This window comes from Manis pentadactyla, chromosome 13 (assembly GCF_030020395.1).
Source record: "Manis pentadactyla isolate mManPen7 chromosome 13, mManPen7.hap1, whole genome shotgun sequence".
Taxonomy (NCBI): Eukaryota; Metazoa; Chordata; class Mammalia; order Pholidota; family Manidae; genus Manis; species Manis pentadactyla.
This window is the reverse complement of record NC_080031.1, coordinates 55,520,018-55,592,106: the sequence shown is the minus strand read 5'-3', so window position 1 is coordinate 55,592,106 and position 72,089 is coordinate 55,520,018. Positions and strand designations below refer to the sequence as shown.

Genomic DNA, 72,089 nt, shown 5'->3' with positions numbered 1-72,089 from the left:
GTTAGTGTCCCCTTTAATTTCTCTTAAGAGTGACTTGTTGGGTGGAGTCAACATGGCGGCATGAGAAGGACAGTGGGAATCTCCTCCCAAAACATATATACTTTTGAAAATACAACAAACACAACTAGCCCTAAAAGAGAGACCAGAAGACGCAGGACAGTGGCCAGACTGCAGCTACACCAGTGAGAACCCAGCGACTGGTGAAAGGGGTAAGATACAAGCCCCGGCCCGGCGGGACCCGAGCGCCCCTCACACCAGCACCCGGCGGGAGAAGAGTAGGCAGAGCAGGAGGGAGACGGAGCCCAGGACTGCTGAACACCCAGCCCCAGCCACCCCCACCAGAGCACAGACACAGTGCATGGGCAGAGGGCCCTGGATACTGGGGGAACAGGGCAGTAAGACCTCTGAGCAGGTGCCGAAGCTGATGCCCCTGTGACAAAGAAAAGCGGGGGCTTTTTGAAAGTCTTAAAGGGACAGGGACTTAACAGTTTGACGGAAACAACACAGGTCATAATCCAGCAGCTGGAAATTACAGGGAAATCTGGGCGCACTAAACCCCTGGGCAACAGCTCTGAGACCCCTCACAGAGGTAAAGAGCCAAACAGCCCCCCCATCCATTACCCCTCCGGGCGCTGTGAAAGCACAGAAGCAGCATGAGACGAACTCTGCCCACAGAAAGGGAAATTCCTCCCTTCCGGCCAGGCAAGACACAAAGACCCACTCTACACGCAATTACCCAAAACAAACCACTAGTGGTCGAAGTTGTCCCAGTAAAGAAAGGCTAGTAGCAAGTGAAATTTTTGGCCCTCCCAGCTGACAGTCAATAGCACCTGTCAACATGAAAAGGCAAATAAATATGATCCAGAGAAGACTAACCCAGACAGCTTCGGCATCTGCTACATCTTCCCCTGAGAAGGAATATGGGGATACAGATTTAGCCAGTCTTCCTGAAAAAGAATTCAAAACAAAAGTCATAACCATGCTGATGGACTTGCAGAGAAATATGCAAGAAATAAGGAAGGAGAATACAGAAATAAAATAAGCTCTGGAAGGACTTCAAAACAGAATGGACGAGATGCAAGAAACCATTAATGGACTAGGAAACAGAGAACAGGAACACAGAGAAGCTGATGCAGAGAGAGATAAAAGGATCTCCAGGAATGAAAGAATTTCAAGAGAGCTGAGGGACCAATCGAAAAGGAACAATATACGAATTATAGGTATACCAGAAGAAGTAGAGAGAGGAAAAGGGATAGAAAATGTCTTTGAAGAAATAATTGGCAAAAACTTCCCCAAACTAGGGGAAGAAATGGCCTCTCAGACCACAGAGGTACACAGAATTCCCATGACAAGGGATCCAAGGAGGGCAACACCAAGACACATAATAATTAAAATGTCAAAGATCAAAGAGAAGGACAAAGTATTAAAGGCAGCCAGAGAGAAAAAAAAGGTTACCTACAAAGGAAAACCCATCAGGGTATCATCAGACTTCTCAACAGAAACCCTACAGGCCAGAAGAGAATGGCATGATATACTTAATGCAATGAAACAGAAGGGCTTCAAACCAAGACTACTGTATCTAGCACGAATATCATTCAAATATGAAGGAGGGATTAAACAATTCCCAGACAAGCAAAAGTTGAGGGAATTTGCCTCCCACAAACCACCTCTACAGGGTATCTTACAGGGACTGCTCTAGATGGGAGCACTCCTAAAAAGAGCACAGAACAAAACACCCAATATATGAAGAAGGGAGGAGGAGGAATTAGAAGGGAGAGAAATAAAGAATCATTAGACCGTGTTTATAATAGCTCAACAAGCGAGTTAAGTTAAACAGTAAGATAGTAAAGAAGCTAACCCTAAACATTTTGTAACCACAAACTTAAAGCCTGCGATGACAATAAGTACATACCTTTCAATAATCAAACTAAATGTAAATGGATTGCATGCACCAATCAAAAGACACAGAGTAATAGAATGGATAAAAAAGCAAGATCCATCCATATGCTGCTTACAAGAGGCTCACCTCAAACCCAAAGACACTCACAGACTTAAAGTCAAGGGATGGAAAAAGATATTTCAAGCAAACAACAGAGAGAAGAAAGAAGGTGTTGCAATTCTCGTATCAGACAAAACAGACTTCAAAATAAAGAAAGTAACAAAAGACAAAGAAGAACATTACATAATGATAAAGGGCTCAGTCCATCAAGAGGATATAACCATTATAAATATATATGCACCCAATACAGGAGTACCAACATACCTGAAACAAATATTAACAGAACTAAAGGAGGAAATAAAATGCAATGCATTCATTCTAGGAGACTTCAACACACCACTCACTCCAAAGGGCAGATCCACCAGACAGAAAATAAGTAAGGACACAGAGGCACTGAACAACACACTAGAACAGATGAAACTAACAGACATCTACAGAACTCTATATCCAAAAGCAACAGGATATACATTCTTCTCAAGTGCACATGGAACATTCTCCAGAATAGACCACATACTAGGACACAAAAAGAGCCTCAGTAAATTCCAAAAGATTGAAATCCTACCAACCAACTTTTCAGACCACAAAGGCATTAAACTAGAAATAAACTGTTCAAAGAAAGCAAAAAGGCTCACAAACACATGGAGGCTAAACAACATGCTCCTAAATAATCAATGGATCAATGACCAAATCAAAATTGAGATCCAGCAGTATATGGAAACAAACGACAACAACAACACTAAGCCCCAACTTCTGTGGGACACAGCAGAAGGAGTCTTAAGAGGAAAGTATATAGCAATCCAAGCATATTTAAAAAAGGAAGAATAAGCCCAAATGAATGGTCTAATGTCACAATTATTATCGAAATTGGAAAAAGAAGAACAAATGTGGCCTAAGGTCAGCAGAAGGAGGGACATAATAAAGATCAGAGAAGAAATAAATAAAATTGAGAAGAATAAAACAAAAGCAAAAATCAATGAAACCAAGAGCTGGTTCTTCGAGAAAATATACAAAATAGATAATCCTCTAGCCAGACTTATTAAGAGGAAAAGAGAGTCAACACAAATCAACAGTATCAGAAACGAGAAAGGAAAAATCACGACGGAACCCGCAGAAATACAAAGAATTATTAGAGACTACTATGAAAACCTTTATGCTAACAAGCTGGGAAACCTAGGAGAAATGGACAACTTCCTAGAAAAATAAAACCTTCCAAGACTGACCCAAAAAGAAACAGAAAATCTAAACAGACCAATTACCAGCAACGAAATTGAAGCAGTAATCAAAAAACTACCAAAGAACAAAACCCCCCGGCCTGATGGATTTACCTCAGAATTTTATCAGACACACATGGAAGACATAATACCCATTCTCCTTAAAGTTTTCCAAGAAATAGAAGAGGAGGGGATACTCCCAAACTCATTCTATGAAGCTAACATCACCCTAATACCAAAACCAGGCAAAGACAGCACCAAAAAAGAAAACTAGAGACCAATATCCCTGATGAACGTAGATGCAAAAATACTCAACAAAATTTTAGCAAACCGAATTCAAAAATACATCAAAAGGATCGTACACCATGACCAAGTGGGATTCATCCCAGGGATGCAAGGATCGCACAACATTCGAAAGTCCATCAACATCATCCACTACATCAACAAAAAGAAAGACAAAAACCACATGATCATCTCCATAGATGCGGAAAAAGCATTTGGCAAAATTCAACATCCATTCATGATAAAAACTCTCAGCAAAATGGGAATAGAGGGCAAGTACCTCAACATAATAAAGGCCATCTATAATAAAACCACAGCCAACATTATATTGAACAGCGAGAAGCTGAAAGCATTTCCTCTGAGATCGGTAACTAGACAGGGATGCCCACTCTCCCCACTGTTATTTAACATAGTACTGGAGGTCCTAGCCACGGCAATCAGACAAAACAAAAAAATACAAGAATCCAGATTGGCAAAGAAGAACTTAAACTGTCACTATTTGCAGATGACATGATACTGTACATAAAAAACCCTAAAGACTCCACCCAAGAACTACTAGAACTGATATCGGAATACAGCAAAGTTGCAAGATACAAAATCAACACACAGAAATCTTTGGCTTTCCTATACTCCAACAATGAACCAACAGAAAGAGAAATCAGGAAAACAACTCCATTCACAATTGCATCAAAAAAAATTAAATACATAAGAATAAACCTAACCAAAGAAGTGAAAGACTTATACCCTGAAAACTACAAGTCACTCTTAAAATAAATTAAAGGAGACCCTAACAGATGGAAACGCATACCATGTTCATGGCTAGGAAGAATTAATATTGTCAAAATAGCCATCCTGCTCAAAGCAATATACAGATTTGATGCAATCCCTATGAAACTACCAGCAACATTCTTCAATGAACTAGAACAAATAATTCAAAAACTCATATGGAACCACCAAAGACCCCAAATAGCCAAAGCAATCCTGAGAAAGAAGAATAAAGTAGGGGGGATCTCACTCCCAAACTTCAAGCTCTATTATAAAGCCATAGTAATCAAGACAATTTGGTACTGGCACAAGAACAGAGCCACAGACCAATGGAACAGACTAGACAATTCAGACATTAACCCAGACATATATGGTCAATTAATATTTGATAAAGGAGCCATGGACATACAATGGCGAAATGACAGTCTCTTCAACAGATGGTGCTGGCAAAACTTGACAGCTACATGTAGGAGAATGAAACTGGACAATTGTCTAACCCCATATACAAAAGTAAACTCAAAATGGATCAAAGACCTGAATGTAAGTAACGAAACCATTAAACTCTTGGAAGAAAACATAGTCAAAAACCTCTTAGACATAAATATGAGTGACCTCTTCTTGAACATATCTCCCCGGGCAAGGAAAAATACAGCAAAAATGAACAAGTGGGACTATATTAAACTGAAAAGCTTCTGTACAGCAAAAGACACCATCAATAGAACAAAAAGGAAACCTACAGTATGCGAGAATATATTTGAAAATGACACATCCGATAAAGGCTTGACGTCCAGAATATATAAAGAGCAAACAAAAAAAATAACCCAATTAAAAAATGGGCAGAGGAACTGAACAGACGGTACTCCAAAAAAGAAATACAGATGGCCAACAGACACATGAAAAGATGCTCCAAATCGCTAATTATCAGCGAAATGCAAATTAAAACTACAATGAGGTATCACCTCAAACCAGTAAGGATGGCTGCCATCAAAAAGACAAACAACAACAAATGTTGGCGATTCTGTGGAGGAAGGAGAACCCTCCTACACTGCTGGTGGGAATGTAAATTAGTTCAACCATTGTGGAAAGCAGTATGGAGGTTAATCAAAATTCTCAAAACAGACATATCATTTGACCCAGGAATTGCACTCCTAGGAATTTACCCTAGGAATGCAGCAATCAAGTATGAGAAAGACCAATGTACCCCTATGTTTATTGCAGCACTATTTACAATAGCCAAGAATTGGAAGCAACCTAAATGTCCATCTATAGATGAATGGATAAAGAAGATGTGGTACATATACACAATGGAATACTACTCAGCCATAGGAAAAGGGCAAATCCTACCATTTGCAGCAACATGGATGGAGCTGGAGAGTATTATGCTCAGTGAAACAAGCCAAGCAGATAAAGAGAAATACCAAATGATTTCACTCATCTGTGGAGTATAAGAACAAAGGAAAAACTGAAGGAACAAAATAGCAGCAGAATCACAGAACTCAAGAATGGACTAACAGGTACCAAAGGGAAAGGGACTGGGGAGGATGGGTGGGTAGTGAGGGATAAGGGGGGGAGAAAAAGAGGGGTATTAAGATTAGCATCCATAGGGGGGTGGGAGAAAGGGGAGGGCTGTGCAACACAGAGAAGACAACTAGTGATTCTACAGCATTTTGCTACGCTGATGGACAGTGACTGTAAAGGAGTATATAGGGGGGACCTGGTATAGGGGAGAGCCTAGTAAACAAAGTATTCGTCATGTAAGTGTAGATTAATGATAAAAAAAAAAAAGAAGCAGTTCCTGTGTGGTGACCTCCAATGAGTTCTACACAATGATATAAAGGGCATATAAAAGTGTAGGCAAAGGGTCTGCTTGTGTTTATAAAGAGGATCAAAGCCTAATTGGGCTACCCCGAAAATGAACTAAGATACGATATGAAAAAGAATTTCCAACATCAGCACTCTCGCGAAGACTCATGACAGAAGATGATCAGCAAAAAAAAAAAAACCCCAACAAAGATCCACGCACTGCCACAGGTGTAGATGCACTCATCCCACCAGTTCCTGGATTTGCGTTGGGAATAATGAAGGAGATATCTAAGCTGGCCTGTGCATACAGTAAAACAACAAATTTGACTGGCTCTATAGTGTTGGAACTCAACCAAGAATTAGGAGAATTGCAAATTGTAGCACTCCAAAATCTTACAACCACAGACTATTTACTGTTTAAAGAACATATGGGATGTGAACAGTCCCCAGGAATGGTTTGTTTTAATTTATCTGAATTCTCTCAGACTGTTCAAGTTCAGTTGGACAATATCCACCATATCATAGATAAGTTTTCACAAATGCCTAAGGTGCCTCACTGGTTTTCTTGGTTTCACTGGAGATGGCTGGTAATTACAGGTATGCTTTGGTTATATAACTGTACTCTTATTATGTTAATGTGTGCACACAATTTAATTAGTAGTTTAAAATCTATTTGCTGAAGTTACTCTACAAGAAGATATGTCAAAGAAATAATCAATCTTCCCAGGTTTTCTTCTGCGTGCTACTTCTATAGCTTTTCTTCTTCCTACCTAATTACAACCTTTAAATAGAACTCATGCCACATGTCGAATTTACTGAGTATCATAATTCTTCCAAGTGGTAAAGAGACCTCAAGACAAATGCTGGGCATAGAAGCCACAGGACATAAATATGCAAAGAAGTAAAAAGCTAACCTTTTCAAACAATAAGGCTTCTCTCTCACTTACCAACTTTACATTTCCCTGTATGGCTCTGGAAGATGACTGGTTAGCCAGAGATGGGTAAGATTCCTCAAGGGAGGAACAACCTAAGACAGGCACAGTCGCAGGGGGCCATCAGGTGAGAAAATGGGCATCAGCAGAGGTGAGACTTAGAACCTCCCCCCTCATGTTCTGAGAGAAATCTTCTTCATACATGGATGTTTATTGCCCTTGTCTAGCTCGGATTAACACATAGTCTACAGGCACACACCTGATCATCTACATTTGCACTCTTACAACACTAAACTCTGTTTTCTACCTTTATCTCCTATCTACCTACCACTTCAGCATTTTATTTAAAATAATAATAATAAAGAGAGAAATGTGGTATCCACATATAAATCAAGTTTAAAAATCAAATGAATATTCATATTTGAACTGACTGTTTATAGTTCATTATGCATGAACAAAACCGAAAGCTTCTGTGATGAGTGCCCTTGTAATGTTCACCATGTAACTTATTCACTATGTAAGAATTTGTACTCCATGTGAGAACTTGTTCGTTATGCATCAGAAGATTGGAGACTGACGGAAATTAGGCTTGGGGTGGATTAATGATTGTGCATTGAGTATTGACCCCCCTATACAGAATTTTATTGTTGTTAACAACTATTTGATCAATAAATATGAGAGATGCCCTCAAAAAAAAAAAAAGAGTGACTTGTAGTTTCAAAGTATAGGTCATTCACTTCTTTGGTTAGATTTATTCCTAGATATTTTTTTCTTTTTGATGCAATTGTGAAAGGCATTGTTTTCCTGATTTCTCTTTCTATTGGTTCATTGTTAGTGTATAGGAAAGCTACAGATTTCTGTGTGTTAATTTTGTATACTGCAAACTTGCTGTATTCCGATATCAGTTCTAGTAGTTTTGGGGTAGAGTCTTTAGGGGTTTTTATGTACAATATCATGTAATCTGCAAATAGTGACAGTTTAACTTCTTCTTTACCAATCTGGATTCCTTGTATTTCTTTGTTTTGTCTGATTGCCATGGCTAGGACCTCCAGTACTATGTTAAGTAGCAGTGGGAAGGTAGGGCATCCCTGTCTCATTCCTGATCTCAGAGGAAAAGCTTTCAGCTTCTTGCTGTTCAGTATAATGTTGGCTGTGGGTTTATGATATATGGCCTTTATTATATTGAGGTAATTGCCCTCTATTCCCATTTTGCTGAGAGTTTTTTTCATGAATGGATGTTGAATTTTGTCAAATGCTTTTTCAGCATCTATGGAGATGATCATGTAGTTTTTGTCTTTCTTTTTGTTGATGTGGTTGATGATGTTGATGGATTTTCGAATGTTTTACCATCCTTGCATCGCTGGGATGAATCCCACTTGGTCATGGTGTATGACCTTTTTATATACTTTTGTATTCGGTTTGCTAATATTTTATTAAATATTTTTGCATCTACATTCATCAGGGATATTGATTTGTAATTTTCTTTTTTGGTGCTGTCTTTGCCTGGTTTTGGTATTAGGGTGATGTTGGCTTCATAGAATGAGTTTGGGAGTATTCCCTCCTTTTCTATTTTTTGGAAAACTTTACGGAGAATGGGTATTATGTCTTATCTGTGTGTCTGATATAATTCCGAGGTAAATCCATCTGGGTAGTTTTTTGATTACCATTTCAATTCTTTGTTCGTAATTGGTTTGTTAACTTTTGTGTTTCTTCCTTGGTCAGTCTTGGAAGATTGTATTTTTCTAGGAAGTTGTCCATTTCTTCTAGGTTTTCCAGCTTGTTGGCATATAGGTTTTCATAGTAGTCTTTTATAATTCTTTGTATTTCTGTGGTGTCTGTCGTGATTTTTCCATTCTCATTTGTGATTCTGTTGATTTGTGTGGATTCTCTATTTCTCTTAATAAGTTTGGCTAGAGTCTTATCTATTTTGTTTATTTTCTCAAAGAATCAGCTCTTGGTTTCAATGATTTTTGCTATTGTTTTATTCTTTTCAATTTTGTTTATTTCTTCTCTGATCTTTGTTATGTCCCTTCTTCTGCTGACTTTAGGCCTCATTTGTTCTTCTTTTTCAATTTCGATAATTGTGATCTTAGACTATTCATTTGGGTTTGTTCTTGATTCTTCAAGTGTGCCTGGATCGCTGTATACTTTCCTCTTAAGACTGATTCCGCTGCTTCCCACAGAAGTTGGGGCTTTGGGTTATTTTTGTCATTTGTTTCTATATATTCCCTGATCTCTATTTTAATTTGTTCGTTGATCCATTGATTATTTAGGAGCATGTTTTTAAGCCTCCATGTGTTTGTGAGCCTTTTTGTTTTCTTTGTAGAATTTATTTCTAGTTTTATACCTTTGTGGTCTGAAAAGTTGGTTGGTAGAATTTCAATATTTTGGATTTTTGTGAGCTAGTATGTGGTCCATTCTGGAGAATGTTCCATGTGCACTTCAGAAGAATGTGTATCCTGTTGCTTTTGGATGTAGAGTACTATAGATGTCTATTAGGTCCATCTGCTATACTGTGTTGTTCAGTGCTTCTGTGTCCTTACTTATTTTCCACCTGGTGGATCTATCCTTTGGGGTGAGTGGTCTGTGGAAGTCTCCTAGAATGATTGCATTGCAGTCTATTTCCCCCTTTAGTTCTGTTAGTATTTGTTTCACATATGCTGGTGCTCCTGTGTTGGGTACATACATATTTAGAATGTTTATAGCCTCTTGTTGGACTGAGCCCTTTATCATTATGTTGTGTCCTTCTTTATCTCTTGTTACTTTTTTTGTTTTGAAGTCTATTTTGTCTGATATTAGTACTGCAACCCCTGCTTTCTTCTCACTGTTGTTTGCTTGAAATATGTTTTTCCATCCCTTGACTTTTAGTCTGTGCATGTCTTTGGGTTTGAGGTGAGTTTCTTATAAGCAGCATATAGATGGGTCTTGCTTTTTTATCCATTCTATTACTCTGTGTTTTTTGATTGGTGTATACAGTCCATTTACATTTAGTGTGACTACTGAAAGATATGTACTTATTGCCATTGCAGGCTTTAAATTCGTGGTTACCAAAGGTTCAAGGTTAGCCTCTTTAGTATCTTACTGCCTAACTTAGCTCGCTTATTGAGCTGCTATATACACTGTCTGGAGATTCTTTTCTTCTCTCCCTTCTTATTCCTCCTCCTCCATTCTTCATATGTTGGGTGTTTTGTTCTGTGCTCTTTCTAGGAGTGTTCCCATCTAGAGCAGTCCCTGTAAGATGCCCTGTAGAGGTGGTTTGTGGGAAGCAAATTCCCTCAGCTTTTGCTTGTCTGGGAATTGTTTAATCCTGCCATCATATTTAAATGATAGTCATGCTGGATACAGTATCCTTGGTTCAAGGCCCTTCTGTTTCATTGCATTAAATATATGATGCCATTCTCTTCTGGCCTGTACGGTTTCTGTCGAGAAGTCTGATGTTAGCCTTATGGGTTTTCCTTTATAGATGATCTTTTTCTCTCTAGCTGCCTTTAAAACTCTTTCCTTGTCCCTGATCTTTGCCATTTTAATTATTATGTGTCTTGGTGTTGTCCTCCTTGGATCCTTTCTGTTGGGGGTTCTGTGTATTTCCGTGGTCTGTTCGATTATTTCCTCCCCCAGTTTGGGGAAGTTTTCAGCAATTATTTCTTCCAAGATACTTTCCATCCCTTTTCCTCTCTCTTCTTCTTCTGGTACCCCTATAATATGGATATTTTTTCTTTTGGATTTGTCACACAGTTCTCTTAATATTGTTTCATTCTTGTAGATCCTTTTATCTCTCTCTATGTCAGCTTCTATGCGTTCCTGTTCTCTGGTTTCAATTCCATCAATTACCTCTTGCATCTTATCCATTCTGCTTATAAACCCTTCCAGAGTTTGTTTCATTTCTGTAATCTCCTTTCTGGCATCTCTGATCTCCCTCCAGACTTCATCCCATATCTCTTGCGTATTTCTCTGCATCTCTGTCAGCATGTTTATGATTTTTATTTTGAATTCTTTGTCAGGAAGACTGGTTACGTCTGTCTCCTTCTCTGGAGTCTCTGTCTCTTATCTTGGTTTGCCTGTAATTTTGTCTTTCAAGGTGAGAGGAATCTTTTGCAGAGCTGGGACAAGTGACGCCTGGAAGAACTTCCCTACTTGTGATTTTGTGGCCCTCCTCTCCTGGGAGAACAGCGACTTCTAGTGGCTTGTGCTGGGTAGCTGGCGCAGACAGGGCTTCTGCTTTCTGCCTGGCTGCTATGGAGTTTTTCTCTGCTGTTGCTGTGGCCGTGTCCTGGCTTGAGGCTGCGGCTCCAATGTGGTGGAGTCGCGTTGGAGGGGGAGCGACTGGGAGGCTTTTTATCTCAGTTAGGGTCCTCCGTGCTCCCTGCAGCCCAGGGGATTAGGGTTCCCAGAGATCCCCAGATTCCCTACCTCTGGATTAAGTGTTCCTCCCTGCCCCTTTAAGACTTCAAAAAGCACCCGCCAAAACAAAACAATGACCACAAAAAAAAAAAAATTTAAAAAAATGAAATAAATAAATAAATAAATAATGGCTGCACGTTTTTCTTTATTCTCTGGTGCAGCCTCAGGCATCTGCTCAGTGGTCTTGCTGCCCTGTTTCCCTAGTATTGGGGTCCCTTTCCCTTTAAGACTTCTAAAAAGCGCTCGCCAAAAAAAAAAATTGGCCGCTCACTTTTCTTTTGTTCTCCGGCGCCAGCCTCTGATACCCGCTCACCGGTCTTGCTGCCCTGTTTCCCTAATGTTGGGTTCCCTGTCCCTTTAAGACTTCCAAAAAGCGCTCGCGAAAACTAAACAACAACAACAACAACAAGAAAAAAGGCCACTCGCTTTTCTTATGTCCTCTGGCGCCAGGTCTACAGTACCCGCTCACCGTTCTTGCTGCCCTGTTTCCCTAGAATCCAGGGCCCCGCGCACATACTGTGTCTGCACTCTGGTCCGGGTGGCTGGGGCTGGGTGTTCAGCTTTCCTGTGCTCCCTCTCCTTCCCGCTCTGCCTACTCTTCTCTCGCCTGGAGCTGAGGGAAGTGGCGCTTGGGTCCCGCTGGGCAGGAGCTTTTATCTTACCCCCTTCGTGAGGTGCTGGTTTCTCGCAGGTGCGGATGTGGTCTGGATGTTGTCCTGTGTCCTTTGGTCTCTATTCTAGGAAGAGTTGTCTTTGTTATATTTTCACTGATGTATGTGGTTTTGGGAGGAGATTTCTGCTGCTCTACTCACGTCGCCATCTTGGCTCCCTCCCTCTATAAGTTTTTGACTTGAAATAAATATTCCAAAAAATAATTTTTTAGAGTTCCATTTGAGCACATGGACATTATATTTTAGCATATGGTATTGTATTTGTCTATAACTATGACACATTATATAACAGAATTTACAGAGATTCTAGATAGGTTTTTTGCTTTATTGAATCAAAGGCTTAATTATGGGTGGTTTTCAAATTTTAAATTTACATTAACCCAAATTTCAAACTTTTAGTACATTGTATTTTTCACATTGCATATAATTCCATGTTCTTTTGGCATGAAATTCCCTATTTGACTATTTCTACTGAGGAAATTATTTTCAGCTTATAAAAAGTAAATTTCAACCTTTCAATAACTATACACACAACTTATTAAAGGATTTATAACAAAAAAAATGAAAATTGTGACAACATAAAGTGCCAGGAGAAGAACTGACAGTGTAGAGTTACTGTACGCAATTAAACTTAAGTTCCTATTGGCTTAAAATAGAACAATAAGGTGTCTTAGCGAGCCTCATGGAGTCACACACAAACGAACCTTAAAGAAGATGCACATAGAGAATGGGAAAGGAATCAGAGAGTATTAGTGTGTAAAATTAATTAAACACAAAGGAACATAGTAAAGGAAAAGAGGAGGAAGAACTAAAAAGAGACAGAAATCTATGTGGGAATCCCACCATCAAGCTGGCAGAATAGTTCCAGCATTTGTCACCCACAGAAAAAGCAATTTGAGATAAACTCACAGAAGCAAATAACCTTCACAAGAGCTCCTGAACTGAAACCTGTATACTAGTGACCAGAGAGCTCTAGGCCCACAGCTCCCATGTGGGGGAATGAGTGTGAAGTGAGTGTGTGACTGTACTATGGGACATGGGCCAGGGCCCAGCATCTGCAGGTTCCTGGACCAACCCACCCATTCACAGACTCAAGAACCAGGCACTGAGCCCATCTGTCTACAGATTCCAGCAAAAGACGTTTCCTTCCACAGTACCAGATGCTGGGCACACCTGCTCATAGGCCCTGGTGACTGCCCCTCCCTGGGCCCCCTGGCCAGCTCATGTGTAGTGTCTGGCAGAGCTGAAGCCACAGCCTTTCCTTCCCTAAGCCAATGTGGGGTAAGACTGAAAGAGGCGGCTGCTGCTTCAAATACACAGACCCCACTGCAAGGCCACAGAGTTCACAGAGAATCAGGGAAACACGACACAACAAAAGGAACAATAACAACAGCATACAGAATCCGATGCTAAAGAAAAGGAGATCTAAAAACCACCTAAGAATAATTCAAAATAACTATGTTTTAGAATATCTTACAGTGAGCGGCAACACCGAAAGACAAGGAACAAAATCAGAGAAACAGTACGTGAACAAAATAAATTTCAAGAACACTTGGAAAGAGTCAAAAGGCCCAAAAATAAATTCCTGGATGAAGATCATGGTGGCTGAACTAAAAGATGCAGCACAGTGCTTCAACGGTGGAATATCAAGAATAAGAAAAAAAAGCAGTGAAGTCAAAAGAAAAAACATTCATAAAATGTTATAAATGAAGGATGCCTCATAAAATGTTATAAATGAAGGATGCCAGTGGGACGTATATGACAGCATCAAATGAACGAATACCTGCACTGTGAGAGTCCAGGAAAAGAGAAAGGTAAAGGTCAAAGAAATAGTGGCTGAGAACTACGCATATATAAATGTGTATCCAAATTCATAAATTCCCCCTAAAAACCAAATAAATTGAAACAAAAGAACTCTACACCAAAGGTCTTGGAGTTTTCAGTCTACTTAAAAAAAAATACATAGACTGGGTAGCTTTCAAATAATGGAAATTTATTCATCATAGTTCTGGAAAATGGAAATCCAAAACCAGGGCTCTGACAGATTTCATGTCTCCTAAGGGCTTAGTTCATATTTCAGCCACCTTTTCACAGTGTACTCACATGAAGAAAGGGGAAAGGATATTTCTGGGGTCTCTTTTATAAAGGTGCTAAATTCATTCACATGTGCTCTGCCCTCATCACCAACCCAATTCCAAAAGACCTATGTTAAATTGCAATACAGCATTGTTAGTTACATGCACTGTGGTGTATGTGACTCTCTGGAAATTATTTCAGTTTCATAACTGAAGCTTTGTACCATTTGACCATCACATTCTCTGTGCCTGGCCCTCAAAATCACCATCCTAATCTCTGCCTTTATGACTTCAAAATATTTTATTCCATATATAAGGAAACTATATAGAATTTGCCTTTCTTTATTATATTTCACTTAACATAATGTCCTCCAGGTAGGTACATCCATATTTTAACAACTGAAAGGATTTCCTTCTTTCTTAAGGCTGAATAATGTGTATACACATACATGCCATATCTTCTTTATCCATTTATTCACAGATGGACATTTAAGTTGTATCAGTATGTTGACTACTGTGAATAATGCTACAATGAACTTGGGATGGCAGGTATCCTCCTGAGATCCTGGCCTCAATATCTTTTGATACATATCCTGTAGTAGGATTGCTAAATCATATGGTAATTCTATATTTATTTTTTAATAACATCCATACAGTTTTCCACAATTCAAATGAGTATGACACTGGCACAAGAAAAGACCTATAGATCAGTGGAACCAGGCTGAAAGGACAGATATAAGCCCACATATACATGGTCAATCAATATGCAATAAAGGAGCTATGAATATACAGTGGGGAAAAGACATTCTATTCATTAAATTGTGTTGAGAAAACTGGACAGCTACATGCAAGAGAATGAAACTGGATTACTGTCAACCTTATATATAAAAGTAAACTCAAATGGACTAAATATGTCAATGTAAGAAATGAAACCATTAAACACTTAGAAGAAAACATAGGCAAAATTCTCTTAAACATAAGCATAAGCAATTCTTTTCTGGACACATCTCCCTGGGCAAGGGAAACAAAGCAAAAAATGAACAAGTGTGACTATATCAAACTAAAAAGCTTCTGTACAGCAAAGGACACCATCAACAAAACTAAAAGGCAATTTACATTATGGGATACTATATTCATAAATGATTTATCTGATAAGGGGTTTACATCCAAAAAATATGAAGAACCCATATGTCTCAACAAATAACCAAATTAAAGAATAGGCAGAGAATCTGAATTATCATTTTTCCGAAGAAGAAATACAAACAGCCAATAGGCACATGAGTAGATGCTCCACATCACAAATATCAGGGAAATGCAAATCAAAACCACAATGAGATAGAACCTCACACCAGTTAGAATGGCCACTATCCAAAAGACAAGAAATACCAAGTGTTGGTGAAGATGTGGAAGAAAGGGAACTCCTGCACTGTTGGTGGGAATATAAATTGGTGTAGCCACTATGAAAAATAGTATGGAGGTTCCTCAAAAAACTAAAAATAAAAATACCATGTGACCCACTGACTCCAGTTCTAGGCACTTACCTGAGGAAAACAAAACCCCTGATTCAAAAAGATATGTTTACCCCTAAGATTGCTGCCACGTTATTTACAATAGCCAAAATAATGGTATCAACCAAACTGTCCATCAATAAACAAGAAGAGGTGATATATATGCACAATGGAATATTATTCAGCCATAGAAAAGAAATCCTGCCATTTGCAACAATACATGGACATAGAGAGTATTATGCTAAGTGAAATAAGCCAGGCAGAGAAGAGCAAATACCATATTATTTCACTTATATGTGGAATCTAAACACATAACACAATGAACAAAACAGCAGTAGACTCATAAACACTGAGAAATGACTGGTGGTTACCGTGGGGGAGGGTTTTGAGTGGGCAGGTGGGGAAAGTGAGGGCAATAAAGAGGCCCAAAATCTCAATCTTAATATAAGTAGGTCATAGGAATGGACAATATAGGGCTGCATGGTAAATATAGTGAATGGTTCTGTAAAAAGTTTCTGCATTGACAGATAGTAACCGTACTAGTTAGGATGAGGATTTAATAATGTGCATAACTGTTGAATCACTATGTTGTATACTTGAACCAATACAGTACTGTACATCAATTATATTTCAATAAAAATACGCTCAGAAACATTAATATCATTGATTTTTATTAACTGAATGTTAAAGGAAAATTAATCTGAAACTATGGGTAACCTTAGCTGAGTGCTGCAATTCATTGGTGGTTTTTGTTCCTTTTTTCTGACGGAAGGTAGAATCGCCCTCCACAGCACTATGAACAAGCATTCTCTGCAATGTATTTGCTGAATTTGCATTACAAAATAAAATGAGAACTTTAGAAATATCTCTGTATAAGTGGCAAAGTACAATCCCTAACATAGGAACGGAAAGCCGCTTGCCCCCGTGTCTCTCACTTGTTCTCTACCGACCTTAAACTGCTCTGGAAAGTGGCGGCCAAGGAGGGGAGCGTGGACTTCTCCAGGCAGGGTTACCTGTGTGCACGACAGTGCCGGGGCCTTGAATGCACTGCTGAAGGACACGTTCGCATCCCTCAGTGAGGCACAGCAGTGCAGCTCTACCCATCTTTTACGACTCTATCACTTAATATTTATTTAAAACACCTGGAATCAATGTTGCATTTCTCCCCTCCTTCACGTGCTGATAGAACACTTACCACAGAATGTTTAATCTCTGTGAGAATGGAGCTTACAGTTCATGCTCCTCAAACTTGCTTCCCAATGGCTTCTACCTTACCTATACCTTGAGACTTGGTGACCGATAGAGTGACCATGAAGCATGGAGATCGATTTGTGTATTGATAGGTACAGTCATATTATCATCCACTGTCAGTTACTGGTGATGGGTAGACCTCAGACCTCACTGGCCATCCCTTCTATTTCCCGTAGCTCTGTGACATTAAGTTGGTCAATTCCTGTCTTGAGAAACCTGACCTCTGACATCTAAGGGACACCGAAAGTGGATCAACCACATTCAAGTTCCACACTCGGCTCAGGTGTGAGATCATTGCAAAAGGACAAGTGCCATCTTCCGCATTAGAACGAACCTCTTTATGGACACGCAGAATGAGGGACCCATGAGCTGTGTCTCATGGGAGCCTGTCCCCAGACCTTAACTAACCATAGACCCACAGTCCATGCAGTGCTGTCAGTAACCTCTTATGAAAAACAATCGCTACGCTTTATGCTGTCCTGTTGGTTTACAAATTTAAAAAAGCTATTTTGATTCGGTCTCTAAGGAAATAGGAAAATTACAAGATTGACTTGGCAAAGTTTCTTTAAAATGAATCATATCTGAGAATACAGTGGTTACAATGATACTCCACCTCACACACATGAGAAAGTGCCACACTGGGAAGGGAAGAGCAGAAGTTACTATCCCCACGTAAAATCTTTCCTGCAAGTAGAGCAGCAGCTCTGGAAGACGTGATCCATTCTCCCTGCCCCAGCTGCAAAGTAGAGGTGTAGATTTTGCTCAGTGTGGGAGGCAGATCATGAGAACTGATAGCTCTGAAGCTCCCTCTACAGGAACTGATGCTATTTGTTACAAGATGTAAGTAAGTTCAAGTCCCACAGCACTCTTGAAAGCAATGGGTAACTGGGGGTAAGAATTTGAAGAGTTTTACTTATACAGTAGTAACAAGCTATATTATAGGGCAGGGGTTACACTGTGGAAAACCAAAGACAGATGAGTGCCCTTCCTGGATCAGGGCAAATTTCAAAATTTAGCCTAAAAAATACACAAGGTCCCTATTTAATTGGATCATGATGTAGAATAATTTATATTCCAGGTCATAGTAAAAAAAATAACAGAATTTTCAACAGGTAATGAATGAAACCTAACGGTTGGTTGGAACATCAACAGAGGGAGACAATTTAATAGATCCAAGAAAGAGACTAAGGAATCCAGGCTGAAACTCCTGACACCCCAAGACAAACTGTGCATGCTCCAGGACGCGCCCTTCTGAGGGTCACATGCAAGTCTGTATGACGAAAGGAAATAGATGTCACTGAAATACTCCATCCATATCGCTAAACAGATAAGCAAAAACAAGAAGAAGCCCTGGCTTGGGGCCAATGTCCAGAGGTATTACAATATACTATTAAAATTTCCTGTTTTTAAGGACTGAAAAGAAACAGGGAAATGTGACACCTACACAGGTAAAAATGAAGACAATAAAAACTACCTGTGTGAAGATCTACACGTTGGAGTTGGTAGAAAAATATTTGATAGCATCCATTATAAACATGTTAAAGGAAATAATACTGAAGATGAGGTTATTATGAGAATATCTTATCAAAAATATAATACAGAGACACAATTTTTTAAAAGCAACTGATTAAAAATTCTGGAGTTGAGAAATATCATGAAATGAAAATTATTTACTAGAGGGGATCAACAGTAGATTTTAATAAGCAGAAGAAAATATCATTAACCTTGAAACAGGTTGATAAAGTTTATACAGTCTGAAGACCAGAAGGACAGTAAATAGGAAACAGTCTCACGGAGAACATTAATGCACATGTGATAGCGGCATCCAAAGGGGGAGAAGGAAAACAGAGAAACGATGGCAACATTCCAGACTGGATGAAAATTTAACCTGTACACCTGAGAACCTTTATTTACTCCAAGAAGGACAAACACAATGAGACTAACACCCAGAAGAATTATTAAAACCAATAACAGAGAAACACTGAACAAGGAAAATCTGACTCCTTATACACAAGTGCATTCAAATTAACAGATGACTTTTCAGCAGAATAATGGAGAAGGCAGTGGAGGGAAGAATGCAGTGTGTTGAAATAATAAAGAAATACCAAAGAACATTATATCCAGCAAAATTATCTTTAAAACCAAAGTTGATATAGATGTCTTCACTGGTGAATTTTACCAAAAAAATAATAATATAATAATGGAAGACATGAGACAAATTCTCCACAATTTTTTTCAAAAAATGTAAGCATAAGGGACTTTCTCTAATTCATTATTATAAGCCCAGAATTACCCTCAAAGTTCTGAAAAAGTCACTTTTAAAAAGAAAACAGATTAATATATCTCATGAACAGAGGTATTAAAATCCTCAATAAAATATTAAACACAACTACTATAAAATTCAACCATGTATAAATGTATAAAATGTATAAAGGGAATCGTATCATACAAGAAGACCAAGTGGCTATTGCTGATATTCAAGCTCATTGAAAACCTGAAAATCAGTAAACCAAAGATAAATTATACACCTAAATAACTATAGAAATATCTTTTGAAAAAATCCAACACTTAACATACCCTCAACAAATGATTAATAGAAGAAAAACTTTGAACTGGATGAATAACTACAAAAAAAGCCGACAGCTAACATCATTCATAATAAGAGACTGGTCTCTTCTCCCAAAAATAGGAAGCAAGACAAAGGTCTCCTTTATCAATACTTCTAGTCAACATTATACTAGAAGTCCTATGTTAGTCAATAAGACAAGAAAACTAAATAAAATCAATAAAGATTGGTAAGGAATAGGTAAACCCATTTTGTGAGAATGAGGTAGAGTAAATTGGGAGTGGGAGCCAAGTGGGTGGAGGATGTATTCCTGAGGTGGATCCTCCTCCTCAGGACTGCAATTACAGGGTGCAAACAGCCATACATCAATGTGAATATGTTAAAGACCATGGAAGTGTGCACTGTAAATACATTGAAATTGTTAACTTTATGATATGTGAATTTCACTTCCATAAAAAGATTAGGCATCCAGTATTTGACTACATACCAATAATGAACAATTGGAATTTTAGGTAAAAAGGCATTAAAACTGACACCTGAAAATGAAAAAAATAGCTAAAAATTAGCAAAATATAGGATCTATATGCAGAGAATGACTATACTGAAAGTAAGCAAATACAGTATAAATAAACGGAGAGACATCCTATGTATGTGATTTGGGGAAACAATATAGTTAAGATGTTAATTTGCTCATTGATCTACATACTCAATGCAATCACAATAAAAAACTAAAATGTTTTGCAGATATGGACAGATCAATATAAAGTTTATATGGAAAAGCATAAGACCTACAAGAACTAATAAAATATAGAAGACAAAAATAAAGTTGGACAACTCATAGTGCAAGATTGAAAGATTTACTATAACTCTTCCATAAACCAAAAGCATAGTATAGTTGAAAGACTAGTAACATCAATAAATGGAAGGGACTAAGAACACAGACAGACAAACACACAAATACAGTCAACTGAAATTTGGTGAAATAATAGAGTCAATACAAAAGAAAAATAATTCTTTCAACAAACAATATTGGAAAAATTGGATATTCATGAGCAAAAAATCAATGTAAAACACAGACCTTTCACCTTGCAAAAAAATTAACACAAAATAGATAATAAATCTAAATGTAAAGCACACAATTATAAAAATTCTAGAAGAAATCCAAGGAGAAAATCTAGGTAATGTTGGGTGTGGCCATGAAGTTTAAAATACAAAAGAAAATCCAGGACCCAGACCCATGAAAGAAAAAAATTAATAAAATGGATTTTTATCATTAAAATATTCTCTGAGAAAGACACTGCTAATATAATTGAACAAAAAGCTATGGACAGACATAAAGTCATTCAGAACACATATCTGTTAAGGGATTTGCATGTAAAGTATAAAAAGATCTTTATAGTACGAAAATAAGAAGTGAGTTCATTAAAAATGGGAATTGTAAAACTCTGTATCTTCATTAAATCAAACTAAACATGAAAAACCTGTTCTTATCCAATGTTTTGAAACTCTTTTATCTAATAAGTAACAAAATTACTAGATAAATACCTGAAGTAGAAAGAAGCTGCTGAAATTTAGTAATAATATGTGGCTCCTTATGTGCCTACTATTACATATTTGTAATGTGCCTGCTATTCCTCTCTCATCAATACAGCAGAAAACATGGAATGGCAGCCTGTGTTCCTACTGCAGCCTGCTGACAGAGGAAGGTGTGCAGATTTTGTTCTCAGATAATTGAGGTTGTCTGAGCTGACCTGGTTGTCTTTTGTTTCCCTGAGTGACCAGCCCAAGACTCACCATAGTTTTGTCAACCTTGGACATTTTTGTGTGTATGCAATATTACCTGGCAGCACTCCTTGACAACATTTAAAGGAAAATATTCAAGCTTTAGCTACCTTGGCAAAGTGAAACCCAATGGGGCAGCAATAGACAAACTAAAATAAGTGTAAAAGGAGAGACTAGAAAGAAAAACATGAGGGAGCAAGGGCTTTGAATCTCTGCTTTATTGATTTTTGAATATAGTTGATTTTGCTTATTTTCTTCTGTCTTAATTTCGCGCTTGCTTGGCAATTAATTGGTCTACTACCATTAATGTGGGTTTATTTTCACTGGTGAAAGCTATTTAGCCTTAGGGACAGTTCCATCTACAGCAATTCCCTTAAACATATCCTGTAAGGCTAGCTTAGTGGTGGTGAATACCTTCAACTTTTGTGTATCTGGACATTGTTTAATACCTGCCTCAAATTTAAATGATAGTCTTTCCTGGTAGAGGATTCTTGGTTGGAGGCCCTTCTGTTTCATTACATCAAATATGTCATGCCACTCCCTTCTGGCCTGTGAAGTTTCTTCTAAGAAGTCTACTGTCAGCCTGATTGGCTTTCCCTTGTACATGATCTTTCTTTTCTCTCTGGCTGCTTCAACACTCTCTCTTTATCCTTCATCTTTGCCATTTTAAATATTATATGTCTTCCTAGGTCCTGTATGGACAACACTGTATGTCCAGGTGTTGTCTCCCTGGGGTTCCTTTTGTTAGGGGATTTCTGTGCTTCCATGACCTAAGTGTCTATTTCCTTCCCAAGATTGAGGAAATTTTCAACAATCATTTCTTCAAAGACTTTTTATCCATTTGTCTTTCTCTTCTCCTGGTATCCCTATTATGTGAATATTGTTCCTTTTGGATTGGTCACAGAGCTCTCTTAACATTCTTTCATTCCTAGAGATCTTTTTCCTCTTTGTTCCTCACCTTCATTATGTTCCTCTGCTCCAATTTCCATCTCTTCCACTGTCTCTTCTACCTGTAATAATCTACTCTTAAATCCCTCCATTGTATGTTTCATTTCAGATACTGTATTCTTCAGCTATGGGTGGCTCTTTTTCAGTCTTCTATCTCTTTTTTGAGATCATGAATACTTTTCTACAGATCAGAGATATAACATGCATAAGTCTCATATCAACCCCCTGTGCTTAATGAAGTTTGTGTTCTTTAATTTCATCTGTTCATTAACAATGATTTACACACACAGGTGGCACTATTTTTGATGTTCAATACTCATTCCTGTATTTTCACTGGGTCCCATTTACCTGTGCCATGATAATTACCTGCCCAAAACCACCCTGTGCCACTGGCTGTTGCTGGATGGTAACAATTATTTCCCCAGAGGCTTTACAGCTGATGACACAGGCATGCCCACTATTTAAAATATATCAGAATATGACTGACCTGTTTGTGCAACATAATGGTGCTTTGTTCATGTGAAGACATTCTCAGATCCTGTCCACATAGGACAATTTGGTTAAATCATCTTTAAGACTATGATTTTGTAAGATTAACAAGAGGCATTTTTTCAAGTTGAAAACACAAAATACTCAATAGTGAGTACTCTGTGGTTACTGTTGTTAATGTCCTTCTTCTCCTCCACACTCTGATTTTTCTGTAAGCATTTGCTTCACTTTGTGTCTTTATTTTATTTAGAAATGGAAATGTATTTTGAATGGAAAATATGGATAGAGCTCAACTGTCTTTTTTCTCTTAAACAATATATTCATTAAAGGAATAATTCAGACCATTAAATAATTACATTTTATAGGATATAGTAAGGAAAGAGAATTCTATTTTATTGTTTCTGTAATTTCTAATATCATAGCAGTACTTTATGATAACCCTGATGACTGAAAATTCTTATTTTCAAACATTTATTGATGCATATTATTGAAAAATGTACAGAAGTATGTATACAGAAGTTATACAAGATACTAAGGCATCAATATAAAAGCAGAATTAATAACACATAAAGATGTTGCCATATAGAAGCACATATTATATATTTATATGTAAAATAAGAAAATAAAATATTTCAATATTGTATAACTTTTTAAAAATGTACTACTTTAGAAGTAATTCTATAATGTTGACTTCCTCTTTTGCTATTGATAACATATGGACTGTTTCAATAACTGAAAATCAGGATTTTGCCCAGTGTCTGCCCTTTCTGGCATTTCCATTACAGTTGAATTATTTATTTAAATATCATTAAATTCACAAGGTACTCATTTTTTATTAAAAGATAAGTGATGTTTAAATATGTTAAGTATATTGAACTGGGATAAATAATTATTTAGCTAAATAAAAGTAATAAGACTGCAAATTTATATCTCTTAAATTTGTCTCTTTAAATTCTGTATATACTATATTTAAATGCCACCGGAACACTCAAATTAAGTTCCTTTAGCTGCTTTTTAATAAGGAGTCAAAAAAAGGATTCATAGTGCCTATGTTTATTGACTACCATTTAGGAAAACCTGATACATCCATTCCTTATGGGATATTAATAAATAGTAAATGTGGACTCCATTATATAAAGGTCAAGTATTATACACAAGGAACCAAATATTTTAGTTAAAAATATTCCAACAACACTGGACTATGGATCCTCTTATGACTAGTGACTTGACCATTTTGTCTAAGTTAGACATAAAGTACTATCAAATACACTAATTAAATTGTTATCTACAGAAAAAATCCCTAGTGAGCAATTAGTCACTGCCCTCAAACACGATTTTAAATATAATAAATATTACAACTACTAAGCAATAATAAATCCTCGCCTATATTGTATAATTGACTATCACCCTCTCACTTTAATTTCCAGGTCTATAAAACAATCTTTAATTTAGTTAAATGTCTGTTTGTTCTTGACTATAGCAAAGTAAGTATATCATACTGACATTAGAAGACTCACTCAGCTTGCCATGTCATTTTTTTTTAGATTATTTCTTCATTTATAAATTGTTTATATTAAATTATATATTTAAATATTACACATTATGGATGATTTCCTATAATTCAAAATGTTGATTGTAACAACTGCTGTCATTAAACAGTTTAAAATCATGTGGGATATAAGTAATAGTAAAATTTTAATTTGTTAGAGAAAAGTAGAGATTAAAAGTAAGGGCACTGTTTAACATATGAATTTTTTAGCTTATTATCTTAATGAGGAAAGTTTCTGTGAGGGATTCATGCCAAAATTAATAGTAATTTAAGAAAGCAATTCAGTTGTTTAAAAAACAGGATTTACAATACGGAAAATAACATTCAGAAAATAGAGATGGGAAAAGAGCTCACTTTTTTGTTGTTTTGTTTGACAACCATATGTGATTAACTTCAGGCTGTGTCAACATGTAGACAAAAATTCATAAAATCTATCATAGTAAAAACAGAATATTTTGTAAATTGATCACACATTAATCTTTAACTACCCAAATTCACTTCAGCTAGACAGGTGCCTCTTGAACATGCTCTCATGAAGTTTTATTTTTCTTCCAAACATTTACTAAGTGATTCTTTACAAAAATTTTAATAACTTTCTGTAAAAATTATATTTGAAAATGTTACAAAGTATAAATCTATCAGTTCCAGCTTTGGATCTCATGGCAATGCCAAGGTTTTATAAAAGCGTAGAAACTCTTAATCTTAATTTCACTTATGTTGATAAATCCAGTTACGGATTTACACTCATCCATAGACAGAAAGCTCTGAACAACTCTCTCTGAGAACTCACTTCAATTAGAAGATCTTTTTATACATATCAGTGTTGACCTTCATTAAGCAACATACTCCATGAGCCAGAGGAAAGTGCCGTGAGGGGCCCACAGCCTGTGCATCCCGGCCAAGCAGCAGGGCCCGAGAACCTGACCCTCAGAGCCCTGCTCCTTTGCTCCTCTCCAGATGGAGAATGAGACAAGCAGGCCAGGAGACCAAAGGTGGAACTTTCCACAACAAAAATTCCAACAGAATAAAACAGAAGTAAGCACTGTGAAAGAAACTCAGACAATTTTATTATTTCTTTTTTTACTTTCTGTCTTTCATGGTTTATCCCTTTTATGTTCCAGCACATTTGTGTCAACCAGCATTCGCATAAATGGCCACTTCCACCATGGTGCCTGAGTTTCTCCTTGTGGGTTTTACTGACATGCTGGAGTTAAGTGTCCTACATTCCCTGTTATTCCTACTGATGTAATTGGCCACCTTGTTAGGGAATCTCCTCATTGTCTCTGCCACCACTCTGGACCAGAACCTTCACACGCCCATGTACTTCTTCCTCAGGAACATGTCCATCTTAGACATGTGCTACATTTCTGTCACTGTCCCCAATGCCTGTGTCAACTCCCTCACTGACAACAGGGCCATTTCAGTGGCTGGCTGTGCAGCTCAGATCTTCCTGGTCATTTATTGTGCATATGTAGAGTTTCTCTTCCTCACCTTCATGGCCCGTGACCACTATGTGGCCATCTGCCAGCCCCTCCACTACCCCGTCATCATGAACCACCAGTTCTGTGTCTGGACAACACTGGTCTCCCTGCTCAGTGAGCTTGCCTATGCAGCTGTGCACACAGGGAACACGTTCCGGCGGTCCTTCTGTCAGTCCAATGTGGTCCATCAGTTCTTCTGTGACATCCCCTCTCTGCTGAGCCTCTCCTGCTCTGACACTTTTAGCAATGAGCTCTTAATTCTTATCTCCGCCATGGGTATTTATGGTGGCTGCTTTATCTTCATTGTCATGTCATACCTTCACATATTTGCCACTGTGCTCAAGTTTCCGACCAGAGAGCGAGGAAAGGCCTTCTCCACATGTGTCCCTCACATGCTTGTGTTCTCTGTCTTTCTTGGTTCTGAAAGCGGTGTGTACCTAAGGCCTTCAGGAGCCTCTGATACAGTTCTGGACATGCTTCTTTCTGTACTTTATGCCATTGTTCCCCCATTCTTGAATCCTATCATCTACAGTCTTAGAAACAAACAGGTAAAGGAAGCTGTAAGGAAAGTAATGTCAAGGAAGTTTTATTCAGGAAAATTATAAAGATTATCTTTGGATTTATTCAAATGTCTCTTAGTAAGACTCAGACTTCTGTAAAATCCACTATTGTCTGTTTTGCACATTAGATTGCCTACCCCTATATTGCATTATCTAAACCTGAGTGTTTGATCTTATAAAATAATTATTTTGTGTTTTTCATCACTCTATTTTCTAAAAAAAATGAGTAGGGATTTCCAAGTGAAATCCAAGGTTTGAGAAATATTTAAAATTCTTAGATATTTTCCATACACTATAAAAATGGAAAAGTGGCTCTACCAAGAGTAGAAAAACATGAAAAAAGAAAGGATCCAAATAAGAGGCTTCCAAAATCTAATATCTTTTTGAAAGGAGGGAAAAACACACAAAAAAAGAAAAGTTAATTTTCTTCACAGATACGTTATCTATCAGGGTTTTTTTAGTAAAATATCACATCTGGCAAATATGAAAACATGACCCCTATTTATTATTACTAGTATTAACTAATCAATTATTAGTATCAACATACAAATTGGCTACATCAATTTGAAATTTATTTTAGTTTATTTATTTCTATAGCATAATCCTCTATCTGTACCTGTGGACTAAGAACCTGTATAAATATTTCCTTAACATAGTACATTTTATAAATCTCTCATAACATAGCATATTTCCCTAAACATTTTGTTTTACAAACTGACATACACTTTTGCCTCATTAATTCATAACAATATTGACACATATTCAAGAACAAAGGAGAAGGAAATGAGTTCATATAAATTCATGCCTAACACAAAAAATCCCAATAAAAATGTATTGTTTCCAGGTCAGGAGTCTAGAGGTCAGATGCCACAAGTGTCAGCAGGCTTGGCTGTCTCCTAGGGCTGTGAAGAGAATCTGTTCTGTGCCTCTAGGCTGGGTTCTGCTGACTTCCTAGCAAGCTTTGGCATTCGCCGGTCTCTGTTGCATAACCCCCATCACGGCTGAATAAACTCTCATGTGGTGTTCTGTGTGTGCGTGTGTGTGTGTCTTCTCCCAAATCTCACCTTTTGGTAAGAATGCCAGTCACACCAGAAGTTAGGGCTTCAACATATGAATTTTGGGAGAACACAACTGAACCCATAACATCAATTGAAAAAAGTAACTGAGTAGTTAGCTGATGGAAGAAAGTAAGGGATGTTTGAATAATAAAAATGAGCTGTTCATGATGGACATGGTAATTTATTTTCACTGTGTAAAACACTGAGTGAATCCAGGGGTTCCTTCACAGTGAGTTAAAAAAGTCCTACTGTGCCCAGGGGGGTGCTGGTTTCCTGAGGTCACGCAGAGTTCCATGGTCCCTTGTCTGTCTCAGTGGGTTAGAATTTGTTTGTGGTGAAATATAATGACCAGTTTTAATATCTTCAATAAAAGTGCTATGTTATGTGCCCCCCTTTATGAGACTTCTCTTGCCACCCTTCTTGAGTGTCGACAGGGTGGCCGCAGAAGGGCTAGGCAGATGATCCGGCTTCAGGTCCGGACAACCGCCTCGCTTTCACTCGGCGTTCTCACGGCGTTTTCTTTTGTTTGTTTTCATGTCTTTCATACTCTGTTTGATACCGAATCAACTGATGGTTATGCTAACAGGATGGTGGCTACGCCACAGTACTCAAGATCTGTGAACTATACACCCGAGAAACAATTAGGATCAAAAAATATAACAAATATTTTTGGAGTGACCTCTTTAAAACAGCTTCTTTGAGGTATAATTGATATGTAAAGGACATGTTTAATGTGCATACTGTGATGAGTTTGGACATAAGCAAACACCGGTCGTGCCGTTATCACAACAGATATATCCAGCGTGCATAATGTTTACTTGTGTGTCCTTGTTTCTTTTTTTGTTTAATTTTTTATGGTCACAACACTTAACATGAGACACAACCTCTTAACAAATTTTGAAGTATACCTTAAGTATACAATGCCATATTGTTTACTATAGACACTACATTGTCGAGATCACTAGAACTTTTTCATCTAGCAGAACTGAAATTTTACTCCCGTTGAACAGACCTTCATTTCCCCCGCCCGTCTCCAAGAGCCATCTGCTTCCCCACGTTCACTGCAGCATGAGTCACGTGGCCAGGATATAGAGGCAAACCTTAAGTGCCCACTGACACATGAACGGAGACACAAAATACGGTATATACGTGCAGTGGCTGTTAAGTCTTAAAACAATGTGGATCGTCTTGGAGGACGTCATACTGGTGTAACAAGCTGGTAGGGGAAGGGTAAATACTGCATGACTCTGCTTCCGTATTTATAGCGGCCAAACTCATACAGCACAGCAGCCTTTTAACCAGACTCTTTTGGTCAAGAGCTGATCATGTGACTAGTTTCCACAAGCTGGTTTTTCTAACTTTAGTTAATATGGGGTTAATTTTTGCACAGTACCTTAGGTAATAGGAAACTTCAGCCAACACACATCCATCATTAGATGTGGTCCAGAAATAATTAGATCAAACCTATTTTCCATCCAGCCACGTTGCAGCAAGCGGTTAAAGTATTTTTGTTGAGAAATGTCAACTATTCAATTTTGTGCAGTTTTACTGTAAGGGAAATTTAAAACACCGCATTCTAATTCAGTGACTTCTCTCCCCCTTACCACCCTCCCAACCAAGAAGAAGAAGCTATGGAAACCAGTGTATCTGAGACTCTCAGGAAATTTGACCCATATCATAATGAAAAATATCAAGTCATTTGAGTAAATACGTATGTAAGTTGTAGAACATCAAAATTGCAAATACGCCTTACCTAGGTGACAGACTCTTTCCTCTTCCTAAAACTGAAACTGATGGTTTCTATTACAGGATGCACATCCTCTAGCTGTGGAAAAATCTGTTAGGTACTTCTCAAATATCTTATGACCTTCAGCCAAAATTTCTACATTTATAGCAGAAGAAAAGATCTACACAAAAACATTTTCCTCTAATGAGTAAAAAATTGTTTTAATTATTTTATTCTGCAATATTGTATAGTACATGGCTTTACTGAAAAGCTCTTATACTTTATGATTTATTTATGAGGAGCAACCATTATACACCTTATGCTATTCTAGAGCATTGCAGTTAGTTTGAATTTATTTGTTCTGTTTTATTTTAGTGTCCTCAAAATTGTTGCTTAAAATGATTACACTGTAAAATTTTACAGATAACATTATCACTTATGAGTGGATCTAACATACAAAGGAACTTCCATGGATAAAGGACCATAGAAGAACTGCATCTGGATCAGACTGTTAACATACAATTTTAGATCTACAGAATCTTTACAGTATTCCAGAAAAAAATGTAAACTCTACTTTTGCATACATTTCCTGATACAACTATAATTTCCCTGAATCCATTAGAGGAATAACCCTTATAAATATTTTGTAATGAATTAGGCTGGTCAGAACAATGAATTGTATGTTTCACATTTAAAACAGCAATAAATTAAATTTTATTCATTAGCACTGTTGAAAGGCATCTGTTTTGATGAAAGACTTTTTGGATGTTTTATCTAGTGTTACCATGTTTTGTAATAAACTACCTGGCAGCATGATGAGATGGGAATAGGAATAATTGTGTTGCAAGGACATTACCATTTCCATATCTCATCTAATGTCAAAGCATGAAAAACTCTTTTCTGATTGGAACATAGTGGATATACCATATTATATTGATTTCAGAAAGAATGTAAAACTCTTGTGGATGACTCCCCTAAAGGCCAAGATGGAGAGCATGAGAAAAATATACTGCTCTCAAAAGACTTCTTCATATATATAAGCATACATGACTCCTTTTGGCTATTCTCAATTTACTCTTTTACATGGAACCGGAATATTTTGAGATGTTACTGATTCAGAATACATTAGATAAAAGAATACATGTAAAAATCATTACAAAAATGTTATCTCATCAATTAAATTTTGAACCACAACATGTAGGACTTTTCTATTAACTGTAACTTTTTAAAAGTGCAAATAAGAAGACTTAAGAAAGTGGTCTTGAATTACCATTTAGTAGTTAAATGTTATTATATTATATCAAGACCTTATTTTCTCTCTCTTGAGGTAAGATATCAAACATCTGTTTTTATGACAGAAGAAATCAGCCAAAATGGATCATTGGTATTCTCAGGGATTTTCCTGAAGACAGGCATCAATTTACTGAAAAATGCAAATTCCTCTCTAATTTTTTGAGTAGTAACAATAAGTGTTTTTGTGTCGAAATCCAAATACCATTAACTGGAGGAAAAGCAAAGACAGGTCTTTCTGGTCAAAATGACATAATGGTATCCAACTAAACAGTTTTGATACCACCCACAAGAATGCTCTCCTACGCGGTGACAATATTCACAGTAGGATGGTCACCAAGCAGTACAAAGGCAAAAATGGAAAAATTGGACTTAATTGGAGTGAGCTTACATTGTGAGTTCTGTCAAATAAGGGAATTTCCAAATGTCCAGCATCATTCATGCAGCCCTTCTGTGAGCTCGATTTCTGTGAAGGCCAGGCTGAACTAGCAAGCCCCCAAAGAAAGGACACAGATGGCATCTCACTGCAGATAGGAACCTCCAACACCAGCTGTGACACGGCAGGTATTTCAGATTTCTGGCTGCTTGCCTTTGGTGATGTTTGCAGTCTAAAAAGTCACTTATCACTTGAATGAAATTAATTCAAGAAAACAAGTTATTGATCTTAAGTTTTTGCCACCAAAGAGAGTTACGGCACAACCAATGGGTAAGTACAAATACGTTAGGCTTGATTGACTTAACCAAATCTGTGTATGTTATCCAGATTTTGGATGCATAACAAGGAGATAATAGGAATTAAAAGGCCAAAATGAAGGACACGATGCTTAAAGAGTAGTAAGTGTCAGTAAGTGATTTCTTCTATAATTGAAAACCTGAGATTGCTTAATTGGCATCTGATGCTGGCAACAGCTAGTACAAGAGTCCGTTCTAGTACAAACTGAAGGACAGGATGCTTAAAGAGTAATAAGTGTCAGTAAGTGATTCGAAATCAGAAATCATCATAGGGGAAAAATAGCGAAGGAAATAGAGAAGAGCATTTATCTTAAAGTATGATTACCTGTAGCTTTACTCATCTGATTTTGTTCTGTGGTTCCTGGAAAGGATTCTCCTTTATATAGTCATCTACCTAGTGTGAATGTTTTGTCTGCAAGCTGACTTCTACTTTTCCTACAGCTTCATTTGACATATAGAAATACTTCTTGAGGAAAAATCCACTATGAATTATTCTTAATGATTCTCAGTTTGAGCTATCTATCAGGGACAACCTCCCATCATTTCCAGAATGACCTATTTATCTTTAAAAGAAGAATCTATGGAAAAGTTTTTGGGGTTTTGTGATGTGTCTCTTAAAAGTATCTAATACTGTCTTTCTAGTATTCTTTTAAATAAGCCTTTCTCTGATTTCTCTTCTAGAACACAAAATGTCCTGCATATTCCCTGATTTTCTTTATAACTCATGAGTATTTACATAATTTTAACACCGTTTGACATCTGGAGAGGCTAATAATTGTAAAAACCATAAGTTCCTGTTCACATTTTTCCTTTACTTTTTTGTTAGATACCTTTGTTGAGTTCCCTGTTTTTGTCTAGAAGGGCCAGTGAGTGTGGGCTTAGGCTGTGTCCCTAGGAGTGATAAGGGGAAAAGCCACTTGACTTGAAAGCTAAGTGCTCACCAGAGGATAATAAACTTTTCTTTTCAAAAGCAAAGAATAAAGCTTATTTAAACAAAACAAAAACTACAACATGTTGGATGGAGATGGAGTAGATGACTCACTCATTTCCAGAAGGCATTTAACTTCCCTTTTGGGTGTGTTTGGTTTTTAGCTTGTTGCCAGCCTTTCCCTATTTATCCCACCTTCTGTCCTGGCAAATACTTTTCTGCTCTCTCTGTGAGTTTCCCTTTATTTTTTTTAGATTCCAAGTAAAAGTGATACCATTCAGTGCAATGATCTCCATTCGTGCCCACATTGTCACAAATTACAGGATTTCCTTCTTTTTTTAAGGCTAAAAAGATATGCCTATATATGTGATACATAGGTATATATGCACATATATGTTACATGTTATTGATTCATCATCCCTTAATGGATGCTTAGATTGTTTCCAATACTTTAACTATTGTGACTAAGGATGAAGTGAATATGGGAGCACAGATGTCTTCAAGACAATGATTTTGTTTCATTCAGATATATACCAGGAAGTGGGATTGCTGGGTCATATGATAGTTCTATTTTAAATTTTTTAACAAACCTCCATAGTTTTCCATAGTGGCAGAGTGAGTATACATTCCCACCATAGTATACAAGGGCTCATACATTTTGTTACTTCCATTGTAACTTCCTCTTTTTAAAATAACTTTACTAATATTATTATGGAAAATACTGAAAAAACCAGGACTGGATCACTGACAGAAGAACCAAGCAGCACTCGGAGGTCTTGGAGTGTTGAGATTTTATTTCACACCGGCGGGCTCAGAGGGGAGTAATCTCCCCAAAATTGGAGCCCTGAACAAAGGCAAAGGGAGCAATATATATCTTTCTGCTTCTGTATCTGTAACATTCCTATGGGCACAGCAAGCTAGCAGGCAATGGGGAGGGAGTTTAGGGAGTAAGTGCCTAGCAGAGCGGGGAGTGAAGAGGAGGGGTAAGTGAAGGGAGTTTCTGTTGTCTTTGCTAAGAAGAGCAGCAGAAGGGAGCCACCTGGGCTAGACTGCTGTCCTTGTAAGTTGCTGTCCTTGTAAATTTTTCCTTATCACTCCCCCCTCTGAGGCCCCTTTAAACACTATGTTTTAGGGGGCATCATCTCCCTGGCTTATGACAGGGTCACAGTGGCTCCGCATATACATGAGCTGTATAGAGGAAACGCGTTCCTTGATAAAGTTAATGAGCCAGTTAAATATGAAGGGTCCCACTAATAGTCTAAGGAACAGCAGAACCGCTGGCCCAGCAAGGCCAGTTAGAAGAGTTGTTCGCCATGAATTCTATTCAAACCATCCTTGGAATCAAGACTTTTTGTTTTTTAACATCATATTCCTATGCTGGATGTTTTCTTTTACTTTGGCTAGAGAACTTCTAACTTTCCCAGACCTATTTGAATAAAAATAACAATCTCCTCCAAGGGCTACACATAAGCCTCCCTGGGACATGGACAGGAGGTCCAGTCCTCTACGATTCTGTAACACTACTTAAGCGAGGGAAAAAAAAATTGATCTTGCAGCTGAATGGTGGTGGTTTCAAGCTGCTCTAAATCTTGAACAACTTCTTCTGTTAGGGCAGCGAGCCCTAAGCCTCCTTTTATTAGCACTGCTGTGCCTACTGCGGCTGATCCATCTACACTGAGCCGGACTAGAACAGGGATCAGCAAGGGGGCAGCCATTTCACCTGGCAAATCTCACCGGGGAGAAGGAGATAGCTCCCTTCAGGCTCACTGTGCACTTTACAACTTTTGTACAGTTGAACATTACAGAGAGGTACTTTGGAAATGCAGGCTGAGACTTGAGTCCAGCCTGGAGAGACAGGTAAGCACAGTAAAACAGCCTAACAATTACCCAATAGACAATAGAAAGGGCAACTTGTTTGAGGAATAGCCCAGTCCAGGTGTGCAACTTCAGAGAGTCCAATGCCCAGAATAAAAGACACCTCTCCGACATGAGCCAGGATCCACAGCGTGCAGGTGTCCATTAATCAGAGAGTAACCACTATGTGGAGGAAGAGAGGATGCTGGAGGTCTAGCAGGGCCTCCCACTCATGTGCTCCCTCGTCAGGATGATGTGCCGTTTTCATTCTGGAATGATGCAACCCTGAGTGATGCCTGCAACCTTGAGCGCAGTAGGAGTGGTTAGACAACAATGTGGGGGCAAGTCTGCTGAGGTTTGAGGGGATCCTTTTTCCAACCTTTAACTCAGACTGAGTCCCAGCCTGGAAGCAATGTACTGGGGTTCCTAGAGAGATTGGGGCTCTTTCTTTTTTTTTAAATTTTATTTTGGTATCATTAATCTACAGTTACATGGAGGACATTATGTTTACTAGGCTCACCCCTTCACCAAGTCCCACCCACATCCCCATTCACAGTCACTGTCCATCAACATAGTAAGATGCTATAAAATCACTACTTATCTTCTCTGTGTTGCACAGCCCTCCCTGTGCCCTCCCCATAATATACATGCTAAGCGTAATGCCCCCTTTCTTTTTCCCCCCCTTATCCCTCCCTTCCCACCCATCCACCCCAGTCCCTTTGTCTTTCGTAACTGTTAGTCCATTCTTGGGTTCTGTGCTTCTGCTGCTGTTTTGTTCCTTCAGTTTTCTTTTGTTCTTGTACTCCACATATGATGGAACGCATTTGGTACTTGTCTTTCTGCACATGGCTTATTTCACTTAGCATAATGCCCTCTAGCTCCATCCATGTTGTTGCAAACGGTAGGATCTGTTTCCTTCTTATGGCTGAATAATATTCCATTGTGTATATGTACGATATATTATTTATCCATTCATCTACTGATGGACACTTAGGTTGCTTCCATTTCTTGGCTATTGCAAATAGTGCTGAAATAAACATAAGGGTGCATCTGTCTTTTTCATACTGGGCTGCTGCATTCTTAGGGTAAATTCCTAGAGGGGGAATTCCTGCATCAAATGGTATTTCTATTTTGAGCTTTTTGAGGAACCTCCATACTGCTTTCCACAATGGTAGAACTAATTTACATTCCCACCAGCAGTGTAGGAGGGTTCCCCTTTCTCCACAACCTCGCCAACGTTTGTTGTTGTTTGTCTTTTGGATGGTAGCCATCCTTAATGGTGTAAGATGATATCTCATTGTGGTTTTAATTTGCATTTCTCTGATGAAAAGCAATGTGGAGCATCTTTTCATGTGTCTGTTGGCAATCTGAATTTCTTTTTTAGAGAACTGTCTATTCAGCACCTCTGCCCATTTTTTAATTGGATTATTTGCTTTTTGTTTCTTGAGGTGTGTGAGCTCTTTATATATTTTGGATGTCAACCCTTTATCGGATCTGTCATTTATGAATATATTCTCCCATACTGTAGGAAACCTTTTTGTTCTATTGATGGTGTCCTTTGCTGTACAGAAGCTTTTCAGCTTGGTATAGTCCCATTTGTTCATTTTTGCATTTGTTTCCCTTGCCCGGGGAGATATATTCAAGTAGAGTACACTCACGTTTATGTGTAAGAGATTTTTGCCTGTGTTTTTTTCTAAGAGTTTTATGGTTTCATGACTTACATTCAAGTCTTTGATCCATTTCGAATTTACTTTTGTGTATGGGGTTAGACAATGGTCCAGTTTCATTCTCTTACATGTAGCTGTCCAGTTTTGCCAGCACCATCTGTTGAAGAGACTGTCATTTCCCCATTGTATGTCCATGGCCCCTTTATTGAATATTAGTTGACCATATATGTTTGGGTTAATGGTTGGAGTCTCTATTCTGTTCCATTTTTCTGTGGCTCTGTTCTTGTGCCAGTACCAAGTTGTCTTGATTACTGTGGCTTTGTAGTAGAGTTTGAAGTTGGGGAGTGAGATTGCCCCCCACTTTATTTTTCCTTCTCAGGATTGCTTTGGCTATTCGGGATCTTTGGTGTTTCCATATGAATTTTTGAACTATTTGTTCCAGTTCATTGAAGAAAGCTGTTGGTAATTTGATAGGGATTGCATTGAATCCGTATATTGCTTGGGCAGGAAGGCCATTTGACGATATTAATTCTTCCTAGCCAAGAGCATGGGATGAGTTTCCATTTGTTAGTGACTTCTTTAATTTCTCTTAAGAGTGTCTTATAGTTTTCAGGGTATAGGTCTTTCACTTCCTTGGTTAGGATTATTCCTAGTTATTTTATTCTTTTTGATGCTATTGTGAATGGAATTGTTTTCCTGACTTCTGTTTCTATTAGTTTTATTGTTAGTGTATAGGAAAGCCACAGATTTCTGTGTGTTAATTTTGTATCCTGCAACTTTGTTGAATTACGATATTAGCTCTAGTAGTTTCGGAGTGGAGTCTTTAGGGTTTTTTATGTACAATATCATGTCATCTGCAAATAGTGACAGTTTAACTTCTTCTTTACCAATCTGGATTCCTTGTATTTCTTTGTTTTGTCTAATTGCTGTGGCTAGGACCTCCAGTAGTATGTTGAATAACAGTGGGGAGATTGGGCATCCCTGTCTTGTCACCAATAGCAGAGTAAAAGCTCTCAGCTTTTTGCTTTTCAGTATGATGTTGGCTGTAGGTTTATCATATACGGCCTTTATTATGTTGAGGTACTTGCCCTCTATACCCATTTTGTTGAGAGTTTTTATCATGAATGGATGTTGAATTTTTTGAATGCTTTTCCAGCATCTATGGAGATGATCATGTGGTTTTTGTCCTTCTTTTTGTTGATGTGGTGGATGATGTTGATGGATTTTCGAATGTTGTACCATCCTTGCATCCCTGGGATGAATCCCACTTGGTCATGGTGTATGAACCTTTTGATGTATTTTTGAATTCGGTTTGCTAATATTTTGTTGAGAATTTTGCATCTACGTTCATCAGGGATATTGATCTGTAGTTTTCTTTTTTTGGGTGGTCCTTGCCTGGTTTTGGTATTAGGGTGATTTTGGCTCCATAGAATGATTTGGAGAGTATTTCCTCCTCTTCTATTTTTTGGAAAACTTTAAGGAGAATGGGTATTATATCTTCTCTGTATGTCTGATAAATTCTGAAGTAAATCCATGTGGCCCAGGGGTATTTTTCTTGAGTAGTTTTTGATTACTGCTTCAATTTCATTGCTGGTAATTGGTCTGTTTAGATTTTCTGTTTCTTTCTGGGTCAGTCTTGGAAGGTTGTATTTTTATAGGAAGTTGTCCATTTCTAATAGATTTCCCAGCTTGTTAGCATATAGGTTTTCATAGTACTCTCTAATAATTCTTTGTATTTCTGTGGGGTCCGTCGTAATTTTTCTTTTCTCATTTCTGATTCTGTTAATGTGTGTTGACTCTCTTTTCCTCTTAATCAGTCTGGTTAGAGGCTTATCTATTTTGTTTATTTTCTCGAAGAAACAGCTCTTGGTTTCATTGATTTTTGCTATTGTTTTATCCTTCTCAATTTTATTTATTTCTTCTCTGATCTTTATTATGCCCCTCCTTCTGCTGACCTTAGGCCTCATTTGTTCTTCTTTTTCCAATTTCGATAATTGTGACATTAGACCATTCATTGGGGATTGTTCTTCCTTCTTTAAATATGCCTGAATTGCTATGTTCTTTCCTCTTAAGACTGCTTTTGCTGTGTCCCACAGTAGGTGGGGTTTGTGTTGCTGTTGTCATTTGTTTCCATATGTTGCTGGATCTCCATTTTGATTTGGTCATTGATCCATTGATTATTTAGGAGTGTGTTGTTAAGCCTCCATGTATTTGTGAGCCTTTTTGCTTTCTTTGTACAATTTATTACTAGTTTTATGCCTTTGTGGTCTGAAAAGTTGGTTGGTAGGATTTCAATATTTTGGAGTTTACTGAGGCTCTTTTTTGTGGCCTATTCTGGAGAATGTTCCATGTGCACATGAGAAGAATGTGTATCCTGTTGTTTTTGGATGTTGAGTTCTGTAGATGTCTATTAGGTCCATCTGTTCTAGTGTGTTGTTCAGTGCCTCTGTGTCCTTACTTATTTTCTGTCTGGTGGATCTGTCCTTTGGAGTGAGTGGTGTGTTGAAGTCTCCCAGAATGAATGCATTACATTCTATTTCCTCCTTTAATTCTCTTAGTGTTTGTTTCACATATGTTGGTGCTCCTGTATTGGGTGCATATATATTTAAATGGTTATATCCTCTTGTTGGACTGAGCCCTTTATCATTATGTAATGTGCTTCTTTATCTTTTGTTGCTTTCTTAATTTTGAAGTCTATTTTGTCTGATACTAGTATTGCAACACCTGCTTTTTTCTCTTGGTTGTTTGCATGAAATATCTTTTTCCATCCCTTGACTTTAAGTCTGTGCGTGTCTTTGGGTTTGAGATGAGTCTCTTCTAAGCAGCATATGGATGGATCTTGCTTTTTTATCCATTCTATTACTCTGTGTCTTTTGATTGGTGAATTCAGTCAATTTACATTTAGGGTGATTATTGCAAGGTATGTACTTATTGCCAGTGCAGGTTTTAAGTTTGTGGTTACCAAAGGTTCAAGTTTAGCTTCTTTACTATCTTACTGTCTGTCTAACTTAACTCACTTATTGAGCTATTATAAACACTGTCTGATGATTCTTTATTTCTCTCCCATCTTATTCCTCCTCCTCCATACTTCGTATGTTATGTGTTTTTTTCTGTGCTCTTTTTAGGAGTGCTCCCATCTAGAGCAGTCCCTGTAAGAAGCCCTGTAGAGGTGGTTTGTGGGAGGCAAATTCCCTCAACTTTTGCTTGTCTGGGAATTGTTTAATCCCTCCTTCTTATTTAAATGATAATCGTGCTGTATACAGTATTCTTGGTTCGAGGCCCTTCTGTTTCATTGCATTAAGTATATCATGACATTCTTTTCTGGCCTGTAGGGTTTCTGTTGAGAAGTCTGATGATAGCCTGATGGGTTTTCCTTTGTAGGTGACCTTTTTTTTCTCTCTGGCTGCCTTTACTACTGTGTCTTTGTCTTTGATCTGTGCCATTTTAATTATTATGTGTCTTGGTTTTGCCCTCCTTTGATCACTTGTCATGGTAGTTCTGTGTACCTCTGTGGTCTGAGAGGCCTTTTCCTCCCCTAGTTTGGGGAGGTTTTCAGGAATTATTTCTTCAAAGACACTTTCTATCCCTTTTCCTCTATCTTCTTCTTCTGGTACCCCTATAACGTGGATATTGTTCCATTTTGATTGGTCACACAGTTCTCTTAAAATTATTTCATTCCTGGAGTTCCTTTTATCTCTCTCTGCATCAACTTCTCTGTGTTCCTGTTCTCTGTTTTCTAGTCCCTTATTGGTCTCTTGCATCTTGTCCATTCTGTTTTGAAGTCCTTCCAGAGCTTGTTTTATTTCTGTATTCCCCCACCTTTGTTCTTGCATATTTGTCTGCAAGTCCATCAGCATGGTTATGACTTTTGTTTTGAATTCTTTTTCAGGAAGACTGGTTAAATCTATCTCCCCAGGTTCCTTCTCAGCAGAAGATGTAGAAGATGTCAAAGCTGTGTGGGTTAGTCTTGTCTGGATCAAATTTTTTGCCTTTTCATGTTGATAGGTGCAATTGTGAGCTATTGACTTGTCTCTCAGCTGGGAGAGCCAAGTCTTTCCACTTGGCTCCTGGCCTTACTTTACTGGGACAACTGAGACCCCTAGTGTCTTGTGTTGGGTAATTGTGTGTAGTCTGGGTCTTTGTGTCTTGCCGGGCCAGTATGTAGGAAGCTCCCTTGCTGTGGGTGTGGCCAGCCTCAGGCAGTTGCTCTGCTATGGCGGGGCCATGGTGGGGTTATTGATGGGGAGCTGTTTGTCTCTTTACCTCTGGGAGGGTTCTCAGAGCTATTGCCCAGGGGGTTAGTGTGCCTGGATTTCCCTGGAATTTCCAGCTGCTGGACTGTGACCCGGGATGCTTCCATCCAGCTGTGGGGTCCCTGTCCCTTTAAGACTTTCAAAAAGCACTCACTTTTCTTTGTCACAGGGGCACCGGCTTCGGGATCCACTCAAATCTCTTACTGTCCTGTTTCCCTAGTATCCAGCACCCCACACATGCACTGTGTCTGTGCTCTGGTGTGGATGACTGGGTCTGGGTTTTTAGCAGTCCTGGGATCCCTCTCCCTCCCCACTCTGATTCCTGTCTTCCTGTCGGGAGCTGGGGTGAGGGGTGCTCAGTTTCCGCTGGGCTGGGGCTTGTATCTTACCCCTTTCACCAGGCGCTGGATTCTAGCAGGTGTGGATGTAGTCTGGATGTTGTCCTGTGTCTTCTGGTCTCTCTTTTAGGATTAGTTGTATTTGTTGTATTTTCAAAAATATATATGTTTTTGGAAGGACATTCCCACTGTCCTACTCATGCCACCATCTTTGCTCTGCCCTGGGGCTCTTTCTATGTTGTATTGTTGTAGCTTATTTAGGTTTTTTTCTGAGGCTTGGAACTATTCTCTTGATCCCTTATCTCCTACTTGGTGTGGGTTCCCTGGGATGCTTCCTAGTCATGGGGGAGGACGTCTATACCCTAATTCAAAAGAGGAAAAACCTTGAGTCCCAGGTGTGCAGCGAGCCTGTAGGAGAGCCTGGGGCAGTGAATCTGGCCACGGGAGGCCAGGTTCTTGGCAAAACTTAGCTAGGGTTCCCTTGAGGGTGAAATGAATTCATTCTACTTTTCCCAAACTCTGTGGCCTGTATGCAGTGTGAAGTTTCCAGTTAATGTTCAGTGATTTAGTTAACATTTGTACTACATCTGCTACAAAGGCAGGACCATTGTCACTGTGGATTGTGGACGGTAGGCCCAACTGTGGCACAATTTTTCTCAGGAGGACTTTGGCTACTTCCCAGCTTCATTCTGTCCTATTTGGGAAGGTTTCAGCCCAGCCAGAGTATGTACATACTATTACTAAGAGATATCTGAGCCTTCTACTTGGCTGGACATCTGTGAAGTCTATCTCAAGGTTTTCAAAGTGTACACCTCCTGCTCTTTGGACACTGGGTGGGGGTCATGGTGCAGATTGAGTGTTATTTATGGTACAAGTCACGCACTGCTAACTTCCTGCTTAGCATAATGCTGACAACTGCCTGATGTAGTATTGCTTTTTCTTCTTTTTTAGTTAGGGTGGCTCCTTCAGCTATGGCTCAGTCTTTTTCTTTTTTTACTGTGCTTGGATGGAGGGGCCTCCACTGGGGGTGTTAGGGCCATAGTGAGTGAAGGAGCTTTATCTGTTTTTTTACTGGCTGCTGTTTTAGCTGCTTTATCTGCTAGCTGGTTCCTCTGTGTTATAGGATTGTTTTTCTTTTGACGTTTTTTGCAATGCAGAATTGCTACATTTTTATATATGAAGAGATTGAAAGGCCTTTTTGTCTGTCAGGCCCAGGACTGGTGTCTGTTCTGAAGCAGCTTTTATTTCCAGGAAGGTTGCTTTTGCCTCTTTTGTCCAGACAGGGGCTTTCAGTCTGCCCCCCTCCCCCACTATGAGGTTCAGTATCCTGGGTCTGACAGGAGTTTCAGGAGGGCCCTTGTGCCTTTCATACAATTTTTCAGGGTGTCACTGGCAAGGAGGAGGCAATCTACGTACTGGAGGAGGGCGCAGTGTTTAGCTTCCCTCAGTAAGCTGGCAAGGTCTGCAGCCAGTGCCTCTACAAGGAGAGTGGGTGAGCTCTTGAGTCCTTCTGAATGCCATTTCCAGGTTAACTGCATCTGCTTCCCTGTGTCTGGTTTGGTCCATTCAAAGGCAAACAAGAGCTGGCTTTGGAGGGCAAGCCGGAGGCAGAAAAAGGCATCCTTTAAGTCTAGGGAAGTGAACCATTTGGCAGACTCTGGGTGTATGGGATTGGGACCACTGGGTGTAAAGAAACAGTCACTTTGTAATGGCTCGCAGGTCTTGAACAGGCCAGTTCTCTCCTCCTGGCCTTTTGACAGGTAGAAGTGGGGTGTCCCAGAATGACTGACACTCGGTTAGTGGTACAGGCCATGCTACTCATGCTGTTTGACAAGGTCCAGGCATGAGGAGGAATCCTGAAAATCAGGAAACCTCACAGCTGGCCCCTGCTAGTCCCTGTATTTGTTTTTGCATTTGTGGTGCTGATAATTGGATTCATGTATGGGAAAATTTTCATGACAAATATTTTGATTAACAATCTCATCCTCGTAGAAGAGAATAATCTGACCCAAAGCTATGATCAAAAAAGTAGTGCCGGGAACAAAAGCAGTGCTCCAGGACCTACTGACCCATGCATGCTGCCACGAGCAATTACATCAGAACAACCTGAAATATTCATGGAATTACACATGGCCTGTCCCCCCTTTTTGCAATAATACAAACATGACTAATGAAGAGTTCTTTACTGGATTGGCTAAGAAAGAATTATGGGAACCTGGGCGATGGAAAATCCCATTTTTATTTGAAAGTTATATGAAACAGCAAAGTGAAACTAAACAAAGTTCCAATAACCTCCAGGGTTCCGGGGCCTCCCCATGTTGTTCATAAAATAAGGGGATGCCTCTGGTATCCACCTAGGGCTAAAAAGTCTATGGGCAAAATAGACAGATGGACATTTACAGAAATCCCTTACACAGGAATGTATGATGAAAACATCATAAAATACTATTACATCAATGGCCAAGTAGTACATGCAGACTCTGTGTCACTAGGTGAGAGCATAAAAAGAGCTAGGAAACCATATTGCCTATGAACATGAGAGGAAAGATGCAAGGAGTTAAAAATGTGGAGTGATTATTATGACAGAATAAAATGTTTATACTGCATATGGAAATTAGATCCAGATTGTGAGAGCCCATACCTTAAATAGGATGGGGATGGACAACTTTTGGGTGTAAACACAAGTATTAGACAATGAGTATAAGATGGTATTAGCTTAGAAAATAGTCTTGTAACCTGAGTATCTTAAAACCTTGTATTCTAAATATGAACTATGTAAGTAAACTTTATATATAACCTCACATGTGTAAAAGCAAAAGCAGATATTATAAACGACACGCTGTCACATGCCATTTACGTCTTGCACCTAGCACGTAATCTACATCTCTGGCCAAATAGGTTAGGGGAAAGTTAAAAATTAAATGTTACAAGGAAGCTGTTCAAAGAAATCTTTGTACAGATAACATCTGTAATGAGCTGGAATTATACAAAAACTGAAGGGAAAAAACATTGTAACATCCATGATCAAAGAAAGTGTTTAACATTATGTAAGACCTAAAGATGTAAAAATAAAGACCCTGCCACTTGATATCAGGAGATACTTCACGCTGACTCTAAGTCTCGTCTCCTCATTCACCGACACTGTTCTTTCCTTCATGGCTCCCACTCCGGTTGAAGCTGGACTCCGGCAGGTTAGAATGCCTGCCTCTTTGAGTCTGATCAGGTGTTCCTGGATGCCTGCTCTCTTGTCTTGTGAGAGGGGATACTGCTGCTGTCTTTGTGGCTGGGCCCCCAGAGTCAATTTTACAATTACAGGGGTTCAGTTATGAGCAAGTCCAGGTGAGTTGCCTTCAGCCCATACCAAGGTGAATGCAGCTCCGAATTCAGGTGGGCTACTTGAGAGGGTTTGGGTACAGAATAGCCTCCACTCCTCTTATTTGGGTGTGGTTATTGCCAGTATGAGGGACCCTGGCTCTTCTTGGCCTGGGTTTATTTTGAGGCTAGTGTGTCCAGTTGGTTCAAAATTTTGTTGGGCTCCAAGCTTTGAGAGTATGTCTCAGCTGAGGAGGGGAATGGGGCACTCAGGCAGGTAGAAAAACTTATGTCAGGCCTCGTGGCCTCCAAGTTCATATTGGCGGCCTAGGGTGAAAGTGCTGCTGGACTGCTTATGTCCCAGTGGCTCCTAGGATAGTTGCAGTCTTTTTCTTGAAGGGAGTTACAGGGAGGGTGACCACAGAGTGTTCTGCCCCTGTGTCCACTATAAAAGTCATCTGTTGTCTCCCCACTTTGACCATGGGCTCATGGGGACTGAGCATGAGAAAGCCTGGTCTTTGTCAGTCTCAGTCTGTTCCCACCACACTAATGAGCCTTTCCCTGTGAGGCTCCTCCTGGCAGTGACTGGGCTTTGGGCCTTTGCCTCGGTTGGGGCATTCATTCTTCCAATGCCCCCTCTCTTCACAGTAAGCACACTGGTCCCTGGCTAGGGGTGTCCTAGGCTTCCCGCCTCTTGGCGGCCAGCTTTTCTCTGCCTTTTGGTCATCTCTCTTTCTTTTAGGGCAGATGCCAGGAAGTTGGCCTTTTTCTTCATTTTTCTTTCAGCCTCTCTGTCGGCCTAAACTTCTCTGTTTAGATATACTTTGTTGGCAATTTTAATCAGTTGAGTGATATTTATCCCGGTAAAACCTTCAAGTTTTTGGAGCTTTTGTCTGATGTCTGGGGTGGCTCAAGCTACAAATGAGGTGTTGGCCATTTGGTGACTCCCTGGTGACTCAGGAATGAAAGGGGTGTAGATGTGATAAGCTTCACACAGTTTTTCATAATAGTCCCCAGGAGACTCTTCTGGTTGTTGAGTGACTGAAGAGACTTTGGTCATAGGCTTTTTGAACCTGGCTTTCATCCCCTGGAGGAGGGCACCCTGATATGAGCGGATCTGGTGCTGTCCCTCAGGGGTGGTGAGGTCCCACTAAGGGTGCTCCTTGGAAACAGTGATTTCAACCCATGCACCCCAATCAAGGACCTCAGCTACCTCCTCTCTTCTATTGTGAACAAGGTGTGGAGAAGCTATTGACAGTTTTACAGATTGGCTGGCAGATTTGCAAGAGGGATTCCATGAGATCAACCAGGGCTTGTGGCTTTTCTGATGGGGTGTCAGTTGTGGGGAAGGGTTGATAGTAAAACATGGACTGGCTGGGCTGGATGGTCCCATACTTATTATATCTTTCAGGCTCCCAAATCTCTTGCACTGGCATCTGAAGGGCACCTGCTCTCGGCAGTGGGTGCAGTCTGGCTGCTGTTCCAGGGGAGAGTGGTTTCACTGGTTCTGGTGTTATCAGGGAGGCTGACAGTGTTGGGGTGTCTGGGACCAGGGGGATGGGTGCTGATGGTCTTGGAGGCACATAAGGTGAGGGCAATATTATTTCTTTATCCATGTCACCAGCAAGAATTTGCAGAGGCTTAGGCTTCTGCTGATTCTTTGTAGGCTTCTTTGTTGAGGCAACTAAGATCTTACCCTGTCCCTGCCTATTGAAAGCGAATTGCACCCAATGGGGAAGAATCTGGGCAACTCCTAACTAGGAGTCAATGTATGGGAACTGGTCAGGATGACCTGGATCTCCAGTGATAACCCACCAGACCTGGAGGACTGTTGGGGCATTAGGGACCCTTCTGGAGGCCATCCTACACTGAAGGTGGGCTACTCAGATTCACACAGGTTTTTTAAGCTGCTGGGAGTTAATTTAACTCCATAGTCTTCTGAAAATCCCTTCCTGAAATTCTTGATCATAGTTTCAAGGACTGTGGGTTTACTATACCCTGACCTCATAATATGTCCATGGATGGTGCCGTGACAACAGACGAGGGCTGCCTCCTCTAGAGAGGAGACAAGTCAGATGCCCATCCATTAGCACTCCTCACAGAGACTTTGGCCAGACTTTACTAAGGTGCACCTGTATAAGTCCTGGGCCAGGTCAGCCAAAGCTGAATCACTGATATGTCCTGATGGCTGACCACAAAATGGGATGAGGGCCCACTCAGATTCCGTAGCGCAGGCCATGGAATCACAGATTCAGTGCAGACTGAATGAATTCAGCCACCCTGCGCACTCACTCACACACATACACACACAGGCAGACCAGAGTTTAAACATTCACCCCATGGGAATGTCTACCTGTGAGACTTCTAAGAAGTCTCTGGGAAGTGATGAGGCTCCCCTTCCACCACAGCTGGTGGAGGTGTCTGGGTCAGGTGCCCCAGGGCCTTACCAGATTCCACGTCAGAACCAGGTCATCACCTTCCAAGCCTCCTTGAGTCCGGCAGGAAGAGCGGAGCAGGGCTGGCCCAGGGTGACCGGGCAGGAGACTGCTGAGAGATCAGGCAGAGCATGTCTTCTCTGTTGCAATCACCTTTTCCATCGCTGCCCTGCCGTTTGACCCAAACCAGTGGCAACAAAGGGCCAGCGCAGTTGGGTTTGCCAGCCAGGGAACCAAATGTTATGGAAAATACTGAAAAAACCTGGACTGGATCACTGACAGAAGAACCAAGCAGCACTTGGAGGTCTTGGAGTGTTGAGGCTTTATTTCACACCAGCGGGCTCAGAGGGGAGTAATCTCCCAAAAGTCTGAGCCCTGAACAAAGGCAAAGGGAGCAATATATATGTTTCTGCTTCCTTATCTGTAACATCCCTATGTGCACAGCAAGCTAGAAGGCAAGGGGGAGGGAGTTTAGGGAGTAAGCGCCTGGCAGAGCAGGGAGTGAAGGGGAGGAGGAAGTAAAGGGAGTTTCTGTTGTCTTTGCTAAGAAGAGCAGCAGAAGGGAGCCGCCTGGGCTAGACTTCTGTCCTTGTAAATTTTTCCTTATCAGTCCTTGTTCAGGAAGCCAAAGAATGAGCTTCACAAACAGTCAAGGTAGGAGAGCCAGGGAGGGAATTTTATTTAGAGATACAGTGAGAGAACAGAGCTCCTGGATCACACCAAAAGGGGACAAGAGATTCCATGGTGGTGCGTTGTCTAGGGGTTTTATAGGCAGTTGAGGATATTTGGGAACATAAAAAAAAGCTTACGAGTGTGGACTTGTTAAGTGGACCCTGAATATTAAAAAGTAACTTAACATGAGGACTATCCTGCCTTGATTTATCTCTGGGATAGCGGAGTCTTGGTCTGGGAGCATATCAAAAGGCCACCTGACCAGCTCCCAAGGTGGGCTGAGGTATTGCCTGTTCGCTAAAGAGTAAGTTAAGATTCTTACTTCTTAAACTTCCTGGGTGTTAAAATGTAATCTTATCTTTAAGGTGTAATCCTTCCTGCCTTTTACTATGTTGTTTACAGCTGGGTCTGCATGGTAAATTTGTTGCCCAGTTTGCAAATCACTTCATCAGGTCTGAAGGATGAAAGACAGTATATAGGCCTGGGCCTTTTAGCATGCTAAAGTGAATCTTACACATGATTAAAAATGATTAGCATAATAAAAACATGTGCTACTCTTCTTTATCTGGGGAATATTAACTGATATCATTGAAGAATAACCCTAGAGCTTAATGTTTAACACAGAGTTTTGGAAGGGGGTTTCCTTGCATGTAGTTACATTGCTCTGACTGCAAATATCCTGCCTTGCTTTTTCCAGAGGCCCTCACCCTATTCTGTCTAAACCCATGGTCCCTGTCTCAAAAGGGTTCAAAATGTGCCACACCAAAATATGCCATTTGGGCACAAGGATTACTTTCAGATGAAAACCGCAAAGACACAGCAGACCCAAGAAAATCTCTTATCTCCCATTTAACTGCCTAAAAGAAAGTGTGTGTTTCCCTGTTTGTCTGAGAAATCTGAAATTACAAAAGAAATTTACATTAGAAAGGGTGCCTGCACTAGGAAGAAAGAGCTATTATCAGAGTTAACTTCTTGACCTAAGAAACTTACCTATACAACAGGCCTTCTGTGGCTGAGCAAACATTTCCTCCTCTTGCCCCCCTTTTAAGTTGCTTCCCCCACCCCAGAAGCCTCAAACCCATGCGTCTTTCCTGAGCTCAGATGGTATATAAAGTCTCAGGTCTCTGTGCAACTTTTGGGTCTCATATTTTTATGAGACTCCTGTATGTACATAATTAAGATTATTTTTTATTTCTCCTGTTAACCTGTTTTATGCTAAATTAATTCTTAGACATGTGTACTTCTACAAAGGTAGTAGGGAAATATATTTCCTCTCCTGCAGGGGTAAGTTCTGCCAGCTTTGTTTGTCTTTTAAGTACAGAGTCTAGTAAGAGGGCAGATGTCCTACCAGTGACTTTAACAGAGAGAAAAAGATGAAGAATTTTTTTTTTCAGTATAAAGTATCATTAACTGGCTGAGTGAAAGGGAAAAACATGTCGCCAAGATACGTAACTGGCTAACTTGGAGTTAGTACCTGTGGAAGGCATCCAGTACCCCAAGAGCAACAAGAAGACGTTGGAATAATAAATTCTTTAATCTCGGGTTTATGTCATCCTGCTGCTGCAGTTCTCTGAGTTACACTGCAGGATAAACCTCCCTGCTCTTTAATTACTTAATGTCTTGTTGCTTTGAACTGAAAGAGCAAGCTCCCAGATTCTATTTCAGCCAATTGGGACCTGGATCCTACCTCAGCCAATCAGGACCTGGATACTATTTCAGCCAATCAGGACCCGTATCCTATTCCACCCAATTGGAGCTTGGTCTCTCTCCTCTCCAGTCAGCAAAGAGCTCACCCACCACCCTTAGACCCTGCCAGTTGACCAGAGCCACGACCTATCATCCCACCAACTACCCCTAGATCCAGCCAATCAGCCAGAGCCATGACCATCACCCCACCAACTGCCCTAGAACCCCATAAAACCTTTGCGGTATTGAACTCCTCTCTTTCTCTGGCATCTTGCCGCTGCGTTGGTGTAGATGAGAGACTGAGCTCAAGCTATAGCTCAAATAAAGGCTCTTTGCTTTTGCATCGGTGTTGGCTCCTTGGTGATCTTCTGGGATTCGCGACTTTGGGCACAACAGAACAATACGCTATAACTTTCTCCACACAGTTTCATGTTTTACTTTGGATTCCATTTCCCATGATTTTAGTATTTCTATAAATAATGTTTTGTGAGGGTGAGACAGGGACTGTGGGTTTAGGCAGAATAGGGTGAGGGCCTCCAGAGAAGAAAAGCAGAGCAAGATAATTTCAGTTGAAACAATGTAACAATGTGCAATGAACCCCGTATCAAAATTCTGTGTTAAGCATTATGTAAAGACAGAGTTACACTGATGCTGTAGGGTAAAGATACCAGACTAAGAATATAGACATCTTCAGTGAGATCAGTTAAAGCTCGAAAGGCCAGCAGCAACTCAGCCTGTGATGTTTGAGTGTTCTGCAGATAAAGTGTCTCAGCATAGCTGGTGACTTCACTGTATCAGTTAGGCCATGACACTGTAAAATTTACCTTAGCCTGCAAAAAGGCCCAGCTTATTTTTAACTGTACCTATATGCTGTGTTCCCTTCTCTGATCCTAATCAAGTAATCAGCAACCTGAGCAAAAGATTAACTTAGTAAACGAGCACAGCTATAAACATCCCAAAAAGTTAAGAAGTAAGATTCTTAACACAGCTTAGCAAACAGGCAACAGCCCAGCCCACCTTGGAGGCAGGGCAGGCAGTCTTAATTGACATGCTCCCAGAGGGAAACTGCTATCCTGAGAAAGAATCAGGGCAGCAAATTTCTTCTGTTACTCATTAAAAATGAGCATTCTGGGACCACTCAACAAGTCTGCACTCCTACCCCTTAACCCCCATTCCTGAAAATCCTCAACCGACTATAAAAACCCTAGGCGATGAGCCAACCATGGACTCTCTTGTCCTCTGTGGCATGAGCCGGGAGCTCTGTCCCATCACTTTACCACTAAATAAAAGCCTCTACCTTGCTCTCCTACCTTGAGGGTCTGCAAATTTCATTCTTTGGCTCCATGAACAAGAACAGTGGCATCGAGGAGATACTACTTACACAGCCTTCTGATGCTGGGGTTCTTTTTTGCGGAGCCAAAGAATGAGCTTCACAAACAGTCAAGGAAGGAGAGCAAGGTACAAGCTTTTATTTAGAGATAAAGTGAAAGGACAGAGCTCCCAGCTCATGCCAGGAGGGGACAAGAGAGTCCATAGTTGGTGCGTTGTCTAGGGGGTTTTATAGACAGTTGAGGATTTTTCAAGAACATGAAAAAACTTTGGGGTGTGGACTTGTTATGTGATCTCTGAATATTTAAAACTAACTTAACATAAGGAATTTCCTGCCTTGATTTCTCCCGGGACACCGGCGCCTGGGTCCAGGAGCACATCAAAAGGCTTCCTGCCCAGCCCCCAAGGTGGGCTGAGGTATTGTCTATTTGCTAAAGAATCTTGACTTTTGAACTTCCTGGGTGTTAAAATGCAATCTTATCTTTAAGATGGAATTCTTCCTGCCTTTTACCATGTCGTCTACAGCTGGGTCTGCATGCTAAGTTAGTTGCTCAGTTTGCAAAATCGCCTTGTCAGATTTGAAGGAGGAAAGACAGTACATAGGCCTGGGCCTTTTAGCATGCTAAAGTGAATCTTACACATGGTTACAAATGATTAGCATAATAAAACATTTGCTACTCTTCTTTATCTGGGGAACATTAACTGATCTCACTGAAGAATGATTCTAGAGCTCAATGTTTAACATAGAGTTTTAGTAGGGATGTTTCCTTGCATGTAGTTACATTGCTCTTACTGCAAATATCCTACCCTGCCCATCTGGAGGCTCTCACCCTACTCTGACTACATCTATGGTCCCTGTCTCACTTCCACTGGCTTATCCATCTGCAGATCCTTTCTGGACAGCACATATGATCTTTCAATCTCCTTCACAAAACAAGTCTTGTCATGATCTGCATGAACTGTGATTGAATGCACGGTGCTTTATGAATGCCAAACTATCTTCCTGCATTCTGTGAGCTCCTGTGTGTCCTAATGAGACAGGGACCATAGATGTAGTCAGAATAGAGTGAAGGCCTCTGGAGGGGGCAGGGCAGGATATTTGCAGTCAGAACAATGTAACTACATGCAAGGAAACCCCCCTACTAAAACTCTATGTTAAACATTGAGCTCTAGAATGATTCTTCAGTGAGATCAGTTAATCTTCCCCAAATAAAGAAGAACAGCATGTGTTTTATTATGCTAATCATTTGTAACCATGTGTAAGCTTCACTTTAGCATGCTAAAAGGCCCAGGCCTATGTGCTGTCTTTTCTCCTTCAGATCTGATGAGGTGATTTTGCAAACTGGGAAACAGATTTGGCATGCAGACCCAGCTGTAAACAACATAGTAAAAGGCAGGAAGGATTCCATCTTGAAAATAAGATTGCATTTTAACGCCCAGGAAGTTCAAGAGACAAGATTCTTTAGCAAGTTGACAATACCACAGCCCACCTTGGGGGCTAGGCAGGAAGCCTTTTGATGTGCTCCCGGGCCAAGGCACTGGTGTCCCGGAGAGAAATCAAGGCAGGAAATTCCTTAAGTTAAGTTAATTTTTAATATTCAGAGACCACTTAACAAGTCCACACCCTGAAGTTTTTTAATGTTCTCAAATAATCCTCAACTGCCTATAAAACCCCCTAGACAACGCACCACTACGGACTCTCTTGTCCCCTCCTGGCATGAGCTGGGAGCTCTGTCCTTTCACTTTATCTCTAAATAAAGCCTGTACCTTGCTCTCCTACCTTGAGTGTTTGTGAAGCTCATTCTTTGGCTCCGCAAACAAGAACCCCGGCATCACTAAGCTCTGTCGTTCCATCCTCTTCTTGCTTCGCACCACTTGGAGCCAGCAAGTGCACTGTGTTCTGTTTCAGAGGAGGTTTTCAGGGGTTGTGATGCCGGGGTTCTTGTTCACGGAGTTGAAGAATGAACTTTGTGAATGGACAAGGCAGGAGATTTACAGAGAGCTTTTCTTCAGTTACAGAGAGAGAGAGCTTTATTCAGGATAAGAGAAAGTATGGAACTCCCTGCAGGTGCAGAGAGGTCAAGGTTGTCACTTGGGGTCTTATGTCTAAGGTTTTATGCTCGCTGCAGTGGGAATTTTGTATAGATTCAGCCAGAATCCTAGTTATATTTTAACCTTTGTCTGTGAAGGTTTCCCAGATACCCTATTGTAAACTAAAGGGCCTATCCAATTATTAATTAGCAATGAGCTGTTCCATACCACTGGGTCCCCATGGGGAATAAATTGTTACACTGTTTCAATGTCAAGTGTCCTGTTTTGTAAGACTGTCCTTTTCCAGGGCCCACACCTACTCTAACTGTGCAGGAGTTGCACCCTGCTGCCTTCCTATCTCAGTGAGACATTGAGTAGGGAGTCGGGAGATGGAAGGAGTGCCAGGATCCCTGTTAGGAGATGCATCTGTGCATGCAAGGAAGGCAGGCATGGGCAAGGGGCAAAGCTGTGCAATCCATGGAAAACTGGGGCAGAGGACAAGTCTTTCCACCCACTGTGTGGATAGGCTGCCCCCTCAGAGGGCATTGTTAGGCTGGAGGAAGGAAAAACAAGGACATGTAAACAGAACGGAGAGATGCCATAGGGGAGAACAGACCAGACCCCAAGGTCCGTGCTTTATATGGAAAGGAGACAGCTCTTCCTTAGTTCCATCTTTCTGATGTGCCAACTAAGAGCCGGATGTCAGCCTCCTCCCTCTTGGAAGGAAAAAAAGTTTCTAGTTGCCTATTATTTCACTTTTAGCCAATCATACCTCTCCACACCCCCTAGGATAGCTTTCCCACTCCTCCCCTTCCTAATCCCTTATAAGCCTCCACCTCCCTGACTGGGTGTGACTTCCCCAGCCTGTAGTACCCAGACCATGGAACATCACCAGGGAGTGGCATTCAAATAAACTACCTGGCCCTTTGTTGCCTCTCTTCACCTGCTTATTTCAGCTAAAATTTTTCTTACATTTGGTGCTGAAACCCAGGAAGGAGTGTGAGCCTGGGGCCCTGAATGGCCACTGGTGGTCCCACCCCCTCCTTCCCCACCCAGGACCTCAGCCTGCTCTCCACTACGTGGACTATTTTCCAGTGAGTCCCTCAGTTTCTCCTGGTCTGTTTCCCTTCCTAACTCCATTTCACTTGGTCCGCTAGAAATCGTGCATACGTCCAGGTGGGGCATTCGGCCCCTGGGCATTTGGCCTACCTTCTGCAGGCATCTGGGCTGCCCCTGGCCCTGCGGTGGGGGAGACGTCCCTACCCCAGGCTCCCAGGATGTCTCCCCTGACTTGGCGTGCTTGGGACGCTGGGCGCTCCTCTCAGTGAGATTAGTTGAGAAGTGGCACAGACATGGGGCACCAGCCCTCAAAAGCAGGGGCTCACACCCCGCTGCGGTGTCTCATTTCTGATTTGGCTACTCTATATTTGTCCTGGGAAGCTCACAAATAGAAGCTAGTCTTTCTTTGTTCTGAGGCTGGGCCTCAGTATCCCTTGGACAATCAATCTCTCTGGACCCCTGAGGGAACTTTCAATTTTAGCCTCCTCATGACCTTGATTAATTATTGCCACTGGAGCAGAGAGCAGAGTGAAATCCCATATGTGCAGGCTTTTTGGACTTTGCACTCCCATCCAGACCTTTATGTTGTGTTCAATGACTCAGGTCCTCCTAGCCCGATCTCCAGTTAAAAATTGTCAGCCTTTCACTCTGCTCAGTTCTTCTTCCTTTTTAGACTCACCAGAAGGCCTCAGTCACCCACCTCCCTAAGCTCGCAATCCCCTTCCCCTCTAACCACCATCATCTTTAAGTCCTTTGTCTTCACACGTGTCACTGCCATCTTAAAGTCCTACATTCTCAACCATGCCGTTGTCCTGCTCTCCTCTTCCAATGGCTGTACCACCCCCTCTCCCTCTCCTTCCACCTTCACCGCCCTCTTCCCCCACTGGAACACACTCCTACCGCCCTCTGGTTCCAGAAGTCACAGACTAGAAACTGAAGAGAGGGAAGGCAATTGGATATCAGTAACTCAAGTCTTTATATCAGTTTGTCTGTCTGTGTATATGTTTTTGTGTGAGAGGTGTTGCTGACTGTAGTCATTGTATCTCAGTTTGTATGTTTGTGTGTCTAGGTGTACAGAGGAAAAATATTTTATTTAAAAACAAGCGCTTGTGTAATGATTGTGCATTGAGCATTGACTCCCCATACAGGATTTTATTGTTGTTAACAACCATTTGATCAATAAATATGAGAGATGCCCTCTCAAAAAAAGAAAGAAACAAAAAACAAGCACTTGTGAAAATTGAGCATTCTAAAACTTCCAGAAAATCTGATAAAAATGTTAAGCATTAATGCTAATTTGAGTTTGGCTGAGGCGGGCATGTCCTTGTTGTTATCAGCTGCCTAAGTTTACCTGGTCATTTAAGTTGATGTTATCTGCTAAATCTTTCAAGAATAAAATTCTTAAAGGCTTGGCTTTGTCTAATATTCAATAAAGGTTTTGTAAGTAATCTAGTATAGTTGCTAAAAATGAGTAAACAAGCCTAGCAAATAAATATCTTAATAATAATACTGTATAAATGTATAACAGTGTATATATATGCAAACACCCTGAGAACTTTTGTAGTAACCAAAATTCTTAAAGTTTGCTGAGTTATATAGACATATTTTGTGCCTAATAAGAAATTGTGCTTTAAAGCACATTTCCAAAAATGATAATATACATTCATAGATGTATCAATCTGAAGAATGCTAGTGTAACAGTTTAAAGTAGCCTATTCACTGAAGGTTAAAGTAATAATTTTAAGTTCAAATCAAAACTACTTAAAGTAGTTAGGAAAACATTTCTGCATGCTAAAAAATAAGTCTTTTGATAAAAGAAAGTAACTTTGTTCTAAAGTACAGCTGTTTATTTAGAAGGAGAAATCTAAATGTAAAAAGAAAGTTGTAAAAAGTTTGTAGAAGACTTAAATATGGTCATGCTATATAAAATTAAAGCAAATGAGTCTTAGTATCAAGTACACAGCAAAATTAGAATTTTGTTTTCAGTTAAAAAGACAAAGTTTTCTTAACTGTTAGTCTGCTTTTAATATTGAAAGATTGCAGAGAGTTCTAATTGTTTTATCAAAGCAGTTTCTTATGCTTAAAGTCTCAGTGAGTAGTCGGAGTCTTTAAGAAAATGAGATCTTAATAGTAAAAGGACTAAAAGCTAATCTTTGCTAACAACTGTGTAAGCTTCTTTATTTGCCTTTGAAGTACTTTTGTCATTCTAGTTAATTGGATAAGTATTGCTTCATGGCAACCTATAATCCTATTTACGCAAGTGCCAAAGAAATTTTCTTCTGACAACTTCCCAAAATCAAATTCAAAAAGGTACTTTTACCTCTGGTTAACTATGATATTTTCCAGAGGGCCCCTGGAACATGTCAGAAGAACTTTTTCTCATTGGAGAAAGTATTTGGCTAATTTAACTTATTTATCTGATATATAATTACCTGCTTAATTACCTAGAAAACACTTTCAAAGAGAATAATGCTAAACTTTATTACTGAATGTTTTCTGTTACAGAAATATCAGAATTTCCTTATGTCAACTGTCTTACGGTAAGCTCTCATCACATCTTTAGCCATTGTCATTTGTAAGTCTTTTACTATTTATAGTCACTGTTTTATTACTCTTAAGCTAGTAAAGAACTAGATTTCAGCAGAACAAGTATTAGCTACATAAGATTAAGTAAACTAAAGAAGATGATTTTGTAGCTTTTTGTTTCAAATGTTGCTGATAAAGTGTTTAAGCTTTTTCTCTTAAGCTGACAACAGTTTAGTAAATGACAGCCTTTATAAGCAAAATTGAAACTTTATCTTTCTCTCTACCTGATCCCTCCAGAATTTAAAAACTCTCAGTGACTATTTTTATATTTCATGGCAGTATGTTTATTTGCACAAGTTCAATAAGAATCTGCTTTCCTTGTAAGAAAACCAATTGAAAACACTGGTTATATTACCGAGGCTTTGACTGGAATGTCATACCTGAGAGACACGTGTGTAAACTCAGATATGAACAGACAGCTTTAAGGAACAGGTTGACTTTATAATGCCAACAAAGCCCCTTAGAAGAACTTACTTGGTACCTTGCTTACAGAGTTCCCAGCAGCCTTACGAGGTGAGTAAAGAAGGTCACTTCCTGGCAGGTGCAGGAACCTGAGGAATGTCTTAGGAAACTCAAGAACAGAAGAATTCACCCAAATCTACAGGTACTGCAGGCACAACCTGATGGCAAGTCTGGCTTGGCTTTCTGGGCTCAAGAAGCCCTTAAAAGTTCAATCTGAAATTCCTTACAAAAGTTCCAGCAAAGCACATTTAAAAGAGCCTGTGTAATCAATTGTTCTTCTTGCTGTACTTATGCAAATAATCAAGCCAACTGTTAATTATTTTCTTAATCTGGCTACTCCTTATAAAAATAAGGGTGATTTTAGAGAAAAGTATAGTTTCAGTAATGCAGTCTTATCTATACTAAATCCCAATACTAGTCATTGAGATGTAAACTCGATCCAGAATTCCAGTTCCCCATAATGGCCTAGCTGATGCCCCTACTGGGCCCCTTAATAACAGTTTTTGGTTTACTCTTAGTTGCCCCTTGTGTCCTCAGGTTCCTCCAACAGCAGCTAACCTAGATGACCTGGGTCACCACCAACCATATGTTACTTCACTGTTACACACCTCTTCCCACTAAACCCCTTACTTCAGCCTAATACCAGACTAAAACCCCCACGATGCCCTTTGTCAGCCGGAAGTAGTCAGATCGAGTCATCACCCATTATTACCAAAAGGCTGGAATGTTAGGCTGGAGGAAGGAAAAACAAGGACATGCAAACAGAACGGAGAGATGCCATAGGGGAGAACAGACCAGATCCCAAGGTCCGTGCTTTATATGGAAAGGAGACAGCTCTTCCTGAATTCCATCCTTCTGATGTGCCAACTAAGAGCCGGATGTCAGCCTCCTCCCTCTTGGAAGGAAAAAATGTTTCTAGTTGCCTATTATTTCACCTTTAGCCAATCATACCTCTCCACACCCCCTAGGATAGCTTTCCCACTCCTACCCTTCCTAATCCCTTATAAGCCTCCACCTCCCTGACTGGGTGTGACTTCCCCAGCCTATAGTACCAAGACCATGGAACATCACCCAGGAGTGGCATTCAAATAAACTACCTGGCCCTTTATTGCCTCTCTTCACCTGCTTATTTTGGCTAAAATTTATTTTATAGGCATAAACTCTGACAGCGGCCCAGGGCATGTCCCACAGACAGGCTCTGCCATGAGCCATCAGCCTGGGCAGCTCAGTCTGAGGAGGGAGGCTGGGTGGAACACCTACAGTCCACTCCACACAAAAATCCACTCGTTATTGGTCACTTCATATATGTACAATTTCCTCAAGGACTTTACATAGGAGCCAGTGTGAATTCGACGTTATGTTCCTTCTTTTGAAATTTGATTTACTTAAGTATGACATTGGTAAATAGTATGCACCGGGCCACACTTCCTGTGTGTAGAAGAGCTGGAAATGGAGCAAATGACCATCTGGTTTGGCAGCATGCCATCCTGACCGATGAGTCATGTAGGCAGTATTTACTGAAGCACCAGGCCCTAAAGGAACTGACAATCTAGTCAGCCCAACTCAAATACAGAAGTTACAAGACCTCAATCAGAAGGAACACAGCAGGCTGGCATGGGGTCCACTGCATAGTGTCCCTACTGTCTGGTCAGTCCTTCTACATCTATGCATTTACTTCCCTTTGGGAGTAGGGTCATAGGTTAAAACCAGGGAGGGATAAAGTCAAAGTCCTCACATGATGGATTTGGGGGTGATGAATCTTTAGGACAAGAGACACATGACCACACAAAAATGTGCCAGAATGTGGCTGGAGTCACTGAGGTTTAAGTTCACTGTTACTTCTGTTTGCCCCAGACTGGAACAAATAATTACTTATGCTGTGGAACCACATGTCAGTTAGTGATAACAGGGGAGACGGCCATCTCTGTACTGCTCTCTCCGTGTGTGTGTGTGGATACGGGTTATTTAGGAAATGGTTTTCAGTTATCAGATTAAAGTATTTTCAATGAACTAAATTCAAGTTTTAAAGTATACTGAGTTGGACTCATTCTTTGAGACACAGACTAAAACCTGAAAGGTGAGAAGAGAAAGCTTAGAGATAGGACAGAAAATAGATTTTGAATGACATTCCTTATACCAGTTAGTTAAAAAAAAGACAAAAACCTATGAATAGAAAATTAGGCAACCAACAGAAAATTTTGTTCACATGTCATTTAGTTTCCTTATCTTTGTAAGAAAACCTATGTTACTCAGTGGTTAAGAAGAATAAAGGTTAAAGGGATGTTAGTAATGTATTTTTTCCACAATTTTCATGAAAATTGATTTTTTCCTCTTTTTGCACAGCAATTGAATATCAACTCTCTTTCTTTACCATCATTAAATTGTTGGTAAGGTGATGGTATTTGACCAAAAGCTGACATTTATATCATAATGAATGTGTCATTTTTATTCTGTACCCTTAACAGACATATCAACCACATGATTATTAGATGATTATTTTTTCAACAACATCCAGGAAAACTATTTATTGTTTGGATTCATTGGTAAAAATGCCATTGCAGGGATTTATTCACACTAGTGGGAATAGACTTTATGGAAACTTCCAGAGTTTTCCTGGTCCATGCTACGACAGATTCATAGTCTCTTTTCAGGTTCCTATTCTATACTTAAAATTTGTGTTTTAAATTCCTCCATGCTCTGTACTTCTGTCTGTCAATCTCTTTTTCTTTTTTGGTTTATACTTTCCCTGGGAAATCTTATTCATTCCCATGTTTTCATATATGATCAATATGGTGAAAACTTTCATATTTCTCAGTCAGGTTACTCCACTGAGCTCCAGATTCATAGATCCAAACATCCTTCTGGCATAAGTTCTTAAGCTCCTTATATGTGGATCAATAATGTTTTCCTCCCAGTATGCAGAGCCAGGTACCTACCATTTACAATCAGAAAGAGACTTTTGGAAAGATAAGTTTGTTAAATACAAGGCACAATCAATATACTTATTGGAAATGAAGATTTATAAGGTAAGATATGTTATTGTTTGATATTCTGCCCGAAAGCCCAGACCAGTGACGCTCTCCTATCTCTATCACCCAGCTCCTGTCCTCTTATTCCAAGGCACCATGTTCCTTCTATCCAACATCTGAAACAGATGGTAAGGGTCTGATAGGGACTAACAGCAGTCCTCCCACGTCCAGTCCCAGGGGGAAGAAGGAACTTGAGGGCTGGGAGGGAAGGTAAAAAGAGCCAGGGGCCTGTGGTGACAGGAAGTTACATGAGCTAAAGGATCAGAGGTGACTTATCCCCGAAGCTCAGAGGAAGAAGGAGGAAACACCGCAGGTCTGAGAAGAGCCCACCAATTGGTCCCCTGCTTGGGAATGAGCGAGTGCCCTCCCCTGACCTCTCCATCTGAGGGGCTCTTCCTATGCGGGCGTCCATCTCCAGACCTGAAGCCAGGCCGGCCTCCTGTCCCACGCGGGCTACACTTTGTTTGAGTCCAGCCACTCTTGCTCTCTCTCTCTCAGTCTTTTCTCTAAAAATCAGTCTGATTTTCAAATAAAAAACATATAATATCATTCCCAATTGATGCCATTTGATAATCAATCATTTTTCTCAATGTAATATCCAAAAACCCGACAGGGGCTTTTCACACCCTGTGTGGACCAGCTCTGGCCTTTCTCTCCACCCTCACCTCCCTCCTCCATCCCCAGGGTCCCCAGGATCCTCTCCTGCCATTCATACCATCTTCCCTGCCTGGGCCACTACTGCCGTTCTTATTCTCCTCATCCCTGAAGTATAGGTTAGAGCCCTACAGGAGCAGAAGCTTTCTGTGTTGATTCAGACCTTATTGTTCTGTGTTCACGTACAAGTCTGCACTTTGTTTCACAGCAGTCACCACAAACAGAAGTAATTGAGTATCCCCAGGTGAGGGAATACATATTATTTTCCCCCTTCACAACAGAGGCTCCATTAAAGCAAAGTTTCCCTTGGTCATTTCTGTATCATTGTATCCTTGGGGACCAGACTGCAGTAAGGGACTGGCATATACCAGAGAATTGAAAAAATATGTGGAATGAATGGATATAATAATGGGCAGGATTTGTAGAGGTCTTCTCAGTTTTGGCTGAATGGAGGAAAATATAAAAATGATTAAGCTTCTTAATGTATAGCCTTTGATTTCCAAGGCTTATAAACACATGTAATACTTTGGATTCTTCTTTGCCTTCCTTCCTGTTCTTTCTGGATTTCTCCTTCTCCCTCTCTTTCCACCTGTCTCTCTCCTTCCTCCTATCCCTATTTTCCCTTTCCTCCCATTCCTTCCTTTCCTAGAACTTCATTAAACAAGAAACATGAAAAAGTCTAAGTTACTATAGATAAGTCTTTAGCACTTCAAAAACATTTCCTTCTTTCTGTCACTAAAAAATAATTTCAGTCAACACACACTCATATGTCTTTTCTTTTTCCACTCATTCATTCCATAGATATTTAAGAAACACCAGGAGCATGAGGAATTGAGTCTGCAGGGCCAGGCTCAAGCAGTGCTTAAAGGATGTGTGACTTTCTGCACGTAGGTTCTATGAGCTCCAGAGAAGTCGTACTGAAGCATCTGAAAATAATGTGCATGTCATCATCACACCCTGGGATCGCACAGTCAGATTCCCACCAGAAGACAGAAGAAAGCTTCTAAGAACAACATTGCCCCTGAAGTCAATTGATGAAGGTGGTTAGTCTCCTGAGCTGCCACTGGCATGGGGCCATGAAAACACTGCGGGACTCCGTGTAGGGTCAGCAGCAGTGTGCAGGTTTGGAGGCCCCGAACATGCCACTCACTTATCCCTGAACTTAGTCCACATCACATCCTCTGTGATTTTCCTCATCTAACCAAGAAACTCCCCTTGACTCTCATGCCATAGATGCCGCACTTCCTTCTCATGACTTTTCTAATCATTGCTTTGAAGTCTTTGTTCCACAAGCTGTATATAACAGGGTTCAACAATGGGGTGACCACAGTGTAGAAGACAGAAATAATCTTGATGATTTCAGGTGACAGGTGGATGTTGGGGGAAACATACATGGAGATCATGGTCCCATAGTATATACTGACAACAGCCAAGTGGGAGCCACATGTGGAAAATGTTTTCATCTGACCAGAGGCTGAAGGAATCCTCAGTATGGAAGACACAATGAAAATGTACAAAACAAGTGTAAGAAAAAAACAAGTGCACAACACAGCGATCGACAGGACACTGATGGCCATCTTGGTGGTGTGAGTGCTGGAACATGAGAGCTGCACAAGGGGAGGGAGGTCACAGAAGAAATGATCAATCTGGTTAGGCCCACAGAAATTCAACTTAGAAATCATCAGGGAGGGCAGAAACCCCGTGCCGACCCCTGCTGACCAGGAGATCGCCACCAGCTTGGTACAGAGCTCAGCACCCATCAGGGGAGAGCAGTGCAGCGGGCTGAAGATGGCCAGTTACCAGTCATATGCCATCGTGGCCAGAAGAAAGCATTCAGTGGCTCCGAGAAACACGAAGAAGTAAAGCTGTGCCATACAGACGGGGAAGGAGATGATGCGGCCCAGGGACAGCAGGTTGGCTAGGAGAGGGGTTACAATAGTGGATGTGTACCAGATCTCCTGGAAGGACAGGTGCTGGAGGAAAGTGTACATAGGCAAGCACAATCGCTGGTCCTGGCTCACCACTGCGATGATGACGACGTTCCCCGTGACTGTGAGGAAATAGATGAACAGGAAAATGGCAAAGATCAGGGTCTGCCACTCAAGCAGCTTCTGGAATCCTAGCAGCTGGAACTCAGTGACAGTGGACACATTCTGGTGCCCCATTCCCTGTGGAGGGGAGGGGAAACATTTTGGAAAAGTACTGTACCTGAAGCATGGACGTATTAATACTGTTGATGTTTGGAACTTCAGAGACTAATTGTTAAAAGTAGCTTAGCTATTTATGGACAGGGTTTTAGAGGAACAAATAAAGAATTTCACTGCACTTTTAAGTCTACATTTTGATATCACAGGCCAAATGTGGATATTAGATTTTGGGAAGATACTCAGAAAATTCCAGTTGTTAAGTTTTCTGACATCCAGAAGAAGCCTCAGGCCACAGACACAGGCTAGAAAGGACTCTGAAACTGAACTCAGAATCTATTAAAACAACAAAGCTAAACAAATTCCAGCATACATGGAAGCAAATGACTTTCCTTTCCACTTGTGGGTTTTCTGTGAAAAAGAAGTCAGGGCATATCTCCCGAGACTTTTTGGGAAAGCTTATTCATTCTCCCCTCAAACAATATTTGTGGGTACTTTATACCACATTTATGTGCATGTGTCTGCACTTTAAGCCCTGGGTTGAGAGCCTGCAACTCTGTCGATGTCCTTTCCTGCCTAGTTGGACGCCATGCTCAGTTACTGTAACCGTTCTTTCCTCTATACCTGCAACATGTCCCCTTTCCTTCGCTTTCATGTAATTCATTGTCAGACCCTGTTCTGGTTAAAGCCAGCATCCACCTGCCATACATGAGCTTCCACACACTAAAGGAGGTGTTAAGTAAATAGCACATAATGTCATCAACCTAAAATTCATGACCAGTGACCTCCCCTGTGAGCACAGTCCTGTGGAACAGCCCTTCTACACATCTGTTCACTCCTCCATCCTCAGTGACTGTCATACGTGCTTTTCTCTTCCCAAACTTCTGACCCTGACTTGTCTATTTGTACATATCTGTATACTCAGCAAAAGACCTATGGAACTGGAAAAAAAACCTGAAATCCTCCAATGGGACTATCCAGATGCTCAGTCCACTAAATTCCCCACCAACCACACTTTGTCCCTGTGCATCTGCTCCCACCTCCTCCTCTGATAACAGACTGTGCCCAGGTAAGACAAATGCCTGCATGCATCTCTAGAGGCATCGGAGTCTCTGCACCCTCCCACTCTGCGGAAGGCATTGCAGTTATTACAACTCCCCGAGTCAGCGATTACTGCTGTCTGCTGGACCACTTCCTCAGCATGTCAATGGGCTTGTTTTCTGTCCCCTTTAAAAAGACAGAACAGAAAAGATCAGGCCTTGATGCTACTCTTTTCCAAATACTGCCTGCATTGGTCTGATCACTTTCACACCTTCCTTTCTGGATGGCTTGTCTTTCCCTCCTGCATTCACGTTTGAGTCACATGGAGTCAGGTTTCTCTCTCCCCTCTCCCCTCAGATCTGTCTTCCATATCGCAGTTGCCTCCAGTTGCCTGTCCTCACCCTCTGAAGGCCTTGGTTTGTTGTCAGCTTTGCATGGTTGATCCCATCCTCTTCTTGGATATACTCCTGCCAGCTAACATGCGCAACGAGCTCTCTGTCACTGCAGCTCCTCCTTTCACATTTTATCTGTTTCTTTTTGTAGCTGCTCCACAGCCTCCTGTTGACTGTCAACACATGACCTCAGGACCCAGTGCCTCTCCGTCCACCCTCACTGCCCTCATGGCTCCATGAAGTCTCCTGAGCAGACACACCCTCCCCTTGGTCTTCATCACCCACATGTGTGCATCAAGTTGAATATGAGCCACATGCAAACAACTGCCTTATCTGAAATGTACACTCACATATCTACTCAGCATCTGAAACATGACACAACTTAATGCTACCTTCCTGCCTCACCCACAAGCCTCCCCTTGGTGAGTCTCCCGCATCTCATTAATGGCCACTCCATTCTCCCTCTTGCTCGGGCCAGAAACCTTGAATTTGACTCTTGTTCTTTAAGCTCCAATATCTGATTTGTCACCAAAGTCACCCAGCTCCATCTGAAAATATATCCAGAAGTTGATCATCATTTATCACCAACACTGAATCCTCCCAGGAAAAAGTGCCACTTCCTCTCACCTGGATTCTTTGAGTCTCTTGCAGCCCCTCCACGTCCACCTGCCCTTCATCAGTGAACACTCAACGCAGCCAGAGCGAAGCTTGGGCAGGAGAAGACAGAGGGCATCCCTCTTCCGCTCCAAGCCCACAGTGGCACCTGGCTTACTGGGTGTCCTGGGAACATAACTGTCATGTGCATCATTTCTGATAAGTGAACAAAACAACGTGGTCAAACAATCAGCTTATTCACACACCCGGAATCACTGTTCTGTTAATGTGCTGTGTTTGTTCTGGTTCAGCAATTTTTCCCTCTTACGTTTTCTCTTCTCATATTTGGACAAAATCACTGAGAATATTATCCTCATTTGACACTAAAAAATTCATATGGAGTGAAAATGATGTCTTAACAAAATACGTGCTCTTGTTACCAGGAACACAACACTGAATGTGTCTCATATGCCCTGAACTGTATGGTGTGTGATTTCTTAAAACGTAACAAGAGAAAAAAAGCCAAAGCTTCATAGTTTCCCAGCCTCTCCCTGTTCTCACCTCCCACTGCCCCTCTGGTCTCCTTGTCGCTTTACTCTCAGTCCATCTGCTCCCAGTTTCCAGATCCTGAATATGTTCAAACTACACAGGTCCACTTGGTCTCCTGGGATACTGTCCCTGCCAGTTTCTGAGTGGCTCAGTTCCCATGTCCCCTCACTACCATCCTTCTGGGAACTTATTACAACAATTCAAGGCAAAAGTCTGTGGGTGTCATGGTTTGAAGGCAGAACATGCCAGCACCCCTCTCTTGAAACCATGGAGTGAACTAAGGGATGCTAGAATACTATCATTTACTCAACACAGATGGCTCTGTTCAGAAAAAGGAAGATAAAATGGAGGGCTTTTTTGAAACACAGCAATGCTCACAAGTTGTCTGAATAAAATAATTCTGACAATATTTTGGAAAATCATTCTTTTTTGCTTTCTTTCTCTCATTTATATTTTTTTGTAAGTATGTTACTGGGAATTCAATATAAAAATAACAATGAATAGATTTTAAAAAATTTAAACATGGAGAGCAATGAAGCCTGGATAGAGTGACCACATAAAAGCAAAAGAGCTTTTTATTACAATATACCATTTTTATAGGGCATTTGGCCCAATTTCCTGGTCATCTTAAGTCCCACCCACGATACACATTCAGGTGTACAAGAAAATGAACTTTGTTCCTCAGCATTCTGTGCTTGAATATTTTCAGTAAGGAGGAACACACTGCCTTTGAAATACTGATTATTTCCAAATGCTAGAATTACCTTAATTACATTAGGAAAAACAATCAAAGAAAAAAGATCTGCCTTCCAAAATGTTGAGTCCACTTCAGTATGAGAACAGACTAATTCTGTAGCTTTCTTTGAACTTATATGATAATAAACATAACACATTCTTAATTGTAATTTGCCTAGAGTCAACTAAATGGCCTTCTGAGGCCCTAAGAATTCCTTCTTTGTTACTTTTCAATTAGTGCAGCTTATGTGCCAGATAATTCAGGCAAGATCATGTGCTTAGTTTCCAGAGAGATGGACCATCAGCACAGGTGAAAATTGTCATGATAATGAGGAATAACTTACTGAAGTCTCTGTCATTTTAGAATTCATGATTGACAACCAAAGTGATCAATGCTTCAAAATGTATGTCATTTGACACTAAAATACACACCATGTTGATTTCCTTCTGAAAACCTCTGGGCCTGTCTGCACGAACCTGCCCGTCTTCCCAACACAGAGTGCCTCAAATCATCCCTGCAGTCGGGTCTGCCTGGACCTCCTCTAACCCAGATGCAGGCTGTGCCCTCTTCCTGTGAGTGACCATCTGCCATCTCCTGCTAGGGTTTGATGCTGGGTGAAATCCCTTTCTATTTTCTACAGCTTTAGGTTTCTTGGGGACCTGGCCCTTCAGAGAACACTGTTCCCCAGATATTCTTCTGTAGTTTTTCAATCAAGTTAGAAAACAAGCTTCTGAATTGGACTCTGCCTGCTGAATTTAGATGTTGATCACACACTTTGGATATATGACTATTGTTATGTTCTTTTGGAAGTTTTTTTTTTTAATTTAACTTAGGGTCTGTCTCAGTAATGGTGAGCTAGGAACTGAGTCAAACAAAAGAGTGTTTCTAAAATATAGCAGACAATTAGTGAGTGACCTATCCTGAAGACTGAATGCATAACAGCTGCTGTCTGTTGCATGGCTTTTCACCATCACACCATGCCTGCAGGTGCAGCTAAAGGAAAAAAAAGAAAAAAACAGAACATAGTTCATGGCTGCACATTAATTAATAAATGCGATGAAATCAATTTGTGACCAAGCTCATTCTAAATGTGAATCTGTCAGTTTAACAAAGAAAATGCAATATGTGAATTGGTCTGAGCAGTGTCTTAGTCTGAGTTTTAGAAGATGATTTGGAAAAGAAAACGTTTCAACCCATCCATATTATAACAAGATTCACCAAGACTATGGAGGGTCATTATAGCCTGATTTATTGATGTTTGATTTAATTAATATATATATATTTCAAAATAATATAATTCATGGGAAAGAAAAATAGATAAAACTATCAGAAAATTTGGCTTTGATACACATAAAATGAATATTTATTTTTAAGCCAACAGTATAATTCTTGATATGCAATATAATATTAGTCAAAACAGGTTTTAAATGAGAAACTACTGTGAACTAAAGTACACAGGAAACGGCCAGAGTTGATCATACCCTAGGATATGTTGTATATTGTACTACCAGGTGCATTAGAGCTTATGGGAAATAAAGGTGATTGGTAAGAACACACAGGTTACTTGGGAGTGAAATGTGTAGGCTGTCTCCCAGGGTCAGGCACCTGGTGTTGAATCTTCCAGACTTTCTGTGTGTCCCTTGTATGCAGTAGTGCCATTAGGTTACTAGTGGATAGGCTGTATCTTGACTGGTCTTTCTGCAGATAATTTTTTTTTTGAGAGGGTATCTCTCATATTTATTGATCAAATGGTTGTTAACAACAATAACATTCTGTATAGGGGACTAAATACACAGTCATTAATTAACCCCAAGCCTATTTCTCAACAGTATCCAATCTTCTGAAGCAAATGAACAAGTTCTTACATGCTGAACAAATTGTTACATAGTGAATAAGTTCTTACATGGTGAACAGTGCAAGGGCAGTCATATCACAGAAACTTTCGGTTTTGATCATGCATCATGAACTATAAACAATCAAGTCAGAAACAATTATTCATGTGATTTTTATACTTGTTTTATATGTGAATCCCACATTTCTCCCTTATTATTATTATTATTATTATTATTATTTTTAATAAAATGCTGAAGTGGTAGGTAGATATGCAAGATAAAGGCAGAAAACACAATTTGGTGCTGTAAGAGGGCAAATGTAGATGAACAGGTCTGTGCCTATAGACTAAGTATTAATCCAAGCTAGACAAGGGCAACAAAACAAACACGGATGCAGAAGATTTCTCTCAAAACAGGGGGTAGGGTGAGGTTCTAAGCCTCCCCTCTGTTGATCCCCAATTTCTCTCCTGATGGCCCCCTTGCGACTGTGCCTATCTTAGGTTGTTACTCCCTTGAGGAATCTTACCCATCTCTGGCTAACCAGTCATCTTCCGGGGCCATACAGGGAAATGTAAAGTTGGTAAGCGAGAGAGAAGCAATATTGTTTGAAAAGGTTAGTTTTTACTTCCTTGCAGATTTATACCCTGTGGCTTCTATGCCCAGCATTTGCCTTGAGGTATCTTTACCACTTGGAAGAATTATGATACTCAGTAATTTTCAGTATGAGGCACGAACTCAAGGGTTGTAAATAGGAAGGAAGAAGAAAAGCTATAGAAGTAGCAGATGGAAGACAAAATGGTAAGAATGATTATTTCTTTGACATATCATCTAGTAGAGTAACATAAGCATGTATAGGTTTTAAACTACTAATTAAATTGTGCACACACATTAACATAATAGGAATACAGCTATGTTACAAAAGCAGACCTACAATTACCAGCCATATCCAGTGAAACCAAGAAAACCAGTTAGGTACCCTGGGCATTTGTGAAAAGTTATCTATATGATGGATATTGTCTAACAGAATTTGAATAGTTTGAAAAAAATCAGACAAATTAAAACAACACATTCCTGGGAACTGTTCACATCCCATATGTTCTTTAAACAGTAGATAGTCTGTAGTCGTACGATTTTGGATTACTGCAACTTGCACTTCTCCTAATTCTTGGTTGAGTTCTGACAGTATAGATCCAGTCAAATTTGTTGTTTTACTGTATGCACAGGCCAGCTTAGATATCTCCTTCTTCATTGCAATGGCAAGTCCAGGAACCAGTGGGATGAATGCAGCTACAACTGCAGCAGCGCCAGGATTTTTCTTGAAGTTTTTTGATGTTCATCTTCTGGAATGACTCTTCCATAGGATGTTGATGTTGGAAGTTCTTCTTCATATTGTATCTTAATTTGTTTTCTGGGAAGCCAAATTAGGCTTTGATCCTTTGTATAAACACAAACAAACCCTTTACACACAATTTGATATGACCTTTACACCATGGTGAAGAACTTACTGGAGATCACCACACAGGAACTTCTTTTTTTTTTTAAGAGAAAGGAATATTATCAGAAAAATGTACTTCCATAGCTGATCATCTGACACCCTTTAAATGATCAAAATTAAGGATATGTAAAGCATGCATTAATCATTGATTTGCAGTTAGTTTTATCCTATCAGGGAGTAATCCCCCTTTTATTTCTCTTTTTTTTCTTACCATTAATCTACAATTACATGAAGAACATTATGTTTACTAGGCTCTCCCCTATACCAAGTCAACTCCACAAACCACATTATAGCCACTGTCCATCAGCATAGCAAAATGTTGTAGAATCACTACTTGTCTTCTCTGTGTTTCACAGCCCTCCCCTTTCTCCCACCCCCCACATTATGCAAGCTATTCATAATACCCCTTTTCTTCTCCACCCCCTTATCCCTCCCTACCCACCCATCCTCCCCAATCCCTTTCCCTTTGGTACCTGTTAGTCCATTCTTGGGATTTGTGATTCTGCTGCTGTTTTGTTCCTTCAGTTTTTCCTTTGTTCTTATACTCCACAGATGAGTGAAATCATTTGGTATTTCTCTTTCTCTGCTTGGCTTATTTCACTGAGCATAATACCCTCTAGGTCCATCCATGTTGTTGCAAATGGTAGGATTTGTTTTGTTCTTATGGCTGAATAATATTCCATTGTGTACATGTGCCACATCTTCTTTATCCATTCATCTACTGATGGGCACTTAGGTTGCTTCCAATTCTTGGTTATTGTAAACAGTGCTGCGATAAACATAGGGGTGCATCTATCTTTTTCAAACTGGAGTGCTGCATTCTTAGGGTAAATTCCTAGGAGTGGAATTCCTGGGTCAAATGGTAAGACTATTTTGAACATTTTGAGGATACTCCATACTGCTTTCCACAACAGTTAAACTAATTTACGTTCCCACCAGCAGTGTAGGAGGGTTCCCCTTTCTCCACAACCTTGCCAACATTTGTTGTTGTTTGTTTATTGGATGGTAGCCATCCTTACTGGTGTGAGGTGATATCTCTTTGTGGTTTTAATTTGCATTTCTCTGTTAATTAGGGATGTGGAGCATCTTTTCATGTGTCTGTTGGCCATCTGAATTTCTTTTTTGGAGAACTTTCTGTTCAGTCCCTCTGCCCAATTTTTAATTCGATTATTTGTTTTTTGTTTTTTGAGGTTGGTGAGCTCTTTGTATATTTTGGATGTCAAGCCTTTATCGGATCTGTCATTTACAAATATATTCTCCCATACTGTAGGTTACCTTTTTATTCTATTGATAGTGTCTTTTGCTGTACAGAAGGTTTTCAGCTTAATATAGTCCCACCTGTTCATTTTTGCTTGTGTTCTCCTTGCTTGGGGAGATATGTTCAAGAAGATGTCACTCATGATTATGTCTAAGGTTTTTGCCTATGTTTTTTCTAAGACTTTTATGGTTTCATGACTTAAATTCAGGTCTTTGATCCATTTCGAATTTACTTTTGTGTATGGGGTTAGACAGTGGTCCAGTTTCATTCTCTTACATGCAGCTGTCTAGCTTTGCCAGCACCATCTGTTGAAGAGACTGTCATTTCCCCATTGTCTGTCCATGCTCCTTTTTCAAATATTAATTGACCATATATGTCTGGGTTATTGTCTGGAGTCTCTAATCTGTTCCACTGGTCTGTGGCTCTGTTCTTGTGCCAGTACCAAATTGTCTTGATTACTATGGCTTTGTAGAAGAGCTTGAAGTTGGGGAGTGATTTCCCCCCACTTCATTTTTCTTTCTCAGGATTGCTTTGGCTATTCAGGGTCTTTGGTGTTTCCATATGAATTTTTGAACTATTTGTTCTGGTTCGTTGAGGAATGTTGCTGGTAATTTGATAGGAATGGCATCAAATCTGTATACTGCTTTGGGCAGGATGGCCATTTCGACAATATCAGTTCTTCCTAGCCAAGAGCATGGGATGAGTTTCCATTTGTTAGTGTCCGCTTTAATTTCTCTTAAGAGTGTCTTGTAGTATTCAGGGTATAGGTCTTTCACTTCTTTGGTAAGGTTTATTCCTAGGTATTTTATTCTTTTTGATGCTATTGTAAATGGAGTTGTTTTCCTGATTTCTCTTTCTATTTTTTCATTGTTAGTGTATAGGAAAGCCACAGATTTCTGTGTGTTAATTTTGTATCCTGCAACTATGCTGTATTCCAATATCAGTTGTAGTAGTTTTGGTGTGGAGTCTTTGGTGTTTTTTATGTACAATATCATGTCATCTGCAAATAGTGACAGTTTAACTTCATCTTTACCATTCTGGATTCCTTGTATTTCTTTGTTTTGTCTAATTGCCATTGCTAGGACCTCCAGTACTATGTTAAATAACAGTGGGGAGAGTGGGCACCCCTGTCTTGTTCCTGATCACAGAGGAAAAGCTTTCAGCTTCTCGCTGTTCAGTATGATGTTAGCTGTTGGTTTATCATCTTTGTCCATTATTATGTTGAGGTATTTTCCCCCTATACGCATTTTGCTGAGAGTTTTTATCATGAATGGATGTTGAATTTTGTCAAATGCTTTTTCAGCATCTATGGAGATGAGCATGTGGTTTTTGTCCTTCTTTTTGTTGATGTGGTGGATGATGTTGATGGATTTTTTATTGTTGTACCATCCTTGGATCCCTGTGATGAATCCCACTTGGTCATGGTGTATGATCCTTTTGATATATTTTTGAATTCAGTTTGCTGATATTCTATTGAGTATTTTTGCATCTACGTTCATCAGGGATATTGGTCTGTAATTTTCTTTTTTGGTGGGGTCTTTGCCTGGTTTTGTTATTAGGGTGATGTCAGCTTCATAGAATGTTTGGGAGTATTCCCTCCTCTTCTATTTTTTGGAAAACTTTAAGGAGAATAGGTATTATGTCTTCTCTGTATGTCTGATAAAATTCCAAGGTAAATCCATCTTGTCTGGGGATTTTGTTCTTGGGTAGTTTTTTTATTACCGTTTCAATTTATTTGCTCATAATTAGTTTGTTTAACTTTTGTCTTTCTTCCTTAGTCAGTCTTTGCAGGTTGTATGTTTCTAGGAAATTGTCCTTTTCTTCTAGTTTTTCCAGCTTGTTAGCATATAGGTTTTCAGAGTAATCTTTAATAATTCTTTGTATTTCTGTGGAGTCTGTCGTGATTTTTCCTTTCTCATTTCTGATTCTGTTGATTAGTGTTGATTCTCTTTTTCTCTTAATATGTTTGGCTAGAGGCTTATCTATTTTGTTTATTTTCTTAAAAAACCAGCTCTTGGTTTCATTGATTTTTTCTATTGTTTTATTCTTCTCAATTTTTTTTATTTCTTCTTTAATGTTTATTATGACCCTCCTTCTTCTGACTTTAGGCCTCATTTGTTCTTCTTTTTCCAATTTCGATAATTGTGATGTTAGACTATTCATTTGGCATTGTTCTTCCTTCTTTAAGTGTGCTTGGATCACTATATACCTTCCTCTTAAGACTGCTTTCGCTGTGTCCCACAAAGGTTGGGGCTGTGTGTTTTTGTTGTTATTTCCTTCCATATATTCCTTGATCTCTATTTTAATTTGTTCATTGATCCGTTGATTATTTAGGAGCATGTTGTTAAGCCTCCATGTGTTTGTGAGCCTTTTTGTTTTCTTTGTAGAATTTATTTGTAGTTTATACCTTTGTGTTATGAAAAGTTGATTGATAGAATTTCAGTCTTTTGGAATTTACTGAGGGTCTTTTTGTGAGCTAGTACGTTTTCTTTTCTGTAGAATGTTCCATGAGCACTTGAGAAGAATGTATATATTGTTGCTTTTGGATGTAGGGTTCTATAGATGTCTATTAGGTCCATCTGTTCTAGTGTGTTGTTCAGTGCCTCCGTGTCTTTACTTATTTTCTGCCCAGTGGATCTATCCTTTGGAGTGAGTGGCTTGTTGACGTCTCCTA

At 39.9% G+C, this 72,089-nt stretch overlaps 2 pseudogenes; one reads left to right on the top strand and one right to left on the bottom strand.

Moving 5' to 3' along the window:
• The first annotated feature begins 25,382 nt into the window (after positions 1 to 25,382).
• On the top strand, positions 25,383 to 26,318 carry LOC118931264 (olfactory receptor 14C36-like; annotated as a pseudogene).
• Positions 26,319 to 60,567: 34,249 nt separating this feature from the next.
• Positions 60,568 to 61,539, bottom strand: LOC118931259 (olfactory receptor 11L1-like; annotated as a pseudogene).
• Positions 61,540 to 72,089: the final 10,550 nt, after the last annotated feature.